General features: G+C 38.7%; 9 protein-coding genes and 2 non-coding genes across 16 annotated transcripts; 6 read left to right on the top strand and 5 right to left on the bottom strand.

The window, feature by feature from the left end:
* The first annotated feature begins 9958 nt into the window (after positions 1-9958).
* LOC121793539 (nifU-like protein 2, chloroplastic) lies at positions 9959-13126 on the top strand. Its single transcript, XM_042191564.1, has 4 exons — positions 9959-10790; positions 10890-10998; positions 11462-11772; positions 12747-13126. Exons 1-4 carry the CDS (start codon positions 10659-10661, stop codon positions 12936-12938), a joined length of 744 nt encoding a protein of 247 aa, XP_042047498.1. The 5' UTR covers positions 9959-10658; the 3' UTR covers positions 12939-13126.
* Positions 13127-14466: 1340 nt separating this feature from the next.
* Positions 14467-23006, top strand: LOC121795332 (probable magnesium transporter NIPA4). The gene is made up of 9 exons (XM_042193857.1): positions 14467-15052; positions 16104-16160; positions 21088-21178; positions 21255-21415; positions 21506-21633; positions 21774-21911; positions 22046-22138; positions 22546-22651; positions 22758-23006. Exons 1-9 carry the CDS (start codon positions 14881-14883, stop codon positions 22853-22855), a joined length of 1044 nt encoding a protein of 347 aa, XP_042049791.1. The 5' UTR covers positions 14467-14880; the 3' UTR covers positions 22856-23006.
* Positions 23007-23905: 899 nt separating this feature from the next.
* Positions 23906-26366, top strand: LOC121795334 (40S ribosomal protein S12-like). Of its 2 annotated transcripts, none has more exons than XM_042193858.1 (5): positions 23906-23995; positions 24191-24242; positions 24829-25120; positions 25875-25940; positions 26056-26366. In XM_042193858.1, the coding sequence occupies exons 2-5, from the start codon at positions 24235-24237 to the stop codon at positions 26113-26115; spliced, it is 426 nt and encodes a 141-aa protein (XP_042049792.1). In that variant the 5' UTR covers positions 23906-23995; positions 24191-24234; the 3' UTR covers positions 26116-26366. The 2 variants fall into 2 exon arrangements, with proteins under 2 accessions (XP_042049792.1, XP_042049793.1); XM_042193859.1 differs by having other exon boundaries at positions 23915-23992.
* LOC121797572 lies at positions 25432-25528 on the top strand. The gene has a single exon (XR_006049930.1). It is a non-coding gene; the product is annotated as a small nucleolar RNA Z161/Z228 (small nucleolar RNA).
* Positions 25566-25660, top strand: LOC121797571. Its single transcript, XR_006049929.1, has one exon. It is a non-coding gene; the product is annotated as a small nucleolar RNA Z161/Z228 (small nucleolar RNA).
* Positions 26367-26462: 96 nt separating the features above from the next.
* On the bottom strand, positions 26463-29526 carry LOC121795331 (zinc finger transcription factor YY1-like). 2 transcript variants are annotated; one of them, XM_042193856.1, is made up of 6 exons: positions 29281-29351; positions 29082-29140; positions 28685-28933; positions 27685-27774; positions 27341-27487; positions 26463-27134 (listed from the first exon to the last, which is right to left on the bottom strand). In XM_042193856.1, the coding sequence occupies exons 2-6, from the start codon at positions 29082-29084 to the stop codon at positions 26601-26603; spliced, it is 1023 nt and encodes a 340-aa protein (XP_042049790.1). In that variant the 5' UTR covers positions 29085-29140; positions 29281-29351; the 3' UTR covers positions 26463-26600. The 2 variants fall into 2 exon arrangements, with proteins under 2 accessions (XP_042049790.1, XP_042049789.1); XM_042193855.1 differs by having other exon boundaries at positions 26464-27134; positions 28685-28884; positions 29281-29526.
* A 4915-nt stretch (positions 29527-34441) lies between these two features.
* Positions 34442-40243, bottom strand: LOC121795330 (uncharacterized protein At4g06598-like). Of its 2 annotated transcripts, none has more exons than XM_042193853.1 (5): positions 40031-40243; positions 37232-37965; positions 35875-35950; positions 35658-35790; positions 34442-35096 (listed from the first exon to the last, which is right to left on the bottom strand). In XM_042193853.1, the coding sequence occupies exons 2-5, from the start codon at positions 37945-37947 to the stop codon at positions 34888-34890; spliced, it is 1134 nt and encodes a 377-aa protein (XP_042049787.1). In that variant the 5' UTR covers positions 37948-37965; positions 40031-40243; the 3' UTR covers positions 34442-34887. The 2 variants fall into 2 exon arrangements, with proteins under 2 accessions (XP_042049787.1, XP_042049788.1); XM_042193854.1 differs by having other exon boundaries at positions 35658-35784; positions 40031-40242.
* Positions 40244-42893: 2650 nt separating this feature from the next.
* Positions 42894-44188, bottom strand: LOC121793578 (magnesium transporter MRS2-4-like). Its single transcript, XM_042191607.1, has 2 exons — positions 43952-44188; positions 42894-43278 (listed from the first exon to the last, which is right to left on the bottom strand). The coding sequence occupies exons 1-2, from the start codon at positions 44180-44182 to the stop codon at positions 43018-43020; spliced, it is 492 nt and encodes a 163-aa protein (XP_042047541.1). The 5' UTR covers positions 44183-44188; the 3' UTR covers positions 42894-43017.
* An 8186-nt stretch (positions 44189-52374) lies between these two features.
* On the bottom strand, positions 52375-53760 carry LOC121793577 (magnesium transporter MRS2-4-like). The gene is made up of 2 exons (XM_042191606.1): positions 53303-53760; positions 52375-52918 (listed from the first exon to the last, which is right to left on the bottom strand). Exons 1-2 carry the CDS (start codon positions 53571-53573, stop codon positions 52434-52436), a joined length of 756 nt encoding a protein of 251 aa, XP_042047540.1. The 5' UTR covers positions 53574-53760; the 3' UTR covers positions 52375-52433.
* Positions 53761-59464: 5704 nt separating this feature from the next.
* Positions 59465-62483, bottom strand: LOC121797218. 3 transcript variants are annotated; one of them, XR_006049805.1, is made up of 4 exons: positions 62159-62483; positions 60214-61364; positions 59803-60091; positions 59465-59679 (listed from the first exon to the last, which is right to left on the bottom strand). XR_006049805.1 is itself a non-coding variant. In XM_042195973.1 (3 exons), the coding sequence occupies exon 2, from the start codon at positions 61360-61362 to the stop codon at positions 60235-60237; it is 1128 nt and encodes a 375-aa protein (XP_042051907.1). In that variant the 5' UTR covers positions 61363-61364; positions 62159-62483; the 3' UTR covers positions 59465-60091; positions 60214-60234. The 3 variants fall into 3 exon arrangements, 2 of the variants coding, with proteins under 2 accessions (XP_042051907.1, XP_042051908.1); XM_042195973.1 differs by having other exon boundaries at positions 59465-60091; XM_042195974.1 differs by having other exon boundaries at positions 59465-60091; positions 60218-61364.
* Positions 62484-63105: 622 nt separating this feature from the next.
* On the top strand, positions 63106-64084 carry LOC121793915 (MLO-like protein 4). Its single transcript, XM_042191938.1, has 5 exons — positions 63106-63195; positions 63271-63328; positions 63409-63614; positions 63682-63798; positions 63880-64084. Exons 1-5 carry the CDS (start codon positions 63145-63147, stop codon positions 63946-63948), a joined length of 501 nt encoding a protein of 166 aa, XP_042047872.1. The 5' UTR covers positions 63106-63144; the 3' UTR covers positions 63949-64084.
* Positions 64085-69444: the final 5360 nt, after the last annotated feature.

The following is a 69444-nucleotide window of genomic DNA, read 5'->3' as shown; positions in this document are numbered from 1 at the left end:
GTTTGACAAAGGTGATGGTTCCTCTGTCGAAAAAAGTTACAATCGGTCCTAACACGGTTGATTGCATCTTTATTGGGTATGCACTTAATAGTAGTGCTTATCGATTTGTTGTCCACAAGTCTGAAATACCGACTGTGACCGTGGGAACAACAATCGAGTCAAGAAATGCTGTATTTCTTGAAAATATATTTCCTCGCAAAGACAAGGAAAATATTGCACCCAATTTTGAGACGAGAATTGAGGATGACGCCACTAGTTCTAAATCAGTGGATGAAGAGCCAGAATCGCGCAAGCGAACAAGACATGATCCAAACGATGCGGTACTAATACGTGGCAGCAGGGTCAGAACACCAAAGACATTTGGTCCTGACTATATTGCATTCATGTTGGATGAAGAACCAACATCGATAAATGTAGCCTTTGATGGCCCAGACGGGCTGCATTAAAGAGAAACTGTTCAAAGCGAAATTGATTCAATTTTGCTACCACACTTGGGTGTTGGTTGATCTACCTGAAGGTGCTAAACCTTTAGGATGCAAATGAGTTCTTAAAAGCAAGTTTAAGGCCGTTGGATTTAAAATCTATATGGAACAACCTGAAGGTTTTGTAGTACCTGGACAAGAGAGAAAGGTTTGCAAACTGGTTAAGTCCCTCTATGGATTGAAACAAGCGTCGTTGTAATGACACTTGAAATTTGACAATGTGATGTTATCAAATGGATTTAAAATCAACAAATGTGACAAATGTGTCTACATTAAAAACACTGATAATGGATACGTTATAGTGTGTCTCTACATTGATGATATGTTAATCATGGGTAGTAACAACTAAGTGATTAACTATACGAAAACCATGCTAAAGAGAAACTTTGACATTAAGGATATGGGTCTAGCCGATGTGATTTTTGGAATGAAAAATTCTAATTCAAAGGAATCACCTTAACACAATCTCATTATATTGAGAAAGTACTAAAGAGATTCAATGCCTATGATGGCATCCCGGCTAAGACGCCTAGACAGCTCAATGTTCATATGAGCAAGAACAGGGGTGAGCCGGTTGCATAAAAAGATTATGCACGGGTCATTGGATGCATTATGTATCTTACTAATTGCACTCGACCTGATATTACTTGCGCCGCGGACAAGTTCAGCCGATACACGAGCAATCCAAACAAGGAGCATTGGAAAGCTCTTGTAAGAGTTTTGAGGTATCTCAAGTATACTCAAAATCATGGGCTACACTTTTCCAGATACCCCCTAGTACTTGAAGGGTACTGCGATGCAAACTGGATATCCGATAACAAAGACTCACTTTCAACAAGTGGATATGTCTTTACTATTGGGGGTGGTGATGTCTCGTGTAAATCCACGAAACAAACATGTATAGCCTGATCCACCATGGAATCTGAATTCATAGCTTTAGATAAAAGTTGTGGAAGAAGTCGAATGGCTTATAAACTTCCTTGAAGATATTCCATGTTGGTCAAAGCCCGTGCCTCCAGTGTTAATTCACTGTGATAGCCAAGCCGCTATTGGGAGGGCAAACAGTGGCTTGTACAATGGTAAGTCTCGACACATTCATCGACGACATAATACCGTGAGACATTTGATCACAACAAGGGTGATTACAATTGACTACGTGAAGTCATTGGATAATCTAGAGGATCCGCTAACCAAAGGGTTAAATCGTGATCAAATGAATAAATTACTAGAGGGAATGGGTTTGAAATCCACAAACTAAAGAATTGTCATAGTGGTAATCCAACCATGATGACCGGAGATCCCAAGAACTTGGTTCAATGGAAAAACTAAGCTATGAGAGTTCATGTGCAACACTCATATATATATATTCCCTAGAGAGCAATAGAGTGTTGTAAAACTTGCCTAGTGGTGAGGTTAAGTCTATGAATTTTAATGATCCCTAAAGGATCTCGTTGAGATAAAGTTCTCAAGGAGACAGAGTATGGCAAGATACTTAACGAGGAATCACCTATGTAAGTGTGAAGTGTGGCCGCTTCAAACAATACACTTATGAATCCAAAGTGGTGCCCAAGGCCTGAAATGGACACAAAACCTGAGAATGGATGAGGTTGAGGTGTTTAAGTGTTAACATCATTGTCTCGGTGCACGCCGTGGAGGAATAGTTCAAAGCATCGCGCTACTAGTCCGCCTGTGTATCCGATGGTGTTGACTATGGATGGTTCAAAGCTAAAAACTACCTATCCTTATGCTTACATACCTCTTGAGGGTTGAGCTTGTGTCTGCATACATATGCATTTGTCAATTTCCACTCATGTGGGGGATTGTTGGAATCGTGCTTAGTCAAATGATATTTGACTAATAATAAATGTTACAGGACATTTAATTTTGTGAAATTAAATGCAATAACGTCGATCTACGTTCCGAGTAGATGACCGTAGTATATTCATTTTCTTAAATCCGATTTCCGGTGAGTGAGATAATAATATATTAAAGTTGGTCACAATAAAGCTAGAAATGAGCTATGTGAAAAGACTAAGGGATTAATTAACTAGGTGTTAATTATACCACATCGGGGATGATAAACTTCTTTGATGAAGTATTTAATCAGATGAATTATCATGTGTAATAATTATCGTGGAATAAGACAGGTGACAGAGCCCACACGCGCGCCGCCGCCGCCCGCCCGCGAGCCTCGCACCGCGCACCTTGACTCGTGTCCCATGCCCCGTACCCCGTGCCCCGGGTGCCTGGTGACTTGGATCTTGGCAATTGGTCTTTGGGTGGTCTTTGGGTTGTTCTTTGGAGCAGGTCGTTGAGCGTGGTTTGTGCCCCGCTTGTTCTTTTTAGACCACCCCAAACTCCACGCTATCCCCTACGGGTCCTAGTCCACGTCATGGTCCCGCTGGACCCCGACGCATGACGGGAGACAAAAGGTTCCCGTTGGACCCCGACGCACAACGGGAGACAAAAGGTCTCCGCTGGACCCCGATTCACAACGGGAGTCAAAAGGTCCCCGCTGGACCCCGACGTATAACGGGAGACAAAAGGTCCCCGATGGACCCCGACGGTCCATGGTGTATCCCGTCGTGTAGCATGTCCAGGTGCATCGTGTCTCTTCATCTCCCACTGGTTAGTGCACTAGTCAATAACCCCCGACGGTTACAGTCAAGCCATCATGGCAAACATAATGGTTGTTGATTCCATCAATACCCTACAGGTGGACTTGACCTATAAATAGGCATGCATCAATTGCATTCTAGACAGAACATACAAGCATACTTGCATACACACTCTCTCCCTCTCTGCATTGTCTTCCCGTCGAAGCTCTGCCCTTGCCATCATCTAGTTCGCCGGAGCTTGTTCCGTCTGCGGTGCTGCAACGAACAAGACGAAGTCGTTTTATCTTTGGGGACGACACGCCAAACCGAGAGCACTACCGGGGCATATCTCGTCTTGCGGAAAGAGGACTCCTCGACTCGGCTTACATCTTTACGGTTTATTGTTTCTAATTCTTCTTTGTAATTTCAATTCAATTTATTTTCCGTTTAATTTCTCTTTTCTTCATTGGGTTGTACTCGCCCGGTTAGTGTATCTTTGTATCGCAGTTAAACAATTATTTTAATCTAACAGTATCAACTTTTTATTATTTCTACCTTTTTAAAAACATAAATTATTATGCTTTTAACCAAGGAACGTATTACTACTAGTTTAGCGAATAAGAGAAGAAAAACTGAACTAGGAATGCCGAATGTTCTACTTCATCCATCCCTAAAAATTTATCACTTATTTCTATTTTCGTCTCGTTCCTAAAAATTTGTTACCTTTCACTTTTACCATTTTTGGTAATGTACCTCACATTCTACTAATTCATTCTCACTCACAGTTTATTACAGTATAAAATTAATATATAAAAGTATGACCTACATATCACTAATTTTTTCTAACTCACTTTTTATTACATTTCTTAAAACTCAAGTCAAGACAAATGGTGACAAATTATAAGAGACAGAGAGGGAGGGAGTATAAATTTTGCTTTTGTTTCTTGACCAGTCTAGCATCTGGTCAGTAGCTCAATATATCCACAAGAGCATTCTTACACAAGGTTGAGTTTATCTGTTTCCTTGGTGAAATAGCAAAGAATAGATCTGGTATTTTTTGATGTTGAGTATTTCTTTAACAGAGCATTTGAGAAATTCAAATAATTCAAATATCTCCTGAAAGTATAAGTAACTATCTATCCTATCTAGGTCTTATAAGTAATAGAACATCTCATTGCAGAATTAGGGTGACTTCTAGCACTATTTCCAGAAAGGGAGGGAACAAAAAGCTTATTGAATAATGACAATACCACAGAAAAACTAGGGAACGTATACCACTGGGGCGTATGGTAATGGGAATCCCTACTTTGTTATAGCTTATTCAAGAAAACAGAAAAAAAGAGTAGGGCATTCAATTTAGAAACAAACAGAAAACCATCCCGGTTGAATGGTATACTCATCCTACCAAGCAGCTATGGCTAAAAGGTGCATGCTAGATTCTATGATATCTTATGTTAAAGAATGTATAGCCATTGGAAGGCTCTTTCCCTACTACCTTTATGCCCTAGAATTTCATTGGTCTGCTGAAATTTTCTTCAATCTTGTAGGAGTACTTAGAGCATCCATTATAGACGAGGCGCGCCTATAGTGGGAGGGACGTCCGCCCCGAGGCGGACGAAAAAAAGGGGGCGGACGGTGCATCGGCGACTTCCGGGCGAGGATGGGGCGGTCCGGGGCGGACGCCGCGATAGGCAGGGCTATCTATAATGGGGCGGTGATAGGCACGGGCGGACGTCCGAAATTTTTATTTTTTTATTTTTTTTAACTTCAATTTAATTTACCTATAAATACACCCCATTCCTCTCATTATTTTCACACCATTCCACCTCTTCATCACTCATATTTTCTCTCACTAGAATTTCTGGACTGAAATGGACGATTTATGAAACGACGCGTGGAATTCTCTGATTTAAGAGGTGCAGTACGAGGCCGAGGAGGAGGAAGCGGCGCCCGCGGCGGAACGCACGGCGGAAGTGGCGGAGGGCGCGATCCCTCGTGCGATTAGTCGTCGGCGGACCATCCAACGAGACCATATCGGAGCGCACCAGCGGCTAATGGCGGACTACTTTGTGGATAACACCCCGTTATCCATCCGAGATTTTTCACCGGCGATTCAGAATGTCGCAACCCCTCTTCAACCATATAGCGACGAAATTGGCGGAGCGTTACCAGTGCTTCACCCTCCGGAGTGATTGCACTGGCCGGGTCTGGCTGTCTACGCTTCAGAAGTGCACCGCTGCAATCCGGCAGCTTGCATACGCCGAACCAGCTGATATGTTCGACGAATACCTACAGATGGGTGGGACGACTAGCCTCATGGTGCTTAGGCGGTTTTGTAAAGGGATTCGGGAAATATTTGATGGGGAGTTCCTACGAAAGCCCACCCCTGATGAGTGTCAAAGACTGCTGGATATGCACGGTTCGATCCACGGTTTCCCAGGAATGTTAGGAAGCATCGATTGTATGCATTGGGAGTGGAAGAACTGCCCGGTGGCGTGGAAAGGCCAGTTCACAACTGGATTCAAGAGCAAACATCCATCGATGATTCTGGAAGCCGTTACTGACTACCGCTTGCGGATCTGGCATGCGTATTTCAGTGTTGCCGGTTCGAACAATGACATCAATGTTCTTCAGTCATCGCCGCTCTTCAATGACGAGTGTCGGGGTGAGGGTCTAGAAATCAACTTCGTAGCCAACGGCACGCAGTACAGTAGGGGATACTATTTGGCAGATGGGATATATCCTTGGTGGCCCGTATTCTTCAAGACAATTCGCCAACCGGTGGGACCGAAGAAACAATACTTTGCGCGGAAACAAGAGGGTGCTAGGAAGGATGTTGAGCGAGCTTTTGGTGTCCTCCAACAGCGGTGGGCCATTATACGGTGCCTAGCACGAGTTTGGCACGAAGATGATGTCGCGAATATTATGTTAGCATGTATCATATTGCATAATATGATAATAGAAGATGAATGATTTGCGGCGGAGCGCTGGGCACCGGAAGAGGGCGCAAGTACAAGTAACGGTGTTGCCTCCGCGCCGATCCAGATGGGCGTACCACGTAGCAATGAATATTTGATCCAACGTTTCAGTGATGTGCGCAGGAGCACATCACATACCACACTCCAGGCCGATTTGGTTGAAGAAGTTTGGGCACGTAGGGGAGGTGTAGGCGCAGTGTGAACACTATTATGATGTTCGATAGATTAATATGTCGTTGTATAATTTTTCCCCACTTTAATACGACGAAAATGTAGTGTTTAATTTTAATTTCTTCACTTATAGCCGTTTTTTAATAATTACGTATAGTTTGATAAATTTAATTACTTATAATTGAATTAAAATTAAAATGAAAAGTGGTTATAAAATTTCGGGGCTATTGGAAGTGTCTGCCTATAGTGGCGGAAACAAAAAATTGGGGATGTGGATAAAAAAATTGGGGTTGTAGACAAAAAAGGAGACGGGGCTATTGGGGAAGGCCGCTCATAGTGGATGCTCTGATGGTTAGATTCTCCCTCTGTCCAGCAATTAGTTGCCTACACGAATTGGGCATTTGGAATAAGAAAGTTGTGTTTTGCATGTAAATTTGTAAGATCCAATCAAGCTGACTTACTTTTTGTTTGTACTCCCTCCGTCCCACATAATTTGGGACACTTTGACCGGGCACGAGTTTTAAGAAATGTAATGAAAAATGAGTTGAAAAAGTTAGTGGAATGTGGGTCCTACTTTTATATATTAGTTTTATAATTGAATGTGAGTAGGAATGAGTTAGTGGAATGTGGGGTCCACTACCAAAAATGGTAAAAGTGAAATGGGTCAAATTATGTGGGACGGCCCAAAATGAAAAATTGGGTCAAATTATGTTGGACGGAGGGAGTAAGTTTCATTTGCGAGACTAGCTAGGTCACCTATAGACTATAGTGGGACGATCCAGTAAAGTATATAGGCCATTTATTATGGCAATATGAACGGAGTCTTAAGGGTGTCCACAATAGTGGCACAATTATGCAACAGTCATAAAAAAAAATTTATCTGCCTAGTCATCACAGTCATGGCTTAGCCATAAAAACTTATTCACTTACGCCACAATCACAAATCACATTTTTTTTAATTTTTTTATATTTAATTGGACTAAAACAAAATTAATTGGAAAAAAGTAAATAGAATGGAATGGAATGAAAAAAATGAATTTTGAATAGACTTTTTATAGATACAAATTAAAAAATTTGAAAAATACCGCCGCGACGGTTGCGCAGCTGCAATAGACCGTTGCGGCATTGCCGTCTCGCCTGCCACACGGCTCCGAGGTCCTCCTCCCGCTACGGCGCCCTCCGGCTTACAATAGGCCGCGGCCGCGACACTATTGTGAATACTCTAAGTTTCATTGGCTAGAATTACGCAAAATTATACGATCTCCATCTACCGACTACCATTATAAGAGTATCTCCAAGGGGATGAGTAAATGAAGAGGTAAAGTCATATAACTACCATATTTCCCTTCTTTTTCATGAAAAACTATTCTCCAAGGGAGAAAGTATTAGACAAGATATTACACTTTATGTTTTTAATGCATTTTGTATTATTATTATTATTATTATTATTTAAATAATTTAACTTTCTATATACTTTTTTCTTTTGGGAATGTTATTTTTTGGAACGGTGTATATCACTTTTTGAGAAGGTAAATAGATGATATACCTCTTTCATTTGTCTTTCCTTGTTGAAGATGCTCTAAGGCCACATTTGACCAAGCACGAGTTTAAAGAAATGTAATAGAATGTGAGTGAATAAAGGTTAGTGGAAGGTGAGTCATACTTTTATATACTCCCTATGTCCGCCATTAGGAGTCTCATTTCTTGACGGCACGAGTTTTAAGAAATGTTGAGAAAAGTTAGTGGAAAAAAGTTAGTGTAATATGAGTCTCACTTGTATAGATTAGTTTTAAATGAAATGTGAGTGAAATAAGTTAGTGGAATGTGGTACCTTATTACCATTTAATCATTTATGGTAAAGGTGAATGGGGGCTCCTATTCGCAGACGGAATAAAATAGAAAAATGAAACTCCTATTCGCAGACGGAGGGAGTATTAGTTTTATAATTAAATGTGAGTGAGATAAAGTGAGTGGAATATAGAGCCCATTACTAAAACTGGTAAATGAGACTTTATATTAATGGATGAATGAAAATGACAAAATAAGACACTTATTGATGGACTGAGGGAGTAGTATTCGAAAATCATGATACGTAGATTATTTACAACGCAACATTCTATCAAAACAAGATATGTGTCCAATAGGTGTTTAATTAGCGACCAAGAAGGGCGTAGTGCTGACGTAGATGCAAAAATAACATCAAAGATCCAGAATTTAACTTAAATAACTTTATACGCACTCCTTCCGTCCCACTTTAGTAGTCTTGGTTTTCCATTTTTGTTCATCCCAAATTAAAAATCTCAGTTAGAACATTCAATAAATAGTAAATGCCCCACATTTTATTACTAAAAACTAAGTATATAAAAATGAGACTCATATTCCATTAAATATTCTAATTTTTCTTTTTAGTCAGTCCCCTATTAATTATCACACTGCATTTGTACTACTTTTGATAGTGGATCACATATTTCACTAACTCATTTTACTCGCATTCTATAAGGAGTATAAAATATGACTCATATATCACTAACTTTTTTAACTCGCTTTTTATTAAATTTCTTAAAACTCAAGCCAGATCAAAGTTGATACTAATTGGAGGACGAGGGATTAGTATCTGCTCCCTCTGTCCCGGAATAGGAGTCATATTTAGTTATGGTATGAGTTTTAAGAAATTGTAAAGAAAAGTGAGTTGAATAAGTTACTGGAATATTTAGTTCTGGCACATGTTTTAAAAAATGTAAAAAAAGTGAGTTGAATAAGTTAAGTGAAATATGAATCTCACTTATATATATTAGTTTTATAACAAAATATGAGTAGAATAAGTTGGTGAAATGTGGAGCTTACTTACTATTTATACTAAAAGTAAAATATGACTCTTAGGCCATGTTTAGTTGTCAGGATTCTGTCTGGGAAAGTAATCTGATTTTTTAAATTTTAAATTCATGTGTTTGTTTCGGTTTTTAATCAAACTGAGAAAGTAATTAGAATCCCGAGAACAAGGAAAGTTAGTACAACTTTTCCATGATCTGAATCCTAACTTTTCTTAGGTATTCTTTTTTCCAGTTTTAAGATTCTTACATATTTAATGCAATATATTATTATTATTATTATTATTATTATTATTAATTACAATGTTTTAAAAATAATTTAAAATATTATAAATTATATTTAATTTCATTTATAATAAATAACTATAATTAAATTATCATAATTATAACTATATTATATAAATAATTGTTATTATCATAATAATGATTAATAATTTATTAAATAATTAAAATATAATTATATAATATAAATCATATAATAATAAATAATTATTATTATTTTAAAAATTAATAATTAATCAATAAAATCGTGGTAAAATTTTATTTTATAAAATTATTTAATTATAATATCCGTAAATATAATAATAATTATATTATTATATATTATGATGGATGATCCATATTTAAACTACCCATCATAAAAATAAATATAATGATATAATAATTATTATTTATAATTAATAATTTATTAAATATTTTATATTATTATTCTTTTTTATATAAAAAATGATAAGTATATTTTTATTTTGGTGTTTAAATCAAATATAAAATTTAAAATCTTGATATTTTCCAAACACATGAAAGTAAAGTTATTAGAAATCATATTCCGGGGATTCATTTTTCCATGAATTATTTTTCTTGCCAACTTTACTTTCCCGTCAACCAAACATGACATTATTGTGGAACAAGACTCTTATTGTGTGACAGATGAGACTCTATTGTGTGACAGATGGAGTATTAATTTTATAACAAAATGTGACTGGAATAAGTTGGTGGAATGTGAGATCTACTTATCATTTATAGTAAAAGTGAAATAAGACTCTTATTATGAGACGGATCGAAACGATAAAAACAGGACTTGTGGGACGGAGGGAGTATCCAAATCCAGATAACCTATCACGTTTATATACCGGGTTATTATTTTGGCAAATTTTATTCGTGCGGCGGTAGTGAAGTGAAATCCTATTAGGCCGCCAAAGGAGTCCTTAATCTACACGCCTACGCCTAACTAGTTCTTTGTTTGTAACTTTGGTGGCTTATTACTTCTTTTCATGCTTACACATTTCTTTTGACCACGAAATATATGAAAATTATATTTAGAAAATTAAATGGAAAAAAATAAAATTGAAGAACGAAAAGCAAAGAAAAGAAAATAAGATTGTGTTATTAAAAAAAAACTCACGTTTTAGAAGAAAAAAAATTACTATAAATTGATCCTATAGAATGGTTTAATGCACCCGGATTTAGTCAAAATAAAAAATCAAACTAAAATTTAACTCTAAAATCAGTCAATAAAGGACAAACGCAAGTGGAGAAAAGGAAAAAACTAACCAGAAAATTTTCTGTTGGCTTTACCAACTCTCAGAAATTCAATTGAGTCCGATGCATGCGGCCATGGCGGTTACGTCTCCCTCTGCTTACAACTGTAGGCTCCACCATACCCTAGAGGCCTCCTGCTCTTCTTCCGCCTCCGCCCCCGCCCTCTCCCTCTCCCGATGCACTCTTTCACCTAAGGTTCAGTTATTCTTTCGATCCCTATCTACTGTATTTATTATTGCGTTGCATATTTTGATTTTTTTTTGGGATTGTGGTTTTATCGTGGCTTTTCTGCAGGTCTCGAGCTTCTTCGGCGCTCGGATTTCGGTTTCCGGTAGACTCGATCAGGCGCTGCCATCCTCATCACATCAGCTGCGGCGTAGCTCGCGCTCAAATCCTCGGCCAGGTGAGCCTAGGGCTCGTATTTGTTGTCTAATTTGTATTGAACCGTTTGGTAAATTATTGTGAATTTGTACAATAGGCCGCGGAAGGATGAACTGATTGAGCTGTGTCCTCTAATTCATTGCAGGATGTGTTTATATGAAACTAATCTAGTCCTAAATAGTTATTTATGTAATTATCGAGATGATAAAATTACTAATGATTGGCTTCAGTTTGTAATTTATTGTGAAAATATATGTACATTCGCAAATATGTTTTGTTAACTGTTTTTGCATCATAATGTAGATAAAATTTTGATTTGCAGATGCTACATGTGATATGATAATTCCGTTAATTTGTTCTGCCATGAGCTAGGATTTTTTTAGGTTGTGGCCATGTTTGAATAAAACTCTTCATTTCCAAACTGCATATTAGATTAACATAGCATTGTCAGTACTCGTGTTTAAATCTATGCAATGTCTATGAAGGAATAAAGGCTGTTGCCACTCCTGATTCAGCTGTGGAATTGCCGCTCACAGCAGAAAATATCGAGAGCGTGTTGGATGAGATCCGACCCTATCTTATTGCGGATGGGGGCAATGTTGCATTGCATGAAATTGATGGAAATGTCGTCAAACTAAAATTACAAGGAGCATGTGGATCATGTCCTAGTTCCGTAGTGACAATGAAAATGGGCATTGAGTGTCGTCTTATGGAAAAGATCCCTGAAGTTATTGCAGTGGAATCAATACCAGATGAAGAAACAGGGCTAGAGCTGAACGAAGAGAACATAGAGAAGGTAAATATTGTTTTTAACATTTATTATACTTTTATCTTTTTATTTTGCTATATTATTATAAACTAAGTGATTGCATTTATGGCATACGTAAGGTAGAGTTAGTACAAGCTAATATTTATAATTTGAAATATGTATCAAGTCTCACTAGCCTTATTTTTCATTTTCTAACTTTATACTATTGGTTTCAGTGACTCTTGTAGCCTATAATTATACATGCAGTTATTGATCTCTTCATTAAGATCATGTCATTTTAGTATTCCCTTGTATGATTAGAAGTTAAAACTTCAGAGGACTTCATATTGAATTTGAATGCCCTATGAGTCAGGGGAGTGACTCCTTGACTTGTCAGCTGTCCATAGCCAGGTTTTTCGTCTTCATGTTTCCATATCCCCAGTGGCCAGTCGCTTAATATGTGCATCGCAACCTTAATAACCATATGTCACTTTTTAAAAGGAACTAAGCAATGTATTTACAACTTACATTATTTTATAGAAAGCTCCTTCCCCAGTGCATGTATTATTCTATAGTATTCTATAATTATCAGAATAAGTTTATTGTCTCTAACCTTAATTTTGTACTCAATATCTGATTGTTATTCATCATTAGGAAAGTGCTAGTACATAACTTTCTGCCCGATCCCTCACTCTTACGGCATATAATTCATCCTGCTTTATCTGCCACATAGTCTTGAGCACTAAGATTTTTTATCTATTCATTCTCATTTTTGTGTTTCATGAAAAATACCGATTGAAGGGGAGAGTTTCTTCAAACAACAAAGGGCTGATAACTAATGTGTGTGTTACGTGAAATTACATTTCTGGTTCCTACTTAACTATTCCTCTTTGTAACAGATGTTCTGCTGGCTTCGCACCTCGAGTTTTGGGTTTTTGTAATCAAGAATAGCATGACTGTTCATTTGATGTATTTTAAACTTTGTTATTCAAAATGACTAATTTTGGTAACTTTTCCCTTAGGTGCTTGAAGAAATAAGACCTTACCTCATTGGAGCTGCTGGTGGGGATTTGGAACTAGTAGAAATTGAGGAGCCAATAGTTAAAGTGCGAATATCGGGTCCTGCAGCTGGTGTAATGACTGTTCGAGTTGCTGTGACCCAGAAACTTCGAGAAAAGATTCCATCCATTGCAGCCGTTCAGCTTCTGTCATAGATGCAATGAGTGATATTTAATTATGCAAAACGATTCTAGGGTAGATTACGAAGCTGCAGGAGGTGCGTGTGTTGACATGTACATTGTAGCATTAAGAAACATGTGCTCGATTATATTATGTGCGGCAATCTTATCACTTGTTCCTCTAACGCAGAGTATGTTATAAATAAAATAGAATTCTTCCTCCATATTGAAACGACCCTGACTCTATATTCTTGTAGTTGGAAAAGAGCTCTAGTGTTTTACAAAGGTTAAATACATATACATATTGCGCTGCAATCGTCATTTTCTATATGTATATAATTAATTGTAATCCATGTCTTTTATCTCATATTTTTGTTGAACCAACAGATTATGGAAGTAACAAAGTTAATGTCAGTAGAGTCTAAATCACCTCTATTCTCAGTATAGAGATACCAAGCAAACAAGAAAGACCTCATGATGTGATTAAGATTTTACAAGTCATAAGAATGGGCTGTTGATGCCGATCTCAGTCAGATTAAAGAGAAACCAACAGCAAAGCCAACAAGTAGTAAATGCATGAGTATAGGCTGATAAATATAAGATAGTGTAGATCTTTGGCACGCAAATAACTATAGGTCCCTGCATAGAGAAGAGACATAAAATTTTCTATTTTAGTGCGCGAGCGATATGTTAATGCATGAAAGTCTCGGATCCGAGTCTTCCATGGCGCGGTCTTTAAATTTTATACTGGAGTATTGATTTACCTTCTATCTCAAAATCATTCTCTTTTTCTCATTCCAAATTACAACATCTTTTTATGAGCAAAGAAGTAGTTATAAAATTAGAGAGATAGAGATGAGGAAATGTATGCATAAAGAATGAAAAATATGTAAACAAAAGAGAGAATTAAATTTTTTATATGAATTTTTTTTGCACTTTGAACTTTTAGTTTTTGCGTAGGTTGAAATTGCTGAAATTGAAGAAAGAGATAAAATTTGAGTCATTGTGTACGTTGAAATTGGTTAAATTGAATATAGAGATGAAATATGCAAAATGGGAATGCAATTTTACCAACTTTACATTCCAAAACAAGCGGAGCGGCATTACGAAAAAAATCCCAAAATCTAGAAAAGTAGTACTAGTACACTACCACATTCAATGATTTAAGCATCCACCATCACCTCTTCCAAATAAATAAATTGGCCTATGCTACATGTACACTCATACAAGCATTATTAAACTAAACTAATCTATATTTCCTTTAGCCATAGCGCATATGAACACTCTTACAAACATTATTGAAGCTAGCAAAACACAATTTCTCCAAAATATTAGAAGGCAAAAAATATGGTATCATCTTTGGTGATAGTCGAAAATGTGGCTAAGATCCAATTGCCTAATAAATCGAATACATTAGTATCTAATTATAAACTTATAATAATTATGGTGACATGACACTCTATTTTTAATAAACAGAAGGTTATAGTTAAACGATTAATTACTTATTTTATGCATCACTTTGTTGAGCTGGAGTACTCCTATTTATCTATACTATTTTGATTTCCTCAAAAAACCCCAAACACAGACAGATACTGCTATGTTTTCCCTTTTCTCTTTCACTGTTGTTTTCCTTTCTATTTTTGCTTCATTTTAAAAATCATCACATCAAAACCTCAGTCGAGGAGAAGTCTTAACACCGATCTGAAATATCCCACAAATATTCCCTATTTATCGTCACTTCCGTCGAAGCTTCACCAATCATTAGCTACCGCCGGCAATTGCAGATCGGAACCCTACAAAATTCCATTTGATTCACTTCAATTTCCACCTTAACCTTTGAGAAAACATAATGGGCAGCTTGAAGCTGAAATTGATTGCGCGGATTTAGGGCGAAATTAGGAAACCCTTCCCACTTGGGCTACCTTTTTGTCGGTGTTGTTTGATATAAGGTAGTTGGGATTTCTGGGGTTTGGATAGGATGGCGTCCGAGCAGGCGGCTACGGATGCCATGTCGGATTCGTACCGGGGGATGTCGTCCGACAATATAAAGGGCTTGGTTTTAGCACTCTCTTCAAGTTTCTTCATCGGCGCCAGCTTCATTGTCAAGAAGAAGGGGCTCAAGAAAGCCGGGGCATCTGGCGTCAGAGCTGGTAATTAATTAACGCTTCATTTCAATTTTCTTCTTCATAATTTCGGATTCTGTAGCTGCTTAACGTATTTTATCTTCCATACGATTTCTAAATTCTAATGAATGAGCTTCTTGCTCGAAGCTCACATTGCTATATTTGTTAATTACTAAAATCTTCAGTTTTTGTGTAAAGTACATCTAGCCTCAATGAGGAATACTGAAGCTGATCTGCACACAAGCTACGAATCTGCATTTGATGCCAAATTAAGAATTGTGGGCCTGGGGAAATTATCTGGTCAATTTATGGGTGGTTTCCTGGATAAAAAATGTACTGAAACATAATGTCCCATCACTTGTACATGATAATCCTGCACTCAGCATCTTTGGAGCTGATGCTGCTAGACTAATTCAAAGTACAATTAAATTATTGGAGTCCTTTATTCTTGGAGCTAATTAAGTTGTTGTCAGAACCCTCCTTGTGTTTGCATTTCCAATTTCACACTGTCTTTGGATCTATACTCTATGAATCAAATTGTTACACTACAAGCGGGAATGTATTTTTAACTGCTTCCTAATTAGTCGTGGATGGTGATTTCTTTATCAAAAACTTGTGTACCTGTTGGTGAGAACTGCTGTCATGAAAATCTTTTACTTATAAAAATTGGTAACACAGATTTTTTAATTTCTTCAAGAGATGATGATTGGTCACTTTTTCTATAAATGAGACATAGCTTCTATTATTCAATGCTTGAAATGTTTTTAGCTGATTTTATTAATTTGATATTCAACAATGGCTGCTGCTTTGGTTGATAGAAGGGGCACAGTAAGAACACACTCCCCTTGAAGGCTTGAAGTATAACTGAAAATTGAAAACATGATTATAATACCAGGCCATTAAATACATTTAAATTATATGCTTGTACTTTTCCGTTGATAAGATGGTTTCTGTCACTGTACATTTGTTTTTTTATTGTGGTTTCTATCACTCTGCTAATTATAGTTGCATGTTGTTTCCATAGCATGTCAGATTTTGCATTATAACCGTGGTTTTCTCTTTCTAAATTTGTCTATAGGTGTTGGAGGATATTCGTATTTATATGAGCCATTATGGTGGACTGGCATGATAACGAGTAAGTTCTATGCATATTTATATTTTTAATAAAGAACTTATGTATTTTGAGTTATACAGATATCTGTGCCACACTTTAGGAGAATACGAATGTAACTTGTTTTCTAATATATCCAGTCCACCTCAAGTGACTTATTAAATACTTAACTCCTTGAGTGCATGGTGGTCATTACTTGTTATTCGTAATTAAAATATGAATATGCAGAGTTTGTTGATCCATGCACCAGCTCTCTGGGCTATGAATTTTCATGCACTTATGCCATGCTGAAATATTTTAAAAGCAATAAAAGTACTACTAGCTTGCATATCAACATTTGAAGTTGGTTAGGATTTCTTGTTAATATTGTAATGGATATGATTTTGCCAATCTAAAACGACTTTAAGGAAGCCATAACAAAGGTTACTTAAAGATGAGTAGTCGAGCCTAAATCGTGTTCACTATACAATATGGGGATAAGTAGCAAAATACACCCTAACCTTTACAGCAGAAACACAATCACTCCTGATTATTCTCATCAAGTTTCCAAAAACTCTGTTAGCCAAAAATCAGTTTCTTTTCTTTTCATTTCGACCGATCTGGTTTTGGATCTTTTGGTTGAGCTAGGCTCAGCTGTGGGCTTGGGGTGTGGTTACTCTTTGTGTTGGTTAGACAGCGGCTGCTGGCTGCTGTCGTTGTCGATGTTTTGAGTTGAGCGGTGAGGTAGAAGTTTTGTGGAGGAGCTGTGTGATACGAAGTGGAGATTGTACAAGCACACAAATAGGGAAGTGGTTTGACCAAGTATGAGTCAGCAGAATAGTCCCTCAAATGATGACTGACTTGGTCAGCTATGCAAGCTAACCGATGGAGAGATATGAGGGAGACAAATCAGTAGATTGTTAGGTTGTTATTTTAGCTTCTTTATTCCTATTTTGTTGCATTAGTTTTCATATAAATAGAGAGGACCCCCGACGTTGAAAAGCATCTTGGAAGTAAGATCAGTTTAGGACGGCAGTAGCCGTAGGCCTCTGCGGAGGATTTATATTTTTATTTTCTTTTCTTTCCATTCCTGTTCTGTAATCCTTCATCATAATTATTCGAGAGTTTCATTCCAAATTTGTCGGGTTATCCTTTGGTGCATTTTATTCAAGCAGATTGTGTGAGTGAGTTTATAAGATCGAGCACCTTTCGTGCTTGATTTAAACGAGTGACAGCCTTTACTCCTAACAATTGGTGCGGTGAACGATGGTCAACTCTAGGGGAGATTCACGCCTAGACGGTTTGGAGAAGGCTACCGAAGCACTCAATGCCCAGTTCCTGCCGCCGGACGAAAGGGTCTCGGCGTTGGAGTTGAAACTCGACGCCTTGATAGTATAAATGCGTGCGGGTTTCGCGACCCTCAATCACAGGTCCAAAATACCACCGGAGGACGATGCGTCCTCTGAAAATCGGGAATCGAATTCGGTGTCAGCCAGCAACAACTCAACATCACCTATGCCGACTTTTGATGGCACCGACGCCCTCGCGTGGCTAGCAAGGGCGGAGCAATATTTTTTGATCTCGGAAAATGCGCCAGAAAATCGGGTGGGCGTGGCCATGGTGGCCCTGGCAGGCGCAGCCCTTCCTTGGTACCAGCTGCTGCGGAAACGGGTTCCGGATCTTCCCTGGACCCGGTTCGCACGGGAGTTAATGAAGCGTTTCGGGGGAAACGGAGTTTTGGACGAATCCAAACACAGCAGTGAAAGCAGTGAAGGCCCTATTGCTGCTGTCCGCATTGCTGAAAAACAGTCAAAAATCTCACCCACAGCTAACAATATTACCGCAGCAGCAGCCGCAGTTGTTAGCCCGTATCCTTCCGCAGCCATGGCGTTAAAGAACCCACCAGATGAGGTTCCATTCCCCAAACTGTCTGTTGCCTCTAACGGACAGCCACCTAAGGATCATAAAGTTTCAATCCTTGGGGAGACAGCATCAGAGTGTGGTTTGAAAGTGCCTGATGTTTTTGAAGACCCATATATGGGGATAGTGCCTGTTTCGGTGCCACCAGCACCTCCCCTGCCCTCATTACCTGTACTAGAATTCAACAGCTCATCTCATGTTTCGTCGGAACGGCAGATGAATCATAGTGCCAAGGAATTGTGTTTCTCTAGGTCTCTATTTGGTGCCTCTTCACACAAGCCAGGGAATCAGCTAGGGCATCGACCACACCGACAGATTAACATCTACAAGCTTGAGTTTGAGCCACCACCTGATCTTCATCTGTGAATTTCTCTAGCCTTGAGGACAAGGCTGTTTTGAGGGTGAGACAGTTGATACGAAGTGGAGATTGTACAAGCACACAAATAGGGAAGTGGTTTGGCCAAGTATGAGTCAGCAGAATAGTCCCTCAAATGATGGCTGACTTGGTCAGCTATGCAAGCTAACCGATGGAGAGATATGGGGGAGACAAATCAGTAGATTGTTAGGTTGTTATTTCAGCTTCTTTACTCCTATTTTGTTGCATTAGTTTTCATATAAATAGAGAGGACCCCAGACGTTGAAAAGCATCTTGGAAGTAAGACCAGTTTAGGACGGCAGTAGCCGTAGGCCTCTGCGGAGGATTTATATTTTTATTTTCTTTTCTTTCCATTCCTGTTCTGTAATCCTTCTTCATAATTATTCGAGAGTTTCATTCCAAATTTGTCGGGTTATCCTTTGGTGCATTTTATTCAAGCAGATTGTGTGAGTGAGTTTATAAGATCGAGCACCTCTCGTTCTTGATTTATAAATTCAAGCAAATTTGTCGGGTAATCCTTTGGTGCATTTTATTCAAGCAGATTGTGTGAGTGAGTTTAAATCAAGCACGAGAGGTGCTCGATCTTATAAACTCACTCACACAATCTGCTTGAATAAAATGCACCAAAGGATTACCCGACAAATTTGGAATGAAACTCTCGAATAATTATGAAGAAGGATTACAGAACAAGAATGGAAAGAAAAGAAAATAAAAATATAAATCCTCCGCAGAGGCCTACGGCTACTGCCGTCCTAAACTGATCTTACTTCCAAGATGCTTTTCAACGTCTGGGGTCCTCTCTATTTATATGAAAACTAATACAACAAAATAGGAATAAAGAAGCTGAAATAACAATCTACTGATTTGTCTCCCCCATATCTCTCCATCGGTTAGCTTGCATAGCTGACCAAGTCAGCCATCATTTGAGGGACTATTCTGCTGACTCATACTTAGCCAAACCACTTCCCTATTTGTGTGCTTGTACAATCTCCACTTCGTATCATTGTGACTTCAGCGTCTAGGCTGGAGGAAGGAGAGTCGATGACGATGAATCCTTGCTATCGCTGTCCTGGTGAATTGGGAAGACGGGTGGTGGAGTGGTTTTGTTGGGCCACATAAGATGGGTGAAAAAACGGTAGAGACGGTCTCGACTGCGGTGACCTGTGGTGTTTTCTCAAAGAGGGAAGAAGTCAGATGAGAGAAAAGGGAGAGAAGGTTGGGTCGTGAAAGGGAAATCTGGCGAAGCTAGAGGGTGAGGCATGAAGCAGGGAGAGAGTGTCAAGGGAAATCAGGCTACGCGAGAGTGTCAGGTGGTGCCTGAGGTCATGTTGCTGGGTGAAGCCGTGGCGTGCAGCAAAGCTGACTTTGATGATGTTTGTAGACAGCAAGGAAGAAGGTGATGGTGGTGTGTGTGTGTTGTGGTGGGTGGTGGGGGGGGGGTATTGCTATCAGCTGGAGGAGAAGATGGCGCTGCTTCTGTCACAAGTTCACAACGGCTGTGTTGGCTGGAAATTGTGAGGAATGAGAGAGGAGAGAAAGATCGAGATTTGGAAAGAAGAGAGGTGGGGTGTTTCTAGTGTGAGGCAGCATGCGAGAGGAAGAGAGGTGATCAGAGAGAGAAGGAGGTTGGAGTTGGTTCACGGTGAAGGAGCGACAGTGTTATAGCAGTGATAGTGGTGTCTCGAACTAGGCCAGAAAAAGATAGTAGATGTTTTTATAACAGAGTTAAAGTGCCTGCTAGTTTGAGGAAGCGATCTTCCCTATTTCTGGGAACAAAACAAAGATAGAGAGTTTTGGTTTTAGCTGCAAATTTTAGGGGTGTATTTGCTACATAGCCCTATAATATATACCTTTGACTTGCATATTTCCTCATTAGAGCAACTGTTGTCCTATGCAACCAAGTTCATTCCAGGTTCTTCAAACATGATATGAATACATGTAGACCGTTATTGGTTCAGTTAATGGCTACAAAAAAATGGACTATTATGAGAAAGATGCACAACAAAAGGATGTATAGTTCATACTTCATAGTGAAGTTAATATATGAAATGCAATTTTCCAACCTACATATAGGTAATTTGCCCATTACGCTTTAAAAATAATGTAGTAGAGAAGCTTCTTTTGCAGTTGACAAGTACATTGACTGAAGGTTGACTCTGATCATATCATTTTTTTGGTTATTGAGAAATTATGTTTGCATAATTAATGTTAGGAGTTCTTCTGGGTGTTTCAAATGTATTGTGTTTTACGTTTTGTCTTCAAAAATCTCATTGTAGGTGCAAACTGCGGGACAAAATTACAGAAACCAATTTTTTTCTAATTTCTATACTGTCTAAGCTATGCCTATTCTGCCTGGAATGTTGCAGGCCTGGATTGTTAGTTGGTGTAATATGATTTTGACATTTCCAGTATGTTGTCTGTTTCTTGTTGTCCTCCTCAAGCACCTTCATTAAAAAGTATTTCCGACCAGCATTTATATTTTCATTGATTATCTTAAGCAGCAGTAGAATACATCTATGATCTAAGAGTTTGACGGTTTCAGCTAGTTACTACTTGAATTTTGTCAAATTTTGGAATCGTATCCTTGAGGTTACATTTCTGTTGTTACTTAGACTCTGAGATGTTACACGTCCCCAAACTGAGTATTCTCTATTGGTTTGTTTGCTGTTTCTACAGTGATTGTTGGAGAAATTGCAAATTTCGCAGCTTATGCATTTGCACCAGCCATTCTGGTTACCCCCCTTGGTGCACTCAGCATTATTATCAGGCATGACATTATCAGCCGCCTAGAGTCAACAGTTGGCACCTTATTCTGACTGCTGATTATTGCCTGTTTGCTGCAGCGCTGTACTTGCACATGTTATTTTGAGGGAGAGACTACACATTTTTGGTATTCTTGGTTGCGCTTTATGTGTTGTGGGCTCCATCACAATTGTCCTACATGCTCCACAAGAACGAGAGATTGAATCTGTGAAAGAAGTGTGGGACCTTGCTACTGAGCCAGGTCACTTTAAGTGCAACTTCCTTACTGATTGGTTTGTTTCTGCTGAATTGTTGTATACACTGAGCTAAAGACCATGTATCTTTCCTGCAGCTTTTGTCTTCTATGCAGCTCTGGTGATAGCAGTTGTCGTCGTTCTAATATACCATTATGTACCTCAATATGGCCAAACACATATATGGTTCTATATTGGTGTTTGTTCATTAGTTGGTTCATTGTCGGTAGGTGATACTTTTCTTATATAGTTCTCCTCTGTCAAGTGTCAACTCCTCTTAGGTCCTACTTACATGAGACAGTAGAAAGGAGACTGCTTTTCTGTGCTAAATGAATGTTGAAAAACTATGTAAAATTGCCTTGGCAGGTAATGAGTGTCAAAGCACTGGGAATCGCTTTGAAGTTGACCTTATCAGGAACAAATCAACTAATATATCCACAGACATGGGTTTTTGTGATGATCGTCCTATCTTGTGTTCTCACTCAGATGAATTACCTAAATAAGGTATTTTCCTCTATTAGTTTTGGTGATATATTTACATTCGATGGCATTAATCTTACTATTGGATGATATTGTTTTATTTGGCCGCCTCTATTGTGTTTCTCTGTTTTCATATATCCCGACATTCTTGAATGCAGGCTCTGGACACATTCAATACTGCTGTTGTTTCGCCAATTTACTATGTCATGTTCACATCGTTAACTATCGTGGCCAGCGTGATCATGTTCAAGGTAACCATACTGCTGCTAAAATAACTAACATGTTATTTGTAGCAGAATGCCCTGCCCTGACAATTTTGGATAAATGGATAAAGTCAATTGATGAATCTAGCTGTAGTAAGACCACCTAATAAAATAATGGAATTAAGATTCAGAATATAGGCTATTTTGTGATTTTTAAGATTTGCTACGCTTTTTGCTGTATGCTGGTTTTGTTACTTGTGATTCTTTCCTTGTTCCACCTGATCTTCACTCCACTTTACCTATAAGCTTTGTGAATGTGTATATGCACGGGTAAAATGAATGCACCATTATGTTTACCCTCCAAAATTTCATTAGTCTTGCCATTTTCATATTTACTTACGTAGCTCCTAGCCCAATGAAGGAAGAAAGTAATAAAGGGTTTTTATGTGGAGCAGGATTGGGACAGACAGAATCTGACTCAGATTGTCACGGAATTGTGTGGGTTCGTGACTATTCTCTCTGGTACCTTTCTTCTCCACAAGACAAAAGACATGGCTGATGGTATGTGAGCTTTACTGGCTTTGTATTACTAGTTGATATCAGATGATTTTGTTAAGCTTGCTCTTCCATTACCTGCATACCTAATAAGTAACTGTTCCGTATTTAGGTTGTGCGGTGTCAAGACTTCCAAAGCACAACAATGAGGATAGTTTTGGCGAAGAAGGTATCCCTCTAAAGCGGCAGGATACATTGAGAGCAACATGATGTATGCTCTCTCTTTTTTCCTCTTCATCTTTTTTATTCGATTTTGTAACTGCCTGTCAAGAGCGGAGAAGATATGATCTTGTATTTTTATAGTAGACACTGGATTACCTGTCTCATTGATCTCAATATGCGTGCATTGTTCTTCAACCCATCCCAGATTGCACTTTTAACTTAGATTTTCTCATTTTGTGGCGATAACAATTTTGTGTGAATAACAGGGGAAGTAGATGAGATTCATTAGTTGTTTAATATACTACTATGTGATTTCTTTGTTATTTGCCTAATGAGACCTCCTCTTTAAATTGCCTTGGAACCGTAAATCATTGGCCCGAACTCGTAGCTCCAGTGTAAAATTTTGTAATGTTGACTTGGAACTGGAATCGGCTGTTCTTGAACCGGCGGCATCTCTAGCTTACTCATGTAAGACCTTACTCGTTCGCGACATATATTTCCCAGTATGTTTTATCCTGAGTTTAAAAATTGTCATTTACTCAAATATGTTAAGTCTACTAGAACTGGATCCTGCTAAACATGCTACTCTGATATTAAATGTTAATATAGTAGTATCTATAGATCTGACTGACCAAAGTTTGTAAGTTTTTATGAAATCAAATTATTTCAATAATGATTCTTTTAATTTGTATCGAGCACACTCAATTTTATCTCGCGAAAATGTTCAACAAAAGTTGGGCTAGTTTGGACTAGTACAAATCATAAGCCAAATGTAATTGTTGGGTCATTGTGAAAATTTATATGAAGGTCATTGTGAAAATTTATATGAAAATTGCAAATTATTTCAAAATAATAATTAAGTTTTATATAGGTTCACCATATGTTTAATAACTTGGCAAACAATAACTCAATAATAATACTCCATAATTACGTTACATGCTAGTAATGATAATAATTAAGGAAAATATTGTTCCGCATTTAAAATGTTATCCAATCCAATCCAATAAAATAAAGTAGTAGTAGCATTTAAAAATCAGGGAATAAATTAGCGTATCCGAACACCCAAGGGGTATTTAAGTAAATTTGTAAAAATTCCCCCAGTTTAGGGTTTAAGCTGTATAAATCAACTCACTTTTTCATAATCTCAGCCGCTTTCATCCGCAGCGCCGTTCACGCCGCCACCAGGTAGTTGTACATTTAGATGCTCTACTTGCAGGTTTTGATCTGCTTATGACTGATTTTTCGTTTACTCTTTTGGAACACAACTGAATTTGTTGGATTTTACGGTTTTACCAATCTGTGCTGGAGTGATTTAAGTTGGCTGCTTATTTCAGTCAAAATGGCGAATTCACGAGGAACTTTATTAACTTCGTTCCTTTACAGTTGACAACAGGTTAGCGGCTTCGGAAGTCGGATCTAGAAGAAAAATGTCGGGGTAATTGAATAGTTTATATTCGTAATTAAACAGTTTTTGTTAACTTGATGCGTGTATATCTTACCATTTAGGTGTGTTTGTTCTGCTTTTCTTCTGTTGCCTAGATAGAGGTGAAGAGGTTTTGTTGATACAGTCTCATTCAACCGGTTCTCGGGCTCATACTCTTGCATGTCTTTGTACTGTGTTTTAGGCCACCAATAAATCGCCTATAAATCTATCTCAGATATCCACGAAATGAGGATACCAGCTTTGTTTATTTTGTGCAAATTAAACTATCATCAATTTCAAGTTTTTGGATCAAATGCAAATATGTTCTCACAATGTCAGTCTTCATTTTGTTTTAATTTGCCTTTTGATATTCAGTGGCCGATTTATTTATTCTGAATTTACTCAGTTTTCTTTTGTCACATTCTTGTGATTTACTGTGCCATTAATATCCTCCAGTGCCTTCTATTGCTTTTAAAACTATGAGTACATGATGCATTGTTGAAGGTTTGAAAATTTATGCATTATGAATGTGTATGATTTCATTAGTTAGCTGCTAGACTGTTTCAGTACCTAACATGTCTAATTTGTTACTTTGCAGTGAGGATGCTGTTGTTGCTGAGGCTCCAGCTCCAGCTCTAGCTCTTGGGGAGCCCATGGATATAATGACTGCTTTGCAGCTGGTTCTGAGGAAGTCCAGGGCCCACGGTGGCCTTTCTCGGGGGCTCCATGAAGCTGCCAAGGTCATTGAGAAGCATGCTGCTCAGCTTTGTGTCTTGGCAGAGGACTGTGACCAGGCAGATTATGTCAAATTGGTGAAAGCACTCTGTGCTGATCACAATGTTAGCTTGATAACTGTGCCTAGTGCTAAAACTCTTGGCGAGTGGGCTGGGGTAAGTGATGCCATTTCATCTATATAATCATTTTTGGGTCAAGTTGGGTATGTATTTGTGGATTGGGTACATGGGGCTGAAGTTTGACTCTTTGGCACTTCCACTGCCTTGGAGATGAATGCAGCACCCAATATCAACTTGTTCCTTCAGTTGAATTCAGATAGACATTCTCCTATGTATCTTGAACATCTGAGGGAGCAACATCAGTTTTTAGCTTTTCTTACCTAAATGCTTTACCATAATCTGAGTGTTTATGATAGAATTATGAGAGGCTGGGATAGAAAATACATCCAGAGAATTGTGTTTGTGTGAGGCCAAAGGATGATTGTGGATTTAAATTTCTCACGACGGTCGTCTGATACACTTTGTGTGAATATTGATGTATTTATAATAGAATTATGAGAGGCTGGGATAGAAAATACATCCAGAGAATTGTGTTTGTGTGAGGCCAAAGGATGATCGTGGATTTAAATTTCTCACGACGGTCGTCTGATACACTTTGTGTGAATATTGATGTAATAATCCATTTTTCTGATGGCACCCCTTTATACATTTCTCCAGTATGTAGTTAAAGCTAAGGCTGTGTTTTTGCATTTTTATACATCATGCATAAATAATGATTGATAAAGGTATTGTGTCGGCTGATTTCATGGCACAGATTGGAAATCCCAAGCCTCTAAAATTTCTATCTTATCTTCTAATGTTTCTGTCTTTTTATTGTTGATTTTCACACCTTTTTGTCTTATTTTTTCAGCTATGCAAGATTGACTCTGAAGGAAAAGCAAGGAAGGTGGTGGGCTGTGCATGTGTTGTTGTGAAGGTTTGAGCTTTGACTTTAACCCTTGTGGAGTTTCCCCCAATGCTTTTGTCTCTTTAAATACCAGGAAAATCAACTATATTTCAACTCATGATCACGTTGATATTGGTTTTTGCAGGATTACGGGGAAGAAAGCGAGGGTCTGCATATCGTCCAGGAATATGTGAAGTCACATTAAACAGTTTTCAGGATTTGTTTAACCCTCGGGCATGAAGAGCATTCTGATTGTGATTCTAGGTGTCTAGTGCCCCCTAGTCTCATTTTTCATCACTTTGTGCATCATAGTCTAGAGAGATTGAACCATGACTTCATATTTATATGTTGATGTTGGTGTAAGTTTTATCCCATTGGTGCTTCTTAGTCTAGTGAGATTGTACCATAGCTTTACATGTACTGATTTTTATGGAAGTTATCTGGAATCTTTTCCTATTTTTTTCTGTTTATGTTTGTTCAAGTTTCTGCTAGTTATATTAATGAATCTTCATACAGAAGAGGTAAATTTCTCTTGGTAGTCTTACAAAATTTCCTTGAGAATAAATAGCTGAAGATTTTCATTTTTTCTTGAAATTCTTAATGGTAATTTATCACTAAAGTCTACAGCTGTTATTTAAAGATCTGAAAAAATGCACTCTTATGTTCATCTCTGTGAAAAATAGTTTTAACTTAATCCTCATATTCTGTCTCTTCATCATCATCCTCATTATTGTCACTGTACCTCCACCCATCTGCAATATTCTCTCTTTCCTCTTCCGTCTCTTCACTATCTTCTTTGTATATTTTCTCCTTGAGAGGCCGATGTTTCTTTGCCAAATTCAAATTGACAGGGGAAATAGTAGTAGTCTTGCGGTGAGAAACCTTCGAAGGTGGCAACTTCAGGTTTGGCTTCGGCCTGCTTTGTTTTTGGGCTTTACTGTTGCTACGTTTGGCAGCAAATGCATCTTGATCACTGCCTTCATCCATCTCTTGTTCAGTTTTTGGTTGGTTGGCCTTCGCATTCTCATCTGGAAAATGACCAGGATGCTCTCGCCTAAGATGAAGATTCAGCTTGTATTCATGAATGTATGCCTTCTCACACCCTTCATATGGACAGCCATATGGTCGGTCTGATGATGCAGGGCCCGTTGCTCCTGTAGTAGACTTGGGAGTTTTCATGGGCTTTTCTGGAGGCATAACGTATTTGGGTGTTTCCATCACATTCTGCATGAATTGCTAACCATTAGGTATAGTTCAAGATTTAGCATTAATCAAAAAACAATAATGACCAATCTCATGCACATTCCCACACCATATGAAAGGGGCGCAGTTTAATAACTAAAGGTTCGACGAGTGCAATGACAAAGAAGCACTAGTCTTAGCAAGAACATAACGAATGAGAAACACATGCCAGTGAATGTATAACTGACCGCCTTCCCGTGATGAGATGCAACATGATTCTTTAGCTTGTATTCATGGGCGTATCGTTTTCCACAATCAGGATACGGACAAATATGATAGTTCTCCTGTGCATGCGTTTTCATATGTGACCTAAGATTGAAGTCCAAAGAGAACGCCTGCATAACAGAAAATTATAAGATGTGTGAAACAAGTAGCAATTGGGGAATCAGGCGCGAGGAATTAGCACCAACTGGCACTCACGCTTGTTAGACATAAGACCAAACAGAAAGACTGATGATGGTTCATAGAGAAAATGCTAAGATGGACTTTCTTTGTGGGATGGCAGTGACAATAAATAAGCTAGTGTACTCACCTTACCACAGCCTTCATGTGGACACACAAAGTCTCTCTCCCCAGTATGAATTAAAAAATGCCTCTTTAGCTTTGAACTGTCCAAAAATTTCTGCAAAGCCACAGCAACAGAATTCAGATGACACAGACAGTATAAAGAGATTAACATCATATGATAAGAGAGGCACATAACTCTCTTTTAATATCCAACTTGCTTAAGAATAATATGCCTCCGCATTTCAAAAGGCCCTTCTAGTCACACTTAAGTTAAAAAAATGCTAAGTACGTACTTGTTTAGTAGAAACATATGCAAGATAAAATTTTCATGATACCTACGAAGTACGAAATATACATAGATTCAGATTCCTTTGTTTTGATTAGTAGCAACTCAACAACATACTAACAATATAACATCTCATTCACTACCACTTCACAAGGGTAGTTAGTTGTCCCAAAAACTTCCAGTACTAAAAAAGAACAGTAAAGGGACCAGTAGAAACAACATAGTTGTATCTCAAACCGAAATTTGGCTTAAGTTAAAAGTTAAAACAAAATGAATAATAGGAAAATAGTTTAGAGGTAAACTGAACGAGCAGGAATTTCCTTCCAATTGCTCAGTTTAGTTTCTTTCATTTTCAAGGAGGTATTGATTACAGTTAACTAAATTCCACAAGTTCTTTCTTAAGCAAACCACTCATATAATATATCATGCAATCCTTTCGCTTCTTTTTATTACAATGATCTAATGTCTGCTTAGGTGGAGACTGTTCGGTTAATTCATGGCATTCACTTAGATAATGAAATAGTTCTGATTCCCTTCCAGCCTCCACACAAAGCGAACAATTAGGATAACATCTAGGAACCAACTTTTGGTGTAAATAGTGTTCCTCATATTTTTTTGGTTTAGGTTTATACAGCTGTAGCATGTTTTACTCCAACCGAATAATATTAGTTCTAGGTGTTTTCATGCTCTAATAAAGACAGCTATGCTATTGATGTTAGAATTCAGTAAAGCACATTACCTTCCCACAATTCTCATATTGGCAAACATATTGTCTCTCCCCATGAATATAAGAGTGCTTCCTCAATGTTCCAGCATCTATAAATGTCTTTCCACAGCCTTCATAACTGCACAAGAAGAGAACTTCTGTTGTGGGTTCAGGCTCGGGATCTACCGCCTCTGGCTCTTTAGACTTCTCCTTCTTGGCCCTCATCGTCGCCTCTGAAATCGAATACAAGCAGCTTCGCAGGTCAAATATATTAGGCATTGTCTGCCAATCAAGCATCACACCAAGGAAAAAGAAATTACTACAACTTGTTATATGCATTATTAGGCCAATTTTCTACAACAATCACATGCACAAGAAGCCAACACACAATTACATTTACAGTGATCAATAACCCATTGGTACTACTCACCATTAACCCATTTCAAGACAAGGCATTTCCCACCATTCGAAACAGTATCTTGCGGCACCCTGAAAACGATTTCAAGAAATTAGTAACTTCAAGAATTTACACAAATTAGAATCAATAAAAAAAATTGGGGGGAAACACGAACTCATCATCTAACTAAAATTCAATTTGCGGAGAAAGAATTAAAGTTGTCTTCTTTTACCATTCCTTGAACCATTTAACAGCAGGGGCTCTAGAGCGGGATATGGGACGTCTGTCAAACAGAGTGTGAGTCTCCATGGGGCCAGAAGGAAGCTCAATTTGTCGAATCAACTAAAATTAGGGTTAGGGTAGGAAGAGGTGTGCCAGAAAGTAGAGATTTACCAGAATATTAAGAGCGAGAGCTGTAATTTGGAAGTTTTAAGAGAGAGAGAGTTATAATCCGCCATTGTTCCATAATTCCATTCCTCCAACACCGGTTCGGGATTGCATGCAGATAAACCGGTTCGGTCCGATCCGACCATTTCTAATTTATCTCACACAACGTTTTCCCTTTCCTAAAATTGAACTCTCATATTCATGGGATTAATTAATGGGCCTAAATTTTTGATCCAAATTTGTTACAGTTATTTTATATTTACTGCCAAATTTTTCCATGGACAGCAACGACATTGCTTTTAATGGCCAAATTGTATCAATTTTCTCCCATGATCCAAATTTGTTACAGTTATTTTATATTTACTGCCAAATTTTTCCATGGACAGCAACGACATTGCTTTTAATGGCCAAATTGTATCAATTTTCTCCCAATTTTTGCTGAAATTCCACAATCTGGAAAATTCACTACATTTAAGTTCATGATTTTTGCAACAGAGTTTTAAGATCGTAAAAGTACCAAATTTTATAATTTTAGGGACCAATAACCTTATTTCAAATTAATAAATTCTATATTATTATAATCAGGTTAATAACCATTTAAGTCATAAAAATTGAAATCGAAATATTATATCATGAAATTTCATTAATTCAAATACCTCACCTATATACAAAATATTATCTTTTGATCATGCCAGAACCACATGTTTTAATGAAATAATGTCATTTTTAACATCATTAAAATATATCATTGTATATGAATAAAATAATTGAGAAAAATTAAAATTTCTTGATTTAATATTTTAATTTCAAATTTTGCAAGATTGGCCAAAATTAGACTAAATTTGTGATGTAAATAGCGATTAACTCAACATACTAATAGGGCTGGGTTGGTCAGAGTTTTTCTATATGCCATCAGTACTAGTAATATAGTCTCCCAAATCCATTACGAGGCCATCCACAATAGAAATAGCCCAGCAATAGTTCAGCCATAGCCTAGCCACAAACTCCTTCTGTCACATCATCAGCACTAAAAATCCTCCTGTCACGTCATCAAAACAAGCAAATAGCACAGTCATAGCCTAGTCACATCACTAATAACAATTATATAAAAATGAAATAATTAACAAACACACAATATACAGAATTTAGTTTACGATACAATACGGGAAACATTAATAATACTATTAAAAATTTAAAAAGTACAATAATTTTAAAAAAGTACAATAATTCACTCCTCGTCTCCGTCGTCGTCTCCTCCATCGCTGTCGCCACCATCGCCGCCGCCTCCGTCGCCACCGCCTCTACTCCCGCCGGTCTCCCTCCGTGCCGCCTCCAACTCGTCCTGCATGCTCATGAGCAATGTTTGAAGCAAACTCTTCTCTACGGGGTCCACCGCCGCCCGCCATTCGGCCATCGTCTTGACCATCTGAGCGCGCGTTTGTTGACGCGCGAAGAATTTGAGATCCGCTGTGGATTGGCCAAGGGGGGATGCCGGCTGGACCTCCTGGGAACCCCCGGCGACCCCCCTCACCTCCCGTTGAGCCCGCTTGTGCCCAACCGGGCGAGTTTGGCGAGCGAACGAACGAGGGGTCGGGACCTCCTGGGCCGTCTCAGGGAGGTCGTGGGAACCATCGCTGCTGCCGCTGTAATCACCGGTATAGTTCAGTCGTTGCTTCTTCGGCCAGCCAGCGTCGACACCTACTCGGAACTTCTCGGAGTCGTTCAGCACAAGATAGCAGTTCCAGTAGGTGAACTCCTTATACAACCCGGGCTGGGGGAAGGCTTTCTCCGCTATCCTCCTGCAGTCTTCCTCCGTTTGGCCACTGCTCTGCATGCGGAGGGCGTTGGCGTACAAACCCGAAAATCAGGAGACGACAGCCCTGATTCGGTCCCACCCCTTCCGGCAATCCTCCTCGTTGCGTGGCCTCCCCTCCGAGCAAAATGTCTGGTACGCTGTTGCTATCTTGCCCCACAAGTTGACGATCCTCTAGTTGTTCGAAGCGAGAGGATCATCGCAAACATTGACCCACGTGTAACACCCCGACTTTTTCTACCTTTTTTATTTATTCTCGTAGTGATATCGTTTGTACATCTGGAAAAAAAAAAATTCGGCTTTGTTTTGTTTGTCGAGAGAAGAAATATCATTTTGGGCCTATAACAATTACTCTTTTTCCATTCCAATTTATTTATTTCCAAGCCCAATTCTTTTTGGAACTATTTCTTTTGAAGCCCAATTTTGGAGAAGACCAGGTTAGCTTTTATTTCGAGCCCTTTTCCACTTCCTATTCGATTACCACATTTGAGAAGGAGAAAGAAATCAGTTTTTAATTAGGAGCAAATCTCGGCCAATATCAACAAGATTTTCTGCTCACAATATAGATATATATTTTGCCACAACTCCACGACCCCATATCTTTCATTCAGTTTCGAAAAGAGGGGAAGAAAGGAGTTGCTCTGCGTTCCTTTTCAGATCAGCGATGGAGTCTCGCAGCGACGTGATTTCGGGTGGAGCAGCAGCGGCAATGCGACGTCGACTACACCGTGACAACAGCGGCGCGGCTGTGGTGCCATGTTGAGAAGAAGGCTGCACAAGCTCCAACAACGGGGCTGGACGGCGATGACTCCTACTCCGATCAGCAGCAACGCGCTGATGAAACTCTGAGGAGGGCAGTGGCGGCGGAGGTGTCGCAGCGAGGGGCTAGCAGATCAATGAGAGAGGGCTCGAGGCGGAGCGCGATATAACGGATGGGGATGATGAGAGATAGATGGAGGAGTGACAGCGGCGGTGCGATGCTGATCGGGACAGCGATGGCACTGCTCGTCTGCTCGACGAATCCCGAACAGCAGCAGCAGCGACTGAGCGGCGGCTGTGGCCGAGACGGGCTGAATTTTGATAGACATCCACGACTTGTCTCGAGTCGACGCTGAAGCGGGCTGAAGGAGCTCTGACAGTGCAGCGGCGATAGGCAACCGGCAAGACACAGAGAGGTGGCGGCGGCGCAAATTGTGTGAGAGAAATCACGAGACAAAGAGACGAGAAGAGGGAAGAGGGGAAAGAGAGAACTGAATTAAGGATTTTGTTACGTATAACAATTGCAATTTGGGGAAGAAGTGTGAAAGTGGGAGAAGGGAGTACGTATGTATTTGGGAGTGGGAACTTTTCCAAATTTTTTTTGTTTACTCATTTCTTCTTTTATTTAAGTTTTGGGCCAAGTGAATTTTCTTTGGACTTGGACCCAATGGAATTTTGAGTATATTTTAGTGGTTGGGCCTTAGTTAATTATTTGATGGTTGATCCAACAATTGAAATAAATAGAAAGAAGATGGTTGATCCAACAATTGAAATAAATAGAAAGAAGAGAAGAAATGGGCTAGATCTAAATGGACCGATGGAAATAGAGGAGTTGCGCTCAAAAGTTAAACAAGTGTTGGTGGATTAAAGTGGGAAAGTGTGAAGATAATGATCGATGTCTCGGGCGACCTAGAAAATAAATGAAAGAGAAGAGAAGCATGGAGTCAAAGAAGATTTCCCTGCGTACAAAATTGAAGTCGAAGTAAGGAATTCAAATTCAGAAAATTAAACGAACGAGGTGGACTTTCGAACTAAAGTGATTTCTAGAGCTTTCGTTTTAATATATCGGTGTGAGCATCATGTTATGTGTTATTGATTTATTATATTTATTCCAATGATGAGGCGAGATATGTGATCAAAGTGAAAGTGTTGTTGCGCATGTTATGTGGTGCTATGTGTTGATTTATTGAGTGATATCATAAATTGCTTGGCTTTGATGATGTGATGTGAATTGATGCTCGACCTCAACAGAAAAGTGATTTGTGTGTTAAATACGTTTTTGAGGAAAATAAAGTTTGCAAAGGGAATAACATGCCATGTTTTTGTTTTGAGAAATGCATATCTGTTTGTTTAGCAAGGGAGTTGTCCCTACTAGACCTATTGAAATCGAATTCGGGTCTGATTAGGGAGTAAGTCCCTACTCAGGCTAGTGTACACCAATGGGGATCGTGAGCCGTCTTTTGGGTCGGTCGGTCTAGTGATCGAGTTTGAGGCCACATTCTCGTTCACAGGATGAGATTGATGTTGATGAGATTGATGTTGACGAGATTGATGTTGATGTTGATGTTGATGTTGATGATTGCTTAGTGCGGAGTGAGTCTCTACTATGAGTTTAATCGAATTCGGGTCCTAGCAAGAGTGCGTCCCTACTCGGACTAGTGTACAGGATGAGGACCATGAGTCATCGAACGGGTTGGCCGGTTTTCGTGCTCGTGGAAAGTGGCCCCCTTACACGGCACCCTAAAGAACAGATATGACAGTTTCTTAAATAATTCAAGAAAAAATGGTTGTGCTTTGAAATGATGAGGAAAAAGGATTTGAGGATGAGTTGAAAGTTTGTGTTTGAGATATTTTTAGTGTCTCGGGCCTTTTCATGTTAAAACCCCAAGGTCACTCAATGGTGGCATGATATAACTGTTTTTATAAAATTGTTTTGGCATTTGTTCACTGAGTACATCAAGTACTCAGCCTTGCATGTGTTTTCCTTATGTGCAGGTTGAGCGGTGACGAGCGCGGTGGGTGTTGAGCATAAAAGTGAAGAATGTCTATCAAATGTCTAGAATATGTTGTGTCTTCATACATAGCATTATTCTACTCTCGAAATGCTTCCGCTAAATATTGTTTTTTTTTTAGTTGTTGATTGTTGAGATACTTTGATTTTATTCCCGAATACTTCTATCACTCCCAGACAGAAATGCACCGGCGCTCGGCTAGGCGGTGCGCTAGGCGCCATTGCGGATGGCCTGATAGTGTTTTATGCAAAATTAGTAAATTAAAAAAAGATAAAAAAGAAAAAAAGTAATTTTATTAAGTGAAAGTGTGATCCTATCTCATCAGAAAGTGGCAACTTTAACATTGACCAATCACATAATAATATGAACTACAAATGTGAAAAAGTATCTCCAATCAGCAGCAGGAATGATACTAAACTCCATACATGCAACGGTAACTGCATAAATGAAGAATTGATTGTGACATGTCACATACCAAATTGCTAGCAAGTACTAACAACCAACTTGCAGGAGGCAACAGAAATGGGAAGACAGATTAATCACTTAGGGTACAATAAAACCTAGCATTTTCGGGTGATAACCACCTCGGGTGAGTCGTCCGCCAGAACTCCTAATTTCGAGCGAGGACTACCAGGCGCACATGCCACTAACCTTAGGAGAGACAATGGTCACTTACATTTGAAAACAAGGAATATAAGGGAAAACAGGAACACAAGCAACGCAAACAGGTGCGTTGTAGCATAGCACCGCATGACCAGTCTGGCTTTCTTCCCATGTAAGGGGAGTGATTTTGGTCATCAGCATGCATCGTCAGTTGAGAGGGCTGGTTAGCACTTGGAAACACAATAATAAGTCGAGAAACAGTACTCTACATATGAAGCTGGCCAGAGAGAGAATCCTGACCAGAACTTGTTTCCTTGAGTTTCAGGGAAAGATTAGCTAACTGTTGATCGAGGTCTCTACTCTTGGCACGTCGATGGCTAGAAGATATCTGCTGCTGTGGTTGTGGCGGTTTCTGCTGCTGCTGATATAGGCCTCGCAGTCTTCCTGCTTCTCTCTCCAATACCTCATGTTCGACTGCACATGCATCCCCAAAATGAGGTCTAAAAATATATGGATAAACTTCCATGACTTTAAACAAATTGTCAGTAAGATTTCCAGGAAGATACTATCCACCGCCCAAAAAGAAGATGATCGTTATTCAATTAGATGAGTCAAGATCTTCCTATGAATTATAAAACTTTTTTAACTTATAAGCCATGGAATGGCCTATTGCCCTAAGAAGCATGCTACCTTTAAACAGTAGACACAGCACTAACACTTTACCAAGCATTTTTTTACACAACCTTACCAAGCATTAAGTTGAGACCATTTCGTAACACGACAATCTTAGAGTGAAATACAATAACAATGGACCCGTTTACCTAATAAACCTCCTATCACACCTGGTTTTTTGTTTTGTTTATAGGAGTATAACTGAATTGGCACCCACCAACCAACAATATATATATGCATGGAACTTGCACTGTGAACTAGAAGTTCTAGAACAAAATTTTCTATAGCTCTTTTGAATACAAGTAGGCAGAGTTGATGAAGAAGCACATCCATCCATATTAATTATGGTAGGCGAAAACTCACAATATTTGATTAGCTGCTCCTGAGATAAACTGTCCAAACGTTGCTTCATGGATTTATTTTCCATGCTGAGAATAAGGTTTTGCTGGTTGAGAAATTCAAGCTCAGCAGAAATTTCAGAGCCTTCTGCCTGCAACTATGAAAGTATAGTTATATCCCAAACCTGAACTATAAGCAGATTATACACCATTTTAAGACTTGTAAGCACCGTAGTACTTGCCTGTAGAGATTGAACGTGTCTTTCGAGTTCAGCTATGTATTGAAGCTTTCGGACGCGTGAACGTTGAGCAAATTGCCTGCATTGGCCATTAAAAATCAATTGGACACTTGGAAAGTATATTGAACATAACAGAAAATTGTCTGAAGAGATATGGCAGCTTCAGAAAATGCACCAAATTCTCTAGTGAAGAGGCTCCACAATTTTCAATCATGTGATTAAATATGCACTTGGAACTCAAAAGACAAAATAAAACAACATAGAAAATTGAAGAGTATGTATTCCTTAGATTCATCTTGTTAACAAATCCACTGAAGCTCAATATGTTTACCTAGCAAAACAGTTCAAAGCAGTAGATTACATTCAGATCCATAAGCAACAGCACTGTCACTCCGGACTCATAAGTTAGGCCACATATGTCTAACAGACAACTATTGTATACATTTAAAAGGACTGGAGGCCGATGTAACCACTTAAACACCATATAAAGCTCATCAACATCCATTAAAACAATGACACTAAACAACCAACATAATATAGTTGCACAACTGATTATAGATAAAACTGCGATGCATTTTAGATAATACTGAAAATAAATTTCAAGGAATGGTTATGAATAAGACAAACATCAAGAATATAAAATTTGACATTTTATTTTACCTTGGAGACATCAGTTATTACATCAAGAAGAAAGTGATCAAATGTTTCTTAAAAGAAGAAAATTATATATTATTTAAAAAGAGAACTCATTCTTATATTGTAGTGGCTTGGATCAGAACTTAGTTACCCTATGTCAGTGCAGCTAAGTATAAAATTAAAGAGAAACTAGTACCCTATGTGGTAAAGACAGGTACTCCATACTAGTATAATATAGCATGATCCACATGATCATCTATCACTGCAGTCTGAAGAGGGTGTTTAAGGAATTTCAAAACAGGTATTTCAACAATTTTCTGCTCAGCCTGTCACTTAACTTTCAGTTTTGAATCATGTGACTATATCTATAGGAGAGACAGAATAACTTCTATAAAAAGCATCAGAGACAGAGTTAATTCAGTAACTGACTAGACCTCATAATTGGACAGATTGAGTCCCGTAATAAACATAGGCATCAGACATGCACAAGTTGGAAAAAATCCAATAACATGTTCTCGAATTGATGCCCTTAACCTAAATATAAGTACTACATAAGAATTCAATCGTGTATTTCAAAGTATAACCATAATTGCAAAGTAAAACTTATTAGGGAAAACACAATTTAAAAAGGCCAGGGAACACAAAAGTGAACATGAAGTTCAAACTTTGTTTAACTTGAAAAACAGGCAATTTATATGAAATGAAATGAAGAGGGTGCACTTACTGCTTGGCTCGTTTTGTATCTGTATCTGATGCCAGATTCTTCACGTGAGTGTCTTTTTTCTCAAAGGAGCCTTTTGGATCTTGAGAAAAAGATTCAACATCTGACTTTTGAGCAGAAGAAGTTGGATTTCTATCAACATCCAGTGAGGAGTTCACTGATCCAGCATTCTGGATGGTGGCAACATCCCTAGAAGGAAGGCCACGAGGAGGTGCAATCGAATTTACAGGTGCATCCCATGGCTTGCTCTTTGTTCTGCCAGAAAGGGTTGGATCCAAATAAAAAGAACTTTGCCGCATATCCCTATGAAAATCAAAGTCTTGAGATCCCCATGAAGGGAATGGAATCATATTCTTGAACTTGATATCATCTTGAGCTCCATAGTTCATGCTTCCAGCATTAGCTGTATCAATATATGCAAAAGAATCACTCGACGAGCGACGATGACCTCCTTTACGCACAGGCGTTTCAGGTTCATCAAGGAGTTCATCTAGCCAAGACGGTTGTTCCTCTATCAAAAAACTTTCAGAAGAAGTACGCTGATGATGTGGACTTCCGTCTCTGGGTTTTGGAAGAGCTTTCGAACCAATCACTGAAGTAGGAATATATTCTGCATATGATGGAGATATGCTAGGAAATGGACTTTTAGGAGGCAATAACGGATTCTTCCCATTGTACATCATGTTTCTAACAGTAGATGATCCCTTGGAGTTTTCCATAGCTGGGGAGGCTAGTACCTGTAACAAATATTTAACATATAATATGAGGGATATACATACCGAACTGAAAATAACAAAACCATAAAGATTCTCCACCCACTGGCACATGATGTGTCTACACATGTATCCTTCATCTCACATACAAAATTTACAAAATTATAAGCTAAAGTATAGCAATTGCATAGCAACCAATGAACACACATTTTTAACCAGCTGAAAAGCCAACAGGCTAAAACGACTTTTACATTTCTTCAGCATTTGGAATAAAGAAATTTCATGGGTAGTGGCTTTGGAAAACATATTGGGAGTAAACGTGAAAAGTTTATTAAGGAAAAAATTAATGCAATTTACGTGGAACATAAATTCAACTTTTACAGGCAAGAATGAAAATTATCCATAAATAATACTCCCTCTGTCCGCAATTAGGAGTCCTTGTTGAGTTCGTCACGGGTATTAAGAAATATAAAGGAAAGTGGATAGAAAAAGATAGTGGAATGGTGAGTCTCATTTTTTTATACTCCCTCCGTTCTTTCATCGCTAAGCACTTCTTTTTGGAATGGTGAGTCTCAATTTTTATACTCCCTCCGTTTCTTTCATAGCTAAGAAATGGATGCTTAGTGTGTTAAGTGGGTACATAATAAACTAGGTAAAGTAAGATAGAGAAAAAAAGTAGAGAGAATAAAGTAGAAAAGTGAATGAAGTAGAGAGAAAAAAGTAAGAAAGGGAACAAAGTAGGAAAGAAAAAATGAGTTGATTATTACAACCATTATGGAAATTACTCAAATATAAAGAAACTTCCCAAAATGAAAAAACAACTCAGCTATGAAGGAATGGAGGGAGTATTAGTTTTATAATAAAACGTGACCGAATGAGTTAATGGAATGTGTGACTTATTTCCAAAAGTGAACCGTGACCCCTAATCGCGGACTAACCAAAATGGCAAATCAAGACTCCTAATCACGGACAGAGGGAATAGTATCAAAGAATACAGTAAATATTCCAAATATGAAACCATACAATCAATCATAGATATATCCATCCAAATGGAAAATGATCAAATAGAAGTCTCTTAGCATGCCAACAAAGAAGCTTAGAGGGTGGGGCATTCATCACTTAGAATCACAAAGGTCCGGAAAAAACTATGGTCAACCTAAACCTGGGAGACCCTTCTCTATATCATGTTCCCTTTATGATATTTTACCAAAAAGAAGTTAGAAACATCATAAGTCACGAATTCCCAAAAGGGGAGAAGCTAATTATAATAACCTATCTTTATTTTTACTGCTCATCAATAACTCTATAAAAATGAATAATTTAACCGTAATCATGTTTTAGTATAGTTTCCCAAGTTGCCTCCATCTTCAACGCTCTAAATCAAAACATAGTTGAAACAAATTGTCCATGACATAAATTTATTATTAGTGCGACTAATATATAGCAATGATCAATCCCACTACAACAGCTAGAACTTAGAAGTTCTAATAATAAAATAACACCATTTTTAGATAGACAAAGATAAGTACCGATACCAAAGCATACATCTAAGTTTAAAAGTTTTAGCCTCCTTTTTCTCCTCCCAAAACTAACTCGAGAATGTGATTCAAAACTACTCAACTACCAATTCGCAAAACTTGCCAAACTACATAAACATTTCTAACTTAGAAAACATTATCGACCACATTTTTCTGCTAATAATTGCTCAAAGTAGCTGGGTAGCTAAAAGAGTTGTAAAAGAATATCAGCACGATTTCCAATGCTACAATTATGTCAATTCGACAATATCTAACTAAATGAAGAGCCTCTGTTTTTGAAGTATCCAGTAACATATTTTTACAGGAACGGTAGTGAAAATTTTATGAACTTGATTTAAGCCCCTACGCTAATCCTTTTATAATCAGTCCAATAATTCCAGTTGAAGACTTGGAATTAGTTTTCAAATTTTCTTAAGCCACATTGTTTAGAAGCCTCATGAGCTGAAATCAGCATTAGAACAGACACAGAAAACAAAACCCCATAAAATAAAACTCAGAGCGTGATATAAATCACTAATTAATTGATAGATTGGGGTTGAATGAATGCTTACCTTGGATAATTACGAAGTAAGATCTTGATAATGTAAGATACAATCAAGGAAAATTGATAGTAATAATCGACAAAGAAAATTAACTAATCCTAGGGTTTCTTGTTCGCCGGAAGACCTCTCTGAGATGGATTTTGGCTTCTAGCTGTAAATTTCTCTCTCTACACTACTTGCAGAGGGTTGACGCCTTGGTGGAAATGGAATACGAGAATATTTCGTTTAGCCCCTTATACTTTCATGAAAATTTCTCAAGACCCTAAATTCAAGCATCAGCCATTTTTGTAATTATAATAAGGAGTATTAATTAATTTCAGTAGTGTGTCAATTTTTAATTTGTTGCAATTCGATATACAAATCTAAAAAAAAGGTAACGTAGTATTTATTTGAATAAAGTGAATATGTGAGTTTAGAATTTAGAGAGTGATATGAACATCTGGGCCCTTTTATCCTTTTGATATAAACATTTTTAGATTTCTTTATAATTATTTGATTATTAGACGCATATATGCACAATGTGTCAATGCCCCCAGTTTGTATCACTTATCAGAGCATCCACAACGGTGGTGGCCCAACCCGCATAAGTCGGCGCCGCTGGCACAGACGTGTCTCGCCGCCATGCCAGCGAGCAGGACACGTGGCGCGGGCGATTGGGCAACGGCATAGCCGTTGCCTTTGATTTTTTTTAATTAAAAATCACTTTTTAATTAAAAAAAAGATTAAAAAAATCACTTCCCAAAAAAAATATATCTGTTTATTACCGTTTTTTACCACTTTTTAATTTTTTTTTTTATTTTTTCCCCCCAAAAATACACACTTTCATCTATAAATACCCCCACTTTCACACCAAAAAATTCACATCAAACTACACAATTCTCATCTTCATTCTCCCATATCCATTCTCATCTTCGTTCTCCCATATCCATTCTCATCTTCATTCTCCCATATTAGCCAAAAATTATGTAATTTTTAATTTTTAGTATTTTAATTATGTAATTTTTAATTTTTAGGATTTTAATTATGTCTTTTTTATTTTTATTTGTAATTTGTAATATTTATTGTGTTTTTTTAATGAATTTTAATATTATGGAAATGTTTTTGTTTAATTGAATTTTAAATTGAATTGTGCTCGTCCTTGCGGAAGAGCACAACTGTGGGTGTTGTGCTCTTGCCAGAGAGCAGGCATGAATAGTGGCGTCGGGCACATAACCGTGCTCGCTGGCAAAAGCACGGTTGTGGATGCTCTCACCAGGCTTGATTACATAGATCAAACTAATTACTCCCTTCTTTACCTAAAAATAATAATTCTAAAAACTGTACGAATTTTAATTCAAAAGTAGTAAAATGAGAAAAAATAGATAAATTAATAGCTATGAAAGAGAAAAAATTTAGTATCAAGGGATTGTGGGGTTCATTTCTTAAAATGAAAACTTTCTATTTTTAAAAAACGGGCCAATAAGGAAGAGTTTCTATTTTTAAAAAATGGATGAGTATTATGTACTTATGATTTTATAAAACATATGTTCAAATACAAACAATATAAACAAAAATCGATTGCATATTTCATACGTTAGTATTCTAAGATGGTCGTGTATGATTTTCATACGGAATGCCTATACGAATAAGGATGTTTGGTTAAATTAGTGGCGGATCCAGGGCCTTAAAACGAGTGGGCAAAATAAAATTTATCGGAAGCTGAGCATCCACAATAGCATCGGACTAGCAATAATCTAGCAAAAAATTCCTCCTGCCACATCGTCAAAGCATCCACAATAGCGGACTAGCCGACGCCTTAGCCACCGGCGTGCGGCTAGGGCGCTTGGCTAGTCAGCTATTGCGGTAGGCTAGCCGAGTGGACGAAAAACCAATGCCCTAGAGCTAGGGCGTTGACAAGCACGGCTAGCAGATCGCTCGTCCACTATTATGTGGACAAGTGATTGGCTAGTCAATTTTTTTATTTTTTTTTCTAAAATATCCTATTCTCCTTTCATTTTTTTTATGTTTTTTTTCTCCAATTCATTTCGTTGTTGGTTTTATTTTTTTTTTTCTCGGGATGACTAGGGCATTGACCAGGCTATTGCTAAGCTGTTGTCTGGCTAGAGCAGTGGCTATGCCGTTGGAAGAGCATGATGATGTGGCAGGAGGAGTTTTTGGCTAGACTATTGCTAGACCACTGCTATTGTGGATGCTCATAAAGAGGGGAGGGGCGACAATGGTTTTTACGTCCGCCGGTGGAAAATTCACATGTGGTTCCATGGCAGCGGGTCGCCCCATCCTCTGCAAACACTTTTATGATATTACTCATATTATTACTACTATAAATAAACACAATTTTTATATTTCATGCCAATTGGTATGGGTAATTGTGACTTAAACAATTACTGTAATACATTAGCCCTTCATGTGACTATTAAAAAAGCAGTGAGAAAACATAAAGTATTTAACACTGTTCAAAGTACTAAGTAAAGTAGGTGAAGTGGTGAACTGTGATGCTAATGCAAGTTGACTATTGTGGAGTAGAGTCAAATGCAAAGCACATCATTATTCATAACATAAGTTTTAAACAAAGCACAAATTAATACACCGAGATTGAGGGTTTAAACGTACATGCATGACGGAATGTACTAAAATGCAACGCAAATTATTGTTCTATTTTTTATACTCCTATTGTTTATGCAAAAAATAAGTTACCAGATTAGGCATCAAAAATTTCAATAAGGTAAATACTACTCACAACTATGGTTCCACACATTTGCACGCATTGGAGTGCGTCTCATTTTAAAGTTGAATACTCACAATTCAATAGTATTTTGATAATGTAAATGTATATGTAAAAATTGATAGTAATATCAAAAGAAATGGGGGAGAAGCGAGGATTTGGTCGCAATAAAAACACCCTAATGGCAGGTATAATTGCTCCTAAAAACTCCTATATTACAAGTGAAGGGACGTAGAAATAAATTGATGAATGCCATTTGTATCTACTCTTCCAGTTATTGTGGATGGGGTTGTATACTCTTCCAGTTATGATCCAATGAGTTTCTTCCATCGGGCGTATCCCAGAACAAGGAAAAATAGGAGCACACACACAGCGTGCATGGAATATTCATTCCAAACACCCCAGCTACACCAGTTTCCACTGCAATGGCGAATGTACCACTCGCCAATACCAACTGCAGCTGAATGAGTTCGTGTCTTTGATTGTCAAGTTGTAAATTCACATAAGATTCTGTATCATCAATATATTCTCGTACCTGCAGGTTTATAACATACACAGACAGTATAAGTGACTATCAATACCAGACGAGTAATACAGTTGCTCAATAATTTATCCAGTAAGGAATAACAGCAGATAATTTGCTCTTAAAATGAGATTTGAGCTTCAGCAATTGAGACGTTTTTAAACTATTTGCTTGAACAAATCAGCACTAGAGGGGAGGCGACATTTTGCCATATCAAGTACAAGCTATACTAAAAGATAGGGGTGTCCAATCAGATTCCGGGTATCATCAGATACTAGCAAATACAGGTTTTGGGTTCGGGTCTAGGTAGGAAAGATTTTAGTTTTTCAGGTTTCGGGCAAGTGCCAAGTGGTAACATTGTTTTCTGCTCAATGAAACGTCAGATGAAATTTGGTCCCAATTTAGACTTTCTGTTCATGTTCCCTAATTCCTACACATAATTCCTTACATCATGTTTGTGTTAAACTACAATATTTCCTAATTTTGAACAAGATTAGGTCAATGACTGACTGGAGATGTTTGCATTACTTGTTCAATACCTGCTCGGGTATTTCGGGTACCCGATTGATCAGGACCGGCTGCATCGGGTACCCGGAATAGGTTTCAGGTTAGGTGTCGGGTACCCGGTTTTTCGGGTAGGGTATCAAAAAATACAAAGTATGCCGGAAAGAAGAAAACTACTCACAGATAGAATTTTATTACGGGTGCCATCCAATTGCATGAAGTAGGCTTCTAGCAACATTTCTAGGTCCTCTACATCCTGGTCATTTAGATAATTGCTCACAAGACTACCACTTCTGGCAGAGTTGAGCCGACGGAGATGAGGAGCAACAGGAACAATGCTGTTGGATGCAGGATCAAAGGATTCAGCTTGGTGATTTTGTATCCACTTCCGAGTTAGGTACAGTTGAGCCATATCTTCATTGTCGTCTAAAAGATGTTCGATTTCATCTCTCACCTACCACCACGCCATGTGTTGAATAAAATATGAGAGGAAATAAATGTCTCTTATTTAGGCCATCCACTACGCTGTTTCTATACCGTCCCTTAAACCGTCCCTTAACTACTATTTGACCACTATTTGAGGGCCCCACTGTCATTTTTTCCTCCATCTCTTAACTAAGGGACGGAACCTGCAACGCTCCGTCCCTTAACCGTCCCTTATTCCGTCCCTTAATTACTATTCATTCAATTTCATTTTTTATTTTTTTTTCCAACCCAATTCAATTTAAACAAACACAATTCATTAAAATTAAAAAAACATTACAACTTAAACTTAAAAAAAAAAGAAAAAAAGACATAATTAAAATTCTAAAAAAATAAAAATGACATAATTTAATCTTCTCCGCCAAAGTTTTCCCAAATGTGCTCAATTAGATCCTCTTGGAGTTGGGTGTGGGCGCTAGAGTCGCGTGTCCTTGCCCGAATAGCCAATCGTTCTTGTATAGACGGATGCGCTCCACTTCACGGCAGACTACTTGCGGTTGAGCTTCCGGGGGATTTGGGGTCGAACCAATTTCCCGCATCAGGTCCTTCGTCTCGGACAATCATGTTGTGCAAGATTATGCACGTATACATGATGTCGACCATGCTCTCCATGAACCACGAACGAGCCGAGGCTTTGATGATGTTGAAGCGCGCTTGGAGAACCCCGAACGCCCTCTCCACATCCTTGCGTGCAGCCTCCTGCTTCTGCGCAAAAAGAGCCTGTTTTGGGTTCGCAGGCCTGCTGCACTTGTTCGTGCAGGTTGAGGAGGAACTGACAATCGTCCGTGCTTGGCCTCCGGAGAAATTCGTCACTGAAGGCTGCCCGGACACCTCTGCAGAAATTGAGCAAGCACATGTGTTGGGGAATATTTTGGTTAAATAGAATTAGGAAATCCTATTAGAATGACTGGGATAACTTAGAATCGTGTAGAACACTTTCAGATCAAGTATTTTGAGTGTATCAAAATCAATGATCGGATAAGACTAAGTTCTTAGATTGTGTTACTGATTTCTGTCATCTATTTAATCATAACAAAACAGTTAATTAACTTTTAAACTGCCAAAGCAGTTGCCACCAAATTCTGATCCAAAACAGTTAATAACTGTTTAAACTGCCAAAGCAGTTGCCACCAAAATCAGAATAAAATAGGAAAAGGTTCAACCGAATCAACCGAATTAATTCACCAAAATTAAAGTGTTAATACACTAAAATTCCAACATTCCTCCCCTATTTTAGTGTATATATAAGCATGATCAAATAAACAAAACAGAAAACAAAATTATGCATAAATGAAAATATCACAAGGATTGAATTTCCATTTTAGTATATTAATGTACAAATATTCGAATTATAAGAGTGGTCTAAGACTTGAACTCTTACAATTTCTTTGAATATCAGTCTTAAGATACACATAACTTTCCAACTAATCAATCTAAACCTGACACCTTAATAACAAGTCTAGTGTCCATATCCTTCAATAAACATTTATAAGGCTAAGTCCAGAGCTTTATTGGAACAACTTGGATTCCATGTTTATATAGGTAGCTTTTCATCTTGTCCTGCCAAAACAATTTGTCAAAAACTATTAAGAAGCAAAGCTTCAACCTCCTTTAAACTGACAGAATAATACACATACCTCGGATGGTTTGAACATGTGTCAATCTCACATGTTTAGGCTTTCCACATTGAATTCCACATCTAACATCAAGTTAGAAGGGAATTGGGTATCCTAAACAGATAAGATTAGATGGACTTAAGCCCCACCCTTTTAGCAGATTTGATAACTAAATCTTTTGCCAAGCCTTTGGTTAGATGGTCTGCCAGATTTTGTTGTGTCCCAACAAATTCAACTGAAATGACCCCATGAGTGATCAGCTCCCTAACCATGCTATGTCTGACACCTAAATGTCTAGACTTCCCATTGTAAACTTGGCTATACACTTTAGCCAAAGTTGCAGCAATGTCACATCTCATTGAGATAGGTGATATAGGCTTAGGCCGTAAAGGAATTTCATATATCAAATTCCTAAGCCATTCTGCCTCCTTTCCAGCTGCAGCAAGTGCCACAAATTCTGATTCCATCGTAGAATTTGTGATACAAGTCTGTTTCTTTGAAGCCCATGAGATGGCTCCACCTCCCAGCAAGTAAATCCAACCACTAGTAGAGGAATGATCCTCTAGATTGGTTATCCAACTTGCATCCGAATATCCTTCCAAAACTGAAGGAAAATCATAATAACACAAACCATAGTTCATGGTTCCCTTGAGGTACTTGAATAGCCTCCTCACTGCCTGCCAGTGATGTATGCTTGGATTATGAGTAAACCTGCTCAACCTTCCAACAACAAATGCTATATCAGGCCTAGTGCTGATCATAGCATACATCAGGCATCCAATTGCTTTAGAGTATTCCAATTGAGAAACTGCCTTGCCTTTATTAGGCAAGAGTTTTACATTAGGATCTATAGGAGTACTTACAGAAGTACAATTTCCATAATTGAACTTCTTCAATACTTTCTCAATGTAATGAGATTGTGTAATAGAAATCCTGTTAGGTGCTTCTCTTTTGATCCTAATCCCCAATATGACTTAAGCCTCACCTAAGTCTTTCATAGAAAACTTAGATGATAAGAACTCCTTTGTTCTATCTATTTGGTCTTGACTAGTACCAAATATAAGCATATCATCCACATAAAGACAAATAATGACTCCTTTACCAGATTTATCAAACTTTGAATAAACACACTTATCAGCCTGATATAGAAGAAAACCATTTGATAAAATAATATCATCAAACTTTTGATGTCATTGCTTGGGTGCTTGTTTCAAACCATATAATGACTTGATCAACTTGCACACCTTGTGTTCATTTCCTGGTAAGGTGTACCCCTCAGGCTGCTTCATATAAATTTCCTCATCCAAATCACCATTCAAGAAGGCTGTCTTGACATCCATTTGGTGAATGATGAGTTTATGAATAGAAGCCATAGCCACTAGTAATCTGATAGTGGATATTCTAGCCACAGGTGCATAAGTATCAAAATAGTCTATGCCCTCTCTTTGTCTAAATCCTTGAATGACAAGCCTAGCTTTGAACTTGTCTATGGATCCATCAACTTTCATCTTTCTTTTAAATATCCATCTACACCCCAATGTTTTGCAACCATGGGGTAAATCAGTTAACTCCCAAGTGTTATTTTGGAGTATAGAATCCATTTCATCATCTATAGCTTCTTTCCAAAAAGAGACATCCCTAGATGACATGGCTTCTTTGAAAGTCTTAGGATCCTCTTCAATAATAAAACAATAGGGATATTGGAATTGCAACTCATCCCTTGATCCTTCAATGAGATGGATTTGAAATCCCTCATCCAGGTTACTATGATTCCTAGGCCTAATACTCCTTCTAACCCAATGTTGGGTTGAGGGTTCCTCTGATTGTTGTTCAGAGCTTACCAATCGGTTTTCAGAATTTGAAACCAAATCCTTAGGCCTTGAGATAGATGTGAATCTATTCTCATCAAAGATTGCATCCCTTGACTCTATTACAGAGTTCACAGAAACAGATTTATTAGGTTCTAGAACATAAAACCTATAAGCCTTGGAATAACTTGCATATCCAATGAAAATGCTGTCAATTCCTTTTTCACCCAATGTCCTTCTTTTAGGATCATTGAGTCTTACCACTGCTCTGCAGCCCCATACCTTAAGATAGTTCAAGTTTGGAGGTTTTCCAAACCACAACTCATAGGGTGTTGTTTTACTTTTCTTATTTGAGACTCTATTCAAAAGATAACAAGCAGTTAACATAGCTTCCCCCCAAAATCCCTCATTTAGTCCTGAATATGAGAGCATAGAGTTAACCATTTCTTTCAAAACTCTATTCTTTCTCTCTGATATTCCATTCTGTTGTGGTGTGTAAGGGGCAGTAGTCTGGTGAATTATTCCTACTGATTCAAAGTAATGAGGGTCATAATACTCACCTCCCCTATCCGACCTAAAGACTTTTATACATTCACCCTTTTGTACCTCAACTTCTGTTTTGTACACTTTGAGTTTCTCTAAGGCTTCATCCTTAGAATTCAGCAAATATACATAACAAAATCTAGTTGAGTCATCAATAAAAGTAATGACATACTTTCTATTTCCAATTGATGGGGTTGAATGAAAGTCACATAGGTCACTGTGAATCAACTCCAGCAGTTTTGATTCTCTCACAACATCACTAAATGGTTGCCTTGTTATCTTTGTTAACATACATGTTTTACATTTATCTTTGCTAACATTAAAGGCATGGATTAGGCTACTTTTAGACATTTCAATAAGTCTTTTATAATGAACATGTCCTAACCTCTCATGCCACATATTTGAAGTTGATTGTTCATTAGTGGTGATTGCATAAACAGATTTATCCTCAAATGGTGATTCAATGTTTAATCTTAACATTCCATTACATAAATAACCAAAACCAACAAACACACCATGTTTAGATAAAACATATTTATTTGCTTCAATTACTTGTTTGTAGCCTAGGTTATTTATTACAGTACCACTCATTAGATTCTTTCTAATAGTGGGAACATACAATACATCTAATAGCAACAATTGTTTTCCAGAAGTAAACACAAGTCTAACATTTCTTATTCCTTCTACTGATTCACTAGAGCTATTCCCCATCCTGATCACTGATCCATCAGAGATCATCTGCAAAGATGTAAACCATCTTTTATCCTTGCATACATGGTTTGTAGCCCCAGAATCCACCCACCAAGTGAGTTCATCATCCTGTACATAGAATGAACTTGGTGTTTCAGAAACATAATTCTGAATAGAAATGTTAGAATTAAGTATATTCATACCTTGAGGTACATTGGGATCCTTAGATCCACCAGTTCCAGGATTGGAGCCACTGGTACTTGTCCCAGTCTTGAACCCTTTCTTTCCAGACCTACAATCTTTCGTGAAGTGGTCTGGTTTCCCACACTTCCAGCAGACATACTTTTGTTTCTTGTTGGCAAAGGATTCTTCTTGGTTCATTTTCCTTTTCCCTTTAAACTTCTTTCCATTTTCTATCATGTTGACAGAAGATGAAATAGCAACACCCTTTTCCTTGTTCTTTTCCATTTCTTGAGTTCTTAAAGACTCTTCTATCCGGAGATGAGAACCAAGTTGCACCAAGGAAAGTTCTTCCTTTTGATGCTTTAGAGTGTGTTTGAAGTCTTTCCAAGAGGGGGGTAATTTATCAATGACACTAGAAACTGAAATGGATTCATCCATATTCATCTGGTGTTGTTGAAATTGTCCAAGAATCCTTAGCAATTCATTGTATTGTTCCATCACTGGCCTAGAGTCTAACATCTTATAATTATTGAAATTACTAACAAGAAATTTCTTGCTAGAGGCATCCTCTGCCATATATTTAGACTCTAGAGAATCCCAAAGTTCTTTGGATGATTCAACATTTTGATAAATATCGAAAAGAGAATCTGTCATACCATTAAGGATGTGCCCTCTGCACACATAGTCATCATTTTCCCATTTCTGCCTTCTTCTTGTCTGTTCTAGGGATTCATCCTCTGCAGATTCAGGCATGGTGGTGGTGAGAACATGAACAACCTTCAGGGTGGTAAGCAAGAAGTGCATCTTCTTTCTCCATCTTCGAAAATCCACTCCTTCAAACTTCTCCAATTTTATGAATTTTGCAGTCATATCTCTAACAGAATCATGTCCAGTCATCTTCTAATACTTGATCTTTGTTGGGGAATATTTTGGTTAAATAGAATTAGGAAATCCTATTAGAATGACTGGGATAACTTAGAATCGTGTAGAACACTTTCAGATCAAGTATTTTGAGTGTATCAAAATCAATGATCGGATAAGACTAAGTTCTTAGATTGTGTTACTGATTTCTGTCATCTATTTAATCATAACAAAACAGTTAATTAACTGTTTTAAACTGCCAAAGCAGTTGCCACCAAATTCTGATCCAAAACAGTTAATAACTGTTTAAACTGCCAAAGCAGTTGCCACCAAAATCAGAATAAAATAGGAAAAGGTTCAACCGAATCAACCGAATTAATTCACCAGAATTAAAGTGTTAATACACTAAAATTCCAACAACATGCGCCCAGTGGTGTCTCCGATGTGGAGGTATTCGTCGAATATGTCGGTCGTTTGTCCAGTCGCAAGCTGACGGATGGCTGCAGTACATTTCTGCAGCGTCGTGTGGCTGGGAGGGCCGACCGCGTCGAACCCTTCTCGGAAGAACTCTTCCCGAGCCGCCAAAGTATTCGCTATGTGGAGAAATAACGGTTTACTCATGCGGAAACGGCGACGGAAGTAGGTATCTCCCCAAATCGGGTTATCGCAGAAGTAGTCGCGTACTAACCGTGCGGCGGCTTCCTCTCGGTTCCGATTGATGTACTTCCGGGAGCGTCGTGGGCATGGCGCGGCTTCCTCCGCCTCTCGTCGTCGATCTTCTTCAAGTGATTGTTCCATTAATTGACGCATTTGCTCAAAATGATCCATTTGTTTAAGTTGATTTAAGATGAAAAATGGAGTGATAGAGAGGATTTGAGAGGAATAGATGTGTGTTTGTGTTTGAAATGAGTATGAAATATGATTATTTATAGAGTAAAAAAAATTTTAAAAAGGAAAATAAAAAATTAACGGTAATATTACCGTTTGAAAATTAAATTTTTTTTATTAAAATTCGAATTTTTTTAAAAAAAATGAATTATTGCGTCATCCGTGACGACCCCCACTCGCGGGCCAGCGGGACAAGACGGGCGCGGGCTCGGGACGGGATGATCGTTGCAATGGGTCCCGCGGAGGACCCGTCCCTCCGGGACGAAACGCGAGCCCGGCGCGGGACGCGTAGTGGATGGTCTTAGGATAAAAACTATCAATATTAACATTTTAAGACATATAGCAAGTGAAGTCACAGACATAATAGTAAGTGAAGTGTGACTAATCAGCTTGTACTCTAGTCATGAATAGCCACACATTAGTAACCCAGCTTCTTGGAGTTTTACATGCTTACCTTTGCACTTTTAAACTCAAACCTTACACAATCTTAAAAGTACATTTAGTTGTTATTATTGACATAAAATAACTAAAATCAAACCAACTATTGCACAGTATGCATATTCAACACACAGAAAAAGCACTTTATAAAACTAATTCAAGTATGCATATGAGATAATCCAAAAATAAGATGGTATAAAAGAATCGTTACTTCCAACATTATCTAAAAGAAGGGAGGAATAGATGGAACTAGATCCAGAATGCGGTTCCAGCTGAAGGATGAGGTCAGTGGCAACTAACTAATTCAAACTCATGGTACTATACATCAAAGAACTAGGAATAGTTAAAGTTATCATATGGATTTCAAAGATTCCAGAACAATGAGTCAGGCTGGTGATATGGAAACCTTGGAACTGTTTTTATCTCCTCAACAGCTTTGCAATCATTGGCACCAAAGGGAGCCACTTGGCTAGTTTCAGAGGTCCTATTAGTAGGCCTGTCTAACAAATACTAACACTCCTTAACAACCAATAGCCGTACTTGCATGTCATGCACTTCCAATTCTAATATGAAACAAGAAAGAGAACCTTGATGACCCTTTACCCTCCTTTTGATGCCTGAAAGGCGTGACAACTTTTTTACCATTCTTTTAATTTAGAAAATGACCAATCATTGACATGGTGATCAAGAAGAACCATGAACAAGTAAAATGATTGAGAACATCACACAACGAATATCAGTGACACACTAAAGCCTAATGTACAAACTGATGGTGTTTTGGAATGGATGACATTTGATCTCATCTCATGTGGAATCAGTACTGTAAATGCAAACAGTGAAAGGAGAAGCTACACAATTGCCACGCAATGGTCGCTCAACACTGGACTCTGAAGATGCATAAAACACAACACCTAACACCACATATTGGAGTTGAGATAGAAAGTGAAAGGTCAGGCTACACAGTCTCTACCTAAAATTTGCCCAACACTGTAATCAGATGATGGTTAAAACACAACACTCAATAACACTTTTTTTTTGGGGGGGGGGGGGAAGATAGACAGGGGATGGCATTTTGGACTATTAGCGACAGAATATTTGAAACAAGATCCATTTGCATTAGCTGCATCATCTTGATTTACAACATCGAGAAGGTTTATATGTCTAACCAAAAAATAAGTACCTTTGTATGCGTACAGATATACTTAGTATGTAATTTCTTTACCTTTTGTACCCGTGCAAGCAAACGAGTGAGATTACTTTTCAAACTCCGTACACGCTCCAGGTTCTTGGTGCTAACACTTATGGCCAGTTCATCTAAAGCAGGGTAAGCATCCCTCTCAAGTTCAGTAACACTGGAGTCTAAATATGTGCATACAACCTCTAATGCTATTTCGAGGACCTGGAACTCAAAAGGAAGTTCCTCTTGCAAGCCATCAGCAGTCTCTGGAGCAGTTAACCATTCTCCAACAGTGGCAGATTGCATTTCCTTATCTTGAGAGACTTTCTGAGGCAACTTCTGTCTCAGCTGATCCACGAAGGGCAGAACCCCCTGTTGAAGAGGATCAAGTAACAACACTTCTTCCGCTGTAATTATTGCTCTTATAAATTCCAAACTTACAATCATGGCTTTTTCCCTATCTGAAAAATACACAAGAAGTTAACATACAAAATTCCACATAAAGGCTCCAAATTACTATAAGTTACTGAAACTGTAGCTTAGCGGTACAGGATAAATACAAAGCCAAAATAAGGCCACTAATGTTGAATACACACGAAGTCAACCACTTGATTATCTCTAATAAAATACTAGTACTACTTCAGTTGGTCTTTCCCAGTCCAATAATGCAAATATTAGGCATTATAGAATCTTCTAGCAGAAATCACTACCCATAACCAGCAGATATAAATCAGTTGCTACACCGGCATAAACAACAAAATCTATAGACATACGGAGAGAGAACCGCAGCAGCACGAAACAAACTGAAATGGCCAAAATTGAGGAAAACAAAATAGTGTATATACCAAGAATGCTGGAGAAATGAGAGAAAATAGGGCCGAGAATCCTCAAATCCATAGCGGGAATGGAGACGCGCTTGATGATGACGGTCTTATCGCAGTCGATGAGTTCGGACTGGGCAAGGCGATCCATCCGCATCCAGAGGCGAGAGCCAACCGGCTTCTTCTTCGCGGACGCTTTGCTTGTAGAGGAAGACGCCTCGATCGACGGAGGAGGAGGAGGAGGCAGCGTGGGAGGTAAGGACTTCTTCTTCCGCCGGAACGTAAGCTTGGCCATCTCCTGACACTCTCAGTGTGTCGCTGAATATATCTATCTTCTACCTCTTCGTATAATGGGTATGAGATCGGGGGAGATTGAATTCGTAGTGTGTGGGTATGGAATTGGGGGAAATTGTTCTTCCGGAATTCGGTTTCTTCCATAAAATATGTGAATTAGGTCTAAGAGCATCTCCAGTGGGCGGACATCCCACTAGGACATCCACTAGGACATCCCAAAAACACCTCCTGCCACGTCACTAGGACTTCCCATCCCACTGCCACGTCACTAGGACATCTCCTCCTATGTCCGCCCTTCCCACTAGGACATCCCGCAATAAAAAAAATCACAATAATTTAATTACGTAAAAACGGAAATATAAATTTGACACGGAATACGGGAAAGCAAAATACGGACAAAAATACATATTCATAAAACATAAAAAAAACATAGTTAGAAAAAAAAGCAAAATACATAGTCTTTCAAAAAAAGAAAAATACATAATCCAACATCCCCGGCTCACTCCGCGCTGTCCTCGTCGCCCGTGCCGCCCCTGTCACCCGTGCCGTCACCGTCGCCCGTGCCGCCCCCGTCGTCCCCTTCGCTAATCTCGGTGCCATCATCTCCAATGGGGGGCATCCCCAAATCGCGCCGACATCCATCGATGACATCCTTCAGCATCCTCTTGTACAGCGGATCGGTCGTGCTATGCCACCTATGCATGGTCCGGACCAAGCTTGTCGTTAACTGGGCGCGAGCGAGGCGGTCGATATCTTCTTGGGGAGCAGGGGCCTCCGATTCAACCTCGAACGACCCGCTACCGCCGCTGGTTCCCCTAGCCCTCCGCTGCGCAGCCTTTTGCCCAACCGGGCGACGACGACGGCGAGAGTCTGATTGCGGTAGCGGGGACAATTCGTCGGCTTCCGGGAGCTCGTGCGAACCAGCACTGCTGCTGTATTCACCGGAAGCATTGATCTTCGTCCGCTTCGCCCAGCCCGATTCGACTCCCCCACAAAACTTTGGGGAATCCTTCACCACGAGAAAGGCCTCCCACTGGTCGAATTGTTTGAATTTCAAGGCTCTGTCAGGGTACTGAGCAAAGGCACGGTTCCGGACATCCTCCTCGGACATACCGCTGCTTGCCTAGCGGAGGTTGTTTTGGTAGAGGCCAGCAAATCGACTAAGCTTAGGCCTCAACCGCTCTCACTGTTTCCGGCACTGTTCGGGAAGGCGACGCTTCGGGTCAGCCGGTTTGTGTGTGTGGTAGGCTTCAGCGATCCGATGCCACAGTCTGTCAATATGCTGGTTGGCACCGACATAGGGATCCTCGACAATTGCAATCCAAGCCTTCGCAAGCGCGACGTTTTCCCACTGGCTCCAGATCGTCCTCTTTCCCGTCTCCTCATCCTCCTCCTCTGCCACCGTTCGTGAGGAAGACCCTGGGGCTTTCCCCTTGCCCTTGCCACGTCCCTTCCCCCTGCCCCCGCTCATATCATCGGGCGTCTGCCTGACTGGAGATATCCCCAACTCCTCAAAAGAGAAAGTGTCTATGCCGGTGAATTGAGTATCCGGAACATAAGTGGAAGGGGTATCAGTAGACTGCATATCCACAACCGGCCGATAGACATCGTCCGCTAGTGGTTCAGGGCCCCTGCCACCCCCTCCCACATGCATCATCCCCGGCATCATCCCCGCCATCATCCCCGGCATCATCATATTTGGGGTCATGCCCCCATCATATTTGGGGTCATGCCCCCCATCCCCATCCCCGGCATCATCATATTTGGGGTCATGCCCCCCATCTCGGCTGCCCTGGGCATCATACCACACATACCACCCATCTGTCCCATCCAATTGTACATATAAGGGGACATCATCCCACCCATGCCCCCCATCTGTCCCATTCCCGGTACCGTTGTCGCATTTCCGCTGACGTTTCCCTCCAGGTCGATGGGAAACGCCGGAGTCTGCGACTCGCTCGTGGCCGGGGAGTTCCTATCGTTCTCCATTAAAAGTAGAAATGAAATTTGTAGTAAAAGAAGAGAGAAACTAGTTAACAACAAGTGGTGCAAATGAAATGAAGTTCAACGAGCCGTATATATAGGGTTTAAAAAAAATAAAAAAATTTCGGACGTCCTCACGGGACGTCCGACCCTTGCCACAGTGGCGGACGTCCGCCCGCCCGTCGCAGGGACGTCCGAGGACACCCGACGTCCTCACGGGACGTCCGTATCCGACCCTAAACGCCACAATGGCGGACGTCCGGGTCGCCCGTCGCGACCTCCGACCGGATGTCCGCCATTGGAGATGTTCTAAGAAATCTTCCTATTGCTCTTCAAACTCAATAGAATTTGCTCTCTTTTGTATCAAGGAAAGGTTGATGAGTTACGTTCTCGATTAATTAACCCAAACGTCCCACAATGAACCCTTTTAAATTAAATAAATTATTAAATTCCATTTATATTGTTCTAATCATCCAATGAAATTAATCGTGAATCCGAATCAGTAATATGTTTTTTTTTAAAGATTTAAATTACAATGCTCATATAACAATATACTATGGTTTTACGTACTTTATTTATAAGGAAATTTACCCAATACAAATTCAATATTAATTTAATAACAACAGCCTGATGAGCTTAAATTCTATAAAACCAAGTTGATTAATAATTTTATATATTCATATGGGGTCCTCTTCTTCTAAAGATTTCTAATAATTTTATATATTCATATGGGGTCCTCTTCTTCTAAAGATTTCATGGGGAAAAGTAGAGATGTCTCCTACGTTACCCATAATATGTGGAAGTATCGACGTAATTTCATAGAGTCATTCGGTTTGAATGCTACATGCTTATAATACCATAATTCAAAACTAAGACTAAATTAGTGGATGAGATTAAAACTCACAAATTTCAATAAATAGTAGACAAAATATCAACAAAGGAGTAATATCGTCATTATGTTATCATATGATAATTTTCGTGGATGTGTTTTTATGTCAACATAGTGTATTACAAATATTAACAATATGATATGAGAATCGTAGATGTTTTTTTATATCAACATAGTGTATTACAAATATTAACAATATGACAGGAGAATATCAACACAAATATAAGAAAATATCAACACAGTTTTACTGATATTTATCTACACTATATTGAGATTTTGCATGTCCTATATTGATATTTTTTTTTGTATTTGTTTATAGAATCTGCTTATCAACATGTACGAATATTGAAATATAATTTATCAAATTTCATCACTCGAACATCGTCGGAACATATACAATTGACTGATTGAGATCTTGTTGGAATCCTTATAAAATTATCTTTAATTTGATATATTTTTTGCAAAAAAAATAATTTAAATCGAGAGAGTTACGTAAATTTAAAGTTTTGAAATGATTTTGACGAGAGAATTGACATTAATACCCTTTAAGTTTATTTAATAGTTTTTTTAATTCAAAAATAATATATGTGGCATTATTTAAACCACTAGATATTCTAATCTAATGACTAAGATTTGGTCTTGTGATGGCTAATTAGTTATTTTTAATTCAAAAATAATATATGTGGCATTATTTAAACTACTTAAATCTTCTAATCTAATGATTAAGATTTAGTATTAATTTCTAATCTAATGATTAAGATTTAGTATTAAGTTGTGATTGCTAATTAGTTACCCATTGATCACCCCTATTCATATGATCGTATTATCGGTGTCAAATGACTCAAATGTCACAGTTCAATTGCAGCTTAGTATACCAATTTTCCACAAAACAGCGTTTTATGAACTGTAAACAATACATCAACGTACCACACTCAATTACCTTATTTTTCTACTTCGTGTGTTTTTTTATTAATAAGCAAATTACAAATATAAACATTCTTTGCTAACAACAGTCAGGTGGACTTGGGCGGAACCATGTGGATGGGAGGTGGGGTTAAGAGCCATGCACAAGCACAACCGTGCTTTCCACGGAGAGTATGCTCTATGCTATTTATGGTCCCCATTTTTATTCATATTTTATTCACTAATCTTAGCTAAGACATAATACCCACCACCAAGAGTTCTTCACTATTAATGAATCTCACTATTCTATAATTTTACTATTCAATTTAAAACTACAATTACTAAAAGTATTTCATTAAAAATAAAACTTCATTAAAAAAAATCCAAAAATAGCATTACAAATTTCTAAAAAATTAAAACTTAAAAAATGGGTGATGAATGAGGATATTTATAGATGATTTAGATAAATTGGGGATAAAAAAGTGAAAAAAATGGTCATAAATGGTTCTATATTGGGAAGTGGAAATTTTTTTAGAAATAATTTTGATTTTTTAATGATTTTTTTTTAAAAAAGATACATTAAATCGACGAGTGAGCATCACGCCCAGCCACGTCGCGCCACACGGGCTAGGCGCGTGGTCCTTTGCAGAGAGCGCGCACTCACTTGCAACTTGCAAGAGCACGTCCGTGCCGTCAGCACAGGTGCTTTGCCGTGCCAACGACACAGACGCTGCTTTCCGCAAGGTGGTGTTGTGCATGTTCTAAAGCCCTTAACTAATTGTTTTTTTTATAACTTTTTTTAGTTTATAAATTTTTGAAATTTATCTATATTTAATGTAATTTTAAAAATCCAATTTTTACATAAAATTTAGAAACCATAACCCTTGTTGATATTTTTTTTTGCGCTCGCTCCTGCAGGTGGATAGAGGTGCTTAACCGGTCCTTTGATTCTCAGTTTACTTTGAAACGGATCGAAACTGACCGGTTAATTTGGGAGCCGAGAGTCGGAGGATCGGTTTTCGATCTGATACCGGTTATGAGAATATTTTCAATCTATTTTTGGTTTTAACAGGAACTGACTGATTCTTAACCCGGAACTAGATTAAATCTCAATTTAATATTTATAATTTATTACTCCTCTCGTCCATGATAAGCGTCCTAAGTTGATTTGACACAAATTTTAAGAAATGTAATGAAAAATGTATAGAAAAAATTAGTGGAATGTGAGTCTTACTTTTATACACTATACTACTTAGTTTTAAAATAAAATATAAGTGGGATGAGTTAATACAATGTGGAGTCTATTACCAAAAGTAGTTTTAAAAAATGAGACAATTAATTGTGGACGAACGAAAAAGGAAACTTGAGACACTTAATCGTGGACGGATGATGTACTAATTTTATTGTTAATATACTACTCCTATAGTACTAAAATTCAAATTTCTATATTTTATAACTGTAAGTTGTGTTCGTGTTCGCAGGACGTCAAACAAGAAAACTAAGATCCTTTATTTCATACTCCCTCCATCCATAAAAAATAATTTCATTTTGTTATTTTGAGATGTCCACAAAAAATAGTTTCATTTCTAAAATTAAAAAGTTTATATATCATATTTTACCTACTTTTTTTCACTCTCTCTCATACTTTATCCACTTTTTTTACTCTCTGTTTCTGATTTTACCTACTTTTTCATCGACGGTTTACTTTACCAATTTTTATTAAAACTCTTGTCATCCACAAATGAGACTATTTTTTTGTGAATAGATGGAGTATTATAGAATATTCTTAGTAAATGAAAATCAATAGAAAACTGGTTAATTTATTTTGTTGTGTGTCGATTTCAATTTTATGTACTCCATTAGATACATAAATTGTTATATTTTAAAGTATTGGATTGTTAATTTTTTTGATATTAAATTATTTAAATTTTCATCAGAAAAAATTTGATGAAAAACCAATTCCAGTTCCTGAATTTATAAAAATTCGCAACCGATTAACCAACCTTCGAATCCGGTGAGAACCAGAAACCGGCCAAATAAGTAGGCATATAGGTGGGTCATTAACCTCAGACACTGAATTAGATTTCGAATTAGGTCCATTATCCAAAAATCAAGGGTAATTTGAATCATAACCTCTGTAATCATCACTATTCAAAATGAGGGGTATCAACATAAACAGGTTTTAGTTCATGTAAATATGGTTCATATATTCTGTAACAAACAAATACTCCTACATAAAACTAAAACCTATTCTACTAGAGTAATTGTTGAATAGACCTTCATCATCAGGTAGAGTTTGGTGCAAGTAAATCACTGCATTCAGGCAAAGGACCTAATATACAAGACGATGAATTTCAATTTAATAATGTAGATAATATGTTTGTACTACTTGATTGGATTAACACTAGGTATCACACTCTAATGCATTTCATCAGAGGAAAAGGATATATATTACCGGAGAGATCCTTCGCTTGCCACAACTTTTCCGATGGTATCAGCTGAGGCAGTCTCAATCCAAAGAGAGAATGGCACAAGAAAATGCTCAACTTCAAAGAACAAACACCACATAACTGAGAATCTTCCGTATGTACATAGCAACAGTGATCTTAATCGCTCTCTTCAATTGAAGATATTTGGCTGTCAGCCACCAGTGTGCTTGCTCATTCTATCCACAAACAATTTAAATGAATTGTAACCAAGTTAACTTCTTGTCCCAGTAAAACTACCACATTGATCATATCAGCCTGAATCAATGTTTGTAACTCATGTCAGTACAACCACAAAGAAAAATCGGGAACAAAGGCATTCTTCGTGACTGATCTCATAAATGAATAGAAATAATAAAAGAGAGGAGAATCATCCTTACCTACATCTAAAAGAAAAGACCCTATAGCTCAGGAACTGAGAATACCAAGAAACCGTTGTCCCATCGTACTCTGATCTCCCTCCCAACTTGCAGCCTTTTCTCTCTTATGAGTTTACCCCATTTACCAATCAGGTTGTAATAACTTCCACGCCACTTCAACTTCATCACATACACATCACCTGTATCATAATCTCGAGCATTGATGCCAACTTGATGTTCATTCCTTAATTGCTCCCGAGATTGGTGTGTCCAGTAGAAGAGGATGTGATCTTCTACTGCTTTGCCTGGCAAAGTAAGGAAAGGATGATTTGTATCCACATCGGACAATGTGAGAGTTTTCTTAATAGGCCAATTATCAGGACCCGATGTTGCAGTGACATAACGCTCCTCTGGAACAGAGAAGTATAAGCAATTATTAACCCAGCGTAATCTGATTTCTTGCCCAACGCCAAGTCCTTTATGTCTAATAACATTAGCCCACTTTGCAACTAGGTTATAGTAATTTCCACGCCACCTTAATTTCAACCCATAAATTTCACCTGTATCATAGTCTTGAACATTAATAGGCACCTGCTCTTCTTTCCTCAATTTCTCCCTTTCTTGTGGCGTCCACTGTGCAAGAATATGCTCTTCAACCAACTTACGAGGCAATGGAAGGAAAGGATGAGTGGTATCAACATCTGATGATGTCAAGATCTTTCTAATAGGCCAATGGTCCTGCACCATAGGTGGTGCTGCAACCAAGCGGACTGGTGGTGGAACTGGAACAATCTGCTGTTGTGGCACCGAGAAATGTAAGCAGCCATTAAACCACCGTAGTCTAATTTCCTTCCCAACATCAAGTCCCTTTCCACGGACAACTTTTCCCCATTTCCCAATGAGATTATAATAGCTCCCACGCCACTTCAATCTCATCACATACATATCGCCATTATCATCATCTTGAGCATTAAAACCCACTTGTCCTTCAGCTCTTAAGATTTCCTGATCTTGAGGTGTCATGTACACTACGATGTTAGTTTCAACTTGTTGCCGAGACAGCGTTAGGAAAGGATGGGTGATATCAATATCAGAGAGGGTGAGTGCTTTTTTGATTGGCCACTGATCTGGCACCTGAGGAACCGCATTATAGTATGACGACCTCTTCATTCCTAAAATCAGCAAAATAGTAAACATGAGATTTTTTATCCTTAAAGCTGTCAATATTGATGTCTTAAAGAACAACATATTATGAAAACTATCCTAGTGGAACAAAATTTCCAGAATTGCTTCCTTAGTTGCTAAAAAATACAGCATCATATTACTTATTGGCTTACGGGATCTATTCTACCTCACCATTCGAACTTCTAACTTCTAAGCAACTAGAGTGCTAAATATAGCCTGACACAGCTGAAAACTTAATCAGTAACTAGAAAGCGTATAAACTCCTTATGATTAGAGAAGTCTACTAATAAACTACTTTGGGCAACAACAATAGGTATAAACTCCTTATGCTTAGAGAAGTCTACTAATAAATGAATGAGCTCCACAACATGCAGAAAAACTGTAAGCTATCTTGTGTGTTATGGTTAAAACTAATTTCTACTAGACTATTTATTTATTTATAGGAAACAAACCCATTCACTTGACAGGAAAGTATATCAAACAAGAATAAAAACCCTGCAGAAACAGAACTGTTCAATTTAACCTTGACATAAAGGAAAACCTATTCCAATTCTCACTCGATTAAATGCTATCAAATGGGAATTAAAATCTAATTGATACAAAATGTATCAACAGAACCAATAGTCAAAATTTAACATCAATACAATCGCACCACATGAAAAAACACAGCGACATAAACAAGAGAATTGATTATATGGATTATGATTTATGCAGACACATCCAAAATCTCATCTTTCAACCCTAATCCTAATACAACGTCAAAACCGAAGAAAGTTCTTACTGTGATATGAATTTATACACTTGATAAAAGAGGGAAATAGCCGTAGATCCTCGCAAGATGAGAGTAAAAGTAAGTAACCGAATCCGATCGGAAAAAAAGAGGAGATTATCGGATAGGATTCATATTTGAGGAGGTTGAAATGGTGATAGCAAGAAAGAGAATAAGAAAATTGAATAGAGAAAAAATACAAGGTGCGGCGGCGGAGCTGGGGAAGGGGGTGTTGAGTAGGTGAAAGGGTGGTGGAAGCCCCGTTTGATTTTGCACGACAAATGTGAGATGGGGAAGGAGAAGAAGAAGTTGGTGTGAAATGTGAATTGAGGTTGTGGACATTTCTCATCTTTTCTTAGGTGGCATTACTGCGATTAATTAATTTAAAATATTAAACTAAAATACACACTTTCACTTAAACAATTTTTTACAAAGTTGGAAACTTTGGACACGAGTAGTAGCAGACCATCTAATTATACCTAAACAGAGCATTTGATTTGTTGTTATGAATGTAAATTAGGTATAGACTTTAATTTTTTTTATATACGCATTATGCGTTATATATGGAGTCTTAAATAAAAACAAATAAATAAATAAATAAATAATGAATGATTAGATTGCATGGTTGGTGGAGATTGATGAAGCCAAAAAAACTGCAGCTCCCCCCGTAAATTTGGGTTTTGGTGTAATTTAGTTGAGTGTTATGCATGTGATAGGTTGGAGGCAATACACAAAGCACATGCTGCATTTTATGCTTCTTTTCCTTAACTACTGTATTTAATAATGGAGACACACATACACATGCAAGATTTATTAAGAATTGAGAGAGCAGATTCATCAACATCATCACTCCCTGATTGCACGTGATGACATGACATGATCTCAGATTCTAATTAAAACGTCCACAAATAGAGTGTCCAGTGAGTGAGGGAATAATAAGGGAAGGGAGATCTCTGGAGGTAACTCCGACGTGGTCGGTCGCAACGGTCACCACCGTCATGGTTTTCGTTTGTTTGTTTGCAGAGAGATCCATTTACAGATTTGGAAAGGTCAGTTAGTATCATTTGCTCGGAGCTTTTTAATTTTAATTTTAATTTTAATACTGGATGGATGGATGGTTGCAGTGGTTGAAGAAGACGAAGAGGAAAGCCCTCTCTGCTTCCTTGGACAAAATCAAGGAAGGTGCAGTTTTCCATACTTGCTTTCACATTATTCATTTCTGGAATCGCAATTTAACGAAATCAAGTGTGAAATGGAAACAGAGCTTATGCTGCTTGGACTGATCTCGCTATTGCTGGGGCAATGGGCGAGGTGGATTTCCCAAATCTGCGTCAACTCATCTCTCTTCAACAGCAAGTTCTTCACCTGCTCCGAGGGAGACTACAGCGACGAGAAGATGGGAATGCTAGCGACGGAGGACATTCCTCCACAAGGAGTCGGTTACATCCCCTCTCATGTCTGCGGCTTGGTATTCCTCCATCTAATCCAATTTATCAATTAGCGGTGAAAAATGTGTGCTGATTTGGTAATCTCAGGAGCGCGAGCCGTTCGTCTCTGCGGAGGGGCTAGAGCAGCTTCACCGATTTCTGTTTGTTTTGGGCATCGCTCATGTCCTCTACAGTTGCATCGCCGTCGCCCTAGCCATGAGCAAAGTGCATTTTCTCATCTCCACCTGCACTTTAATTTCAATTGTGAGATTGATTGATTGATCTCCATCATCACTCATTCTGCAGATATACAGCTGGAGGAAATGGGAATTTAACGCCGGAGTGGTGGCAGAGGCGCAGGCGAGAGGTGATTAATTATTCAATCATGTTGGTTGAAAATATGAGTGTAATACAAAGATCGTAATACAACCTAACGAAGAATGGAGAAATTAAACGAAAATAAACTGAATTGAAATTACAAAGAAGAATTCGAAATAATAAACCGCAAAGATGTAAGCCAAGTCGAGGAGTCCTCTTTCCGCAAGACGAGATACGCCCCGATAGTGCTCTCGGTTTGACGTGTCGTCCCCAAAGATAAAACGGCTTCGTCTCTGAAGTAGCAGCACCGCTAGCAGCAGAGCTCCGGCGAACGGGAGTAAGACGGGGGCAGAGCTTCGATTGGAAGATTATGCAGAGAGGGAGAGAGCGTGTATGCAAGAATGCTTGGGTTTGTTGTCTGTTCAATCATATGCAATGCATTGACTGACTACCTATTTATAGGCTAAGTCCACCAATTGGGCATTGATAGAGTCAACAGCCATTATGTGTGCCATGATAGCTTGACTGTAACCGTCGGGGGTTACTGACTGGTGCACTAGCTATTGGGAGCTGAAGAGACACGACGTATCTGGACACACTACACGACGGGATACACCATGGACCGTCGGGGTCCATCGGGGGACCTTTTGTCTCCCGTTATGCGTCGGGGTCTATCGGGGACCTTTTTGTCTCCCGTTATGCGTCGGGGTCCAACGGGGACATGACGTGGACCAGGAACACCATGAGTCGGGGTCCGTCGGGGATAGCGTAGAGTTTGAGGTGGTCTAAAAAGAACAAGGGTGGCTTGAACCACACTCAATGACTAGCTCTAAAGAGCAGCCCAAAGACCACCCAAAGACCAATTACCAAGATCCAAGGCACAAGGCGCCCGGTGCACGGGGCACAGGGTACGATGCGGGGCTCGCGGCTCGCGAGCAGGCGGCGGCGCGCGCACATGTGCGCGCGTGTGGGCTCTGTCACCCATCTTATTCCACGATAATTATTACACATAATAATTCATCTTATTAAATAGTTAATCAAAGAAGTTTATCATCCCCGGTGCGAGATAATTAACACCGAGTTAATTAATCCATTAGTTTTTCTTATAGCTCATTTCTAGCTTTATTGTGACCAACTTTAATATATTATTTCTCACTCATCGGGATTCGGATTTGAGAAAATGAATATACTACGGTCATCTACTCGGAACGTAGATCGACGCTATTACATTTAATTTCACAAAATTAAATGTCTTGTAATATTTATTATTAGTCAAAGTCGTTTGACCAAGAACGATTCTAACAATCCCCACATAACTGAAAATTGCCAAATGCATATGTATGCAGACACAAGCTCAACCCTCAAGAGGTATGTAAGCATAAAGATAGGTAGTTTTTTGCTTTGAACCATCCATAGTCAACACCATCGGATACACAGGCGGACTAGTAGCGCGATGCTTTGAACTATTCCCTCACAGCGTACACCGAGACAATGATGTTAACACTTAAACACCTCAACCTCATCGGTTCTCACGTTTTGTGTCCATTTCAGGCCTTTGACACCACTTTGGATTCATAAGTGTATTGTTTGAAGCGGCCCCACTTCACAATTACATAGGTGATTCCTCGTTAAGTATCTTGCCATACTTGGTCTCCTTGAGAACTTCATCTCAACGAGATCCTTTAGGGATCATTAAAAGTCATAGACTTAACCTCACCACTAGGCAAGTTTTTCAACACTCTATTGCTCTCTATGGAATAGATATAGATGAATGTTTCACACGAACTCTCATAGCTTAGTTTTCCCATTGAACCAAGTTCTTGGGATCTCCAGTCATCATGGTTGGGTTACCACTATGACAATTCCTTAGTTTGTGGATTTTAAATTCATTCCCTCTAACAATTTATTCATTTGATCACGATTTAACCATATGGTTAGCGGATCCGCTAGATTACCCAATGACTTCACATAGTCAAATGTAATCACCTCTATTGTGATCAAATGTCTCATTGTATTATGTCGTCGACGAGTATGTCGAGACTTACCATTGTAAAAGCCATTATTTGTCCTTCCTATAGCAGCTTAGCTATCACAATGAATCAACACTGGAGGCACCGGCTTAGACCACCATAGAATATCATCAAGGAATTTCTTAAGCCACTCGGTTTCTTCCGCAGCTTTATCTAAAGCCATGGATTCAGATTCCATGGTGGATCGGGCTATACATGTCTGTTTCGTGGATTTCGTGTATTGACATTACTACCACGTCTTAATATTGTATCGTTTGGATCGGGCCTTGTTCGCTTGTGCGATTCTGACTCTTCATCTGCTGATTCAGAACTAGTAGCTCCATCCTCAATTCTCATCTCAGAATTGGATGCAACATTTTCCTTGTCTTTGCGAGGAAATATATTTTTCAAGAAATACTACATTTCTTGACTCGATTGTTATTTCTTCGGTCGCAGTCGGTATTTCAGACTTGTAGACAACAAATCGATAAGCACTCCTATTAAGTGCATACCCAATAAAGATGCAATCAACTGTGTTAGGACCGATTGTAACTTCTTTCGGCAGAGGAACCATCACCTTTGTCAAACACCCCCACACTTTGAGGTATTTGTAGGATGACTTTCTTCTCTTCCACAACTCATAAGGAGTAACATCCTTACTTTCGAGTGGGATTTTGTTTAGGATGTAGTTGGCTGTCAAAACAGTTTCCCCCCACATATTTTGAAGCATCCCCGAACTAATCAGTAACGTATTTATCATCTCTTTAAGAGTTCAATTTGTTGCGTTCTGTAGCACCAATAGATTGTGGTGAATATGGAGCAACCGTTTGAAAAACTATACCACTTGTGTTGCATAATTCTTCAAGCGGGGCTATATATTCGCCTCCTCTATCACTTTGAATCATTTTGATTTACAATCCAAGTTGATTCCCGACTTCGTTCTTATAATTTTTGTACACTTCAATTGCTTCATCTTTACTTCTTTAAAAAAAAAGATAGCAACATCTTGTGCAATTATCTATGAACGTGATAAAATATTTTATACCACTTCTAGTTTGCACGAATTTTAAATCACATACATCAATGTGAATTTTCAAGGGGTTTCATGTTTCGTTCAATAGAATGAAACGATAATCTAGTCATTTTTGCCTCAAGACAAGTCTCACATTTGTTTTGGGTATTGACTTCTTTTGTCTTTAGTAAATCCAAGTTTACTAAACTTTTATAGCATTAGGATTCACATGTCCTAATCTATAATGCCACAAATATGAGGAAGTATTTGCATTTTCATTATTAGCCAATGGCTTTTCAATGCGGCGAATAGCCGATACACTTAGTTTAAAAAGAACCCTCGGTTACATAACATTTTCCGATGGGTTTTCCAAACTTATACACAAAGAACTTATCAGACTCGAATACAAGTTTAAACCCCTATTTACAAGTATTGATCCAGAAACTATGTTCTTGCGTATGTCTGGGACATGTAGCATTTTCTTAGAGTGATTGTCACGTCGGACGTCATCTTGAGTACCACATCTCCAAAGTCAACACATTTGGACGAGACTTGGTTTCCCATGTTGAGCTTCATCCCCTCAACAGTCTTGTAAGTGTAGAACTTACTTCTATCGGCACACACGTGGGCAGTGACGCCCGTGTCGATATACCAACCACATTTGTTCTCGACGTGGTTGACTTCTTCAGTTACCACGGCGGCTATGTTGCCTTTGGCATGTTTGATAAATTTAGCTCCACCAAGCTTCTTGGTTGGTGGCTTCATCTTTCTCCCTACATCTGAACGGGAGCCAAATATCTCCCCATGTCTCCCGACGAACGGAAGACCGACGAGTGCAAAATTTGCTCCCGACATCTTCTAAGAGACAGACGTGTGAAAAATTTCTCTCGATATCTCACATGGGATGTAAGGGTGCAAAACGTCTACTGACATTTCCCAAAACACGGATGAGAACACATGTCTCCCGACGAACAGGAGACCAACGGGTGCAAAATTTGCTTCCGACATTTCCCACGGCACAAATGTGTGCCATACGTCTCCCGGCATATTCTAAGGCACTAACGAAAGCGAAATGTCTCCCGACGTTTTGAAGGCACGAACGAGTGAGAAATGTCTCCTGACATTTTCCATGCCACGGACGGAAGTCGAATGTCCGTCATGTCTCCCGACGAACGGGAGACGTCCCTTGGGACTAATGTGTGCCAAATGTCTTCGAACATTTTCTAAGGCACGTACGGGAGCAAAACGTCTCCCATGTCTCTCGACGAACGGGAGACGTCCCTTGAGACCAATGGGACATGCTGTAACACCCGTACTTTTTATAGTATTTGGAACAACACCAAGTTACGACGAGCCGAATAATAAATTGTCTAAACGAAAGGAAACGAACAAAAATAGGAACTTGGGCGACCGCTGAATAATCGAAAATGCACGAAAACCGAGAAAATGAATTAAAATATTTTAATTAGAGTGCATGCATTCTAGATGTCTTCGTTACCGAGATTTGATGTGAACTTTATGTATTTTCTCCGAAAAGGTGGTTTGCACAGCCGCTAAGGTCGGAACGAGAAGCTACTAAGGAAAACTCTAAGCTTTTGAGGTGGACTTTATTACTTAAACTCCTTTATTTGCAATGATGTGTAAATGGAGAGATAATGGTGGTTTAAATGTTATGTCATGCCGTATTTTATGTTTTGAATTGCCTATCTGATTGTCTACTAGGATAATGTCCTACTAGACTTTGATGGTTAACGAATTCCGGGTTTGACTAGAGAGTGAGTCCCTACTCGGACTAGTGCACTGATGGGGATCGTGAGCCGTCCTTTGTGGTCGGCCGGTCCAGTGATCGAGTTTGTGGCCACATTCTCGTTTCACATGATGGTTCAGATATGGTACATGATGGAGGATGACGATGATGTTTGCGAGCGCATGCACCTTTTTAAGGAATGATTTTAGTGTTTCTCGGCCTTTTAAAGTAAAACCCGAGTTTCACTCAATGATGGCTTGACAGAACTTTATAGATAAATGTATTTCGGGCATTGATAAGGCTAATTTCATGCATGGGTCTAGGGATTTAATTCGTGATTTTACTAGGACTAACGCACGTTTTAAGCCAGGTGTGTGAAGGAATTCGCCAGGTCCAGGAAAGAAGACCAAAAAATCACAAGGTCGAGGAACTGGCGATTTAGTGAACGATTATGAAGAGAATTGCTCGACGGATGAAGCTCCAGAGTTGAAGGGTAGAATAGAGATTTCTACGAAGACTCAAGGGCTATTTCCGCATCTATAAAAGGCAGAAGCATGCAAGCTGGAGGGATCTTCCCGGGGGAGACCTCACCACAGCCTGTTGCTTAGTTCACTTTCCCACACACACACTTGATACTAGTTTTTGAGGAGATCTCAGTTCGCACGTTCGGGTTTCATCTTAGCTTCTGATATGGTGTAACACCGCTCTTGTTAAGAGCGAAGAAATAATTTACTTTCTGCTTTCCGCATTTTGCTTACTTTGCCGAGCTTCGTTGTTCGAAGCTC

Source organism: Salvia splendens, chromosome 3, assembly GCF_004379255.2.
Source record: "Salvia splendens isolate huo1 chromosome 3, SspV2, whole genome shotgun sequence".
Classification (NCBI taxonomy): domain Eukaryota; kingdom Viridiplantae; phylum Streptophyta; class Magnoliopsida; order Lamiales; family Lamiaceae; genus Salvia; species Salvia splendens.
Note: the sequence above shows the minus strand (reverse complement) of the source record. Positions and strands in the feature narration are given on the sequence as shown.

Excerpts from the sequence above, each read along its gene's own strand:
- LOC121793539 (XM_042191564.1), top strand. The coding sequence starts at position 10,659 with ATGCATGCGGCCATGGCGGTTACGTCTCCCTCTGCTTACAACTGTAGG. Across the intron at positions 10,999-11,461 it reads GCGCTCAAATCCTCGGCCAG|GAATAAAGGCTGTTGCCACT; the intron begins GTGAGCCTAGGG and ends ATGTCTATGAAG. Across the intron at positions 11,773-12,746 it reads ACGAAGAGAACATAGAGAAG|GTGCTTGAAGAAATAAGACC; the intron begins GTAAATATTGTT and ends CTTTTCCCTTAG.
- LOC121795332 (XM_042193857.1), top strand. The coding sequence starts at position 14,881 with ATGGCGTCCGAGCAGGCGGCTACGGATGCCATGTCGGATTCGTACCGG. Across the intron at positions 21,912-22,045 it reads AGATGAATTACCTAAATAAG|GCTCTGGACACATTCAATAC; the intron begins GTATTTTCCTCT and ends TCTTGAATGCAG. Across the intron at positions 22,652-22,757 it reads GACAAAAGACATGGCTGATG|GTTGTGCGGTGTCAAGACTT; the intron begins GTATGTGAGCTT and ends TTCCGTATTTAG.
- LOC121795334 (XM_042193858.1), top strand. Across the intron at positions 25,121-25,874 it reads CTCTTGGCGAGTGGGCTGGG|CTATGCAAGATTGACTCTGA; the intron begins GTAAGTGATGCC and ends TTATTTTTTCAG. Across the intron at positions 25,941-26,055 it reads GTGCATGTGTTGTTGTGAAG|GATTACGGGGAAGAAAGCGA; the intron begins GTTTGAGCTTTG and ends TGGTTTTTGCAG.
- LOC121795331 (XM_042193855.1), bottom strand. The coding sequence starts at position 29,357 with ATGGAGACTCACACTCTGTTTGACAGACGTCCCATATCCCGCTCTAGA. Across the intron at positions 29,141-29,280 it reads GTTAAATGGTTCAAGGAATG|GGTGCCGCAAGATACTGTTT; the intron begins GTAAAAGAAGAC and ends AATCGTTTTCAG. Across the intron at positions 28,885-29,081 it reads TGTCTTGAAATGGGTTAATG|AGGCGACGATGAGGGCCAAG; the intron begins GTGAGTAGTACC and ends ATTCGATTTCAG.
- LOC121795330 (XM_042193853.1), bottom strand. The coding sequence starts at position 37,947 with ATGGAAAACTCCAAGGGATCATCTACTGTTAGAAACATGATGTACAAT. Across the intron at positions 35,791-35,874 it reads GACACGTTCAATCTCTACAG|TTGCAGGCAGAAGGCTCTGA; the intron begins GCAAGTACTACG and ends ATACTTTCATAG. Across the intron at positions 35,097-35,657 it reads GGAGCAGCTAATCAAATATT|TCGAACATGAGGTATTGGAG; the intron begins GTGAGTTTTCGC and ends ATGCATGTGCAG.
- LOC121793578 (XM_042191607.1), bottom strand. The coding sequence starts at position 44,182 with ATGGCTCAACTGTACCTAACTCGGAAGTGGATACAAAATCACCAAGCT. Across the intron at positions 43,279-43,951 it reads CCCGTAATAAAATTCTATCT|GTACGAGAATATATTGATGA; the intron begins GTGAGTAGTTTT and ends ATAAACCTGCAG.
- LOC121793577 (XM_042191606.1), bottom strand. The coding sequence starts at position 53,573 with ATGGCCAAGCTTACGTTCCGGCGGAAGAAGAAGTCCTTACCTCCCACG. Across the intron at positions 52,919-53,302 it reads TCATTTCTCCAGCATTCTTG|ATAGGGAAAAAGCCATGATT; the intron begins GTATATACACTA and ends TGTATTTTTCAG.
- LOC121797218 (XM_042195973.1), bottom strand. The coding sequence starts at position 61,362 with ATGAAGAGGTCGTCATACTATAATGCGGTTCCTCAGGTGCCAGATCAG.
- LOC121793915 (XM_042191938.1), top strand. The coding sequence starts at position 63,145 with ATGGTTTTCGTTTGTTTGTTTGCAGAGAGATCCATTTACAGATTTGGA. Across the intron at positions 63,329-63,408 it reads CTTGGACAAAATCAAGGAAG|AGCTTATGCTGCTTGGACTG; the intron begins GTGCAGTTTTCC and ends AAATGGAAACAG. Across the intron at positions 63,615-63,681 it reads CCTCTCATGTCTGCGGCTTG|GAGCGCGAGCCGTTCGTCTC; the intron begins GTATTCCTCCAT and ends TGGTAATCTCAG.